Here is a 60,948-nt window from a genome sequence, read left to right as displayed (position 1 = left end):
CTTCGCCAGAGCCCGCACGAGACGGCTCGGAACATATAGAAAGGTAACACAACCCACTCGCCCAAATGACCCAATGCCGTCAAGTCTGATCGATAACATAGTGCTTTTGGGAGTGAGGGGCAAAATATAGGTTAAATTACGTTCGCCTGTTTCTAGCTCCATGTTGCTTTTCTTTTGTTTTATAACATGTGGGTCACGATGTGGGCCAGCAACTAGTTTTGGCTCTTAATAATTCAGTGCCGGTGTTAGTAAAGCAATAGGAAAAAAAAGACGTGCCCAAGACGAGAAGGACACACATAAAAGAGTTTTGGAATGCGAGTGATTAATTTGAATGGATTGATAGGCTGTAAAAAAAATCTGAGCAACGTGTTAGGCAAATTGTTTACGATTATCTTTCGTTGTTTTTGATGTTCCTGTCGATATGTTAAAATCGTGCTGGGAAACATGCGGTATTAATTGCATGTCTCTTGTCGTTTTGCTTACAAATTAATTCATTTCCGCTGCCGGTGGAATCGAATCTACTGATGATCAAACGAAAAGGATCGCATCTTTCATGGTCAAGGTGCCGATGCCAAAGATCGACCCGTAAACGGATGGCGAGGGCCAAAGCTTTATGCTGAGCTTTAAAGCTTCAGGGTCATCCAAGCAGCATAATCTGCGGGTTATCGTTAGAAACAGGGTTGGTCGCCCATTACTCGACCACCTTCAACATACACATGACATTTTTGTAGCACAATTTGTAGTATGTAGTACGGTGTAGTATTAAGTATGCAAGCAAGTAAGCCACAATTAGCATTACCGCATTTACAGTACGTAGGTTAGTGAGTCGATTTTAGAAGGGAGTTGAGTTTCCCTGACTGGGGCCACCTCAGTGGGGTTGAGTTTTAAGCACTAACGTAGGGGGCACGTTTGTGCTTGCGCTCTTTGCTCCAACTCGACTTAAGTTCGTCCACTTATCACGTCTCTTGATGATGTTTCCTTTTCTCTTTCTCGCTCTTTTCTTCTCACGCTGGGGCACTGGATCTCTCGCCGCTGGAACCAACGATGCCTGCACCCAACCAGCCATCGATAGTAGACGTCGAGAAGGGGCAACCGGAACATGAGCTCTCACGGACGCAGTTCGCGGGCTCGCGGTCTCAGGCGTCAGCACTCGCGCCACCTGAGCCTGCCGCGAGCAAACCAACCGATCAGCTCGGTAGTACGCGCGTGAGCAGCGAACGCTTCAGACTAGTGCTTTTGTACGTGCTCCAGTTCACCAGCGTCGGTGCCTCGATCGCGGCCGTTGTGCTCATCTGGTACTACATGGGTTGGGAGTTTGGATTGCCGGCGCTGCTGATCACCCTAGCTGCGGTGTTCATCGCAAGCGGCTGGTGGCGCTGGTGGCACATCGCTTTCGTGACAGCACCGCGTGACATCAAGTGAGTGAACGGCGGGTTTCGTGGCCCCGAAAAACCTCAACCCGATCGTCGGAAGTGAAGGAAATTTGCATTGTTAAACGGGTGCGAGCGGGTTTGCGTTAAGCGTCACCTTCCCAACGAGGACGATCGACATCCAGCCAACACGGGTCGACCACCGACGTAATTTGCTGACACCACTTTGTTTTACCAAAAAAAAAAAGAAAAAATACCCCGGTCTGGCTCCGCGGGACATCGACTTGGGCCTATCTCAGACGCACTCAAGCGTACCTCAAACGAAGGCCAAACGAGCTTGGGCCCTTTACATTGTGGGCATACAGGGCACAGAGTGAAGAAATGATCGCGCCCGTCATGGCCCAGATCTTGGCTCGCATACCAAATATGTGACGGTTCAAAATGGCTTTTCGCTTACAGAGGGTTCGTCGCTTTTGCACCGAAGTGATTTTAAGCAGCACTGCTCGTTTTACCATAGCGATCTTGATCGGTTTCACCGTGATCGACAGCGTTAAGTTCCATTAAAAACGATTTAAGAGCGATCAGCTAACGATCATCGCTAACTTTCACCGCCCTAGTGCCTGTTTTGTGTGTTTCGTCGAAGAAAGTGAGACAGCGGTGCCTTTCGCTTGAAGGCGCAGCCCAGTGTTTTCTTGCGTTGATGTGCAGTGTGTGGAAAGAGCGACAGCATACTCGTTTTTCCCACCACCCGGGGGGTTGTTATACCGTTTGCAGCAACCCACACAAGCCCTGTCGAAATGATCCATCCATCCTGAAGGTCACCGCGTGTTGAGAAAGTGGTGTCGACGGTGGCAACAGGTTTTGGGGTCAGCTCTTGTATTCGGCTCAACGACGTGACACCGTCTAGAATCTCGTTCAGCGAAGACATGGGACGGAATTCTACTCGATTCCAGAATATCTCGACCCCGTGAGACCCACAGTGGCTCTCGATGTTCTGCGAAATGGTTGAGTTTTTTTTCCGTGATGTGGAACCGGTTTGAGAGGCCCCCTAGCGGAGGACGGATCAGCGGATTTCGTTTAAATTTTCTTGAACGCGACCTCCATCGAACGGCTGTTACGTAATTGTGGGCATTGCCGCACGAACGTTTGTTGCATCCGGCGGTTATCGAAGCGTGTCAGACCTGCAATCGACGCCGCTACCGATGTTATACGCAATAATTTTTCCGCAAATATTTGTACCATGGAGTGATCATCTTCTGCTAGATGGTGGAGGCAATTTGCTTGATTGCGGCTTCGTCGTTAACTTCCTAGGCCTCGAGAAGTCTCAAATGGCACGCTACACATACTCGATCGTTTGTTTGATCAACTGGCTCTAGCTAGCTTGCGGTTTCGTTTAAGTATTGGTTTGGCTAAATTTGCTTGGGTTAGAATTTTTAATCGACCCCTTTTGCGAAGAAATGTGCGTTGTCACTTGCAGCGATAACAACCGTAAGCGTTCCTTTATCAAGCATTGGGAATGTTATCGCTCGCCAGTCAGTGGTCCCGGTCCCTGCGGGGGGGATTAACCTTAAATTAGATTTTATGGAGGCTTTTTTTTCTCTATCAAACGTTTTCCAGCCCTCGTCGCGTTTAAATCAAATCCGGATTTCATGATGATCAAGGTTCAATGCAATCAAATGGAATGCAAATGTTCCGTAACCGTGTGGGGTTTTCATCGGGTGTAGCACGGGCAGAAATTACTGTGTACATTATCTCTCCGATATTACTGATGTGTATCGGGCGTTCTCTTCTCACGGGTTCTTTTCGTGAGTTTTTCCCTGCTGAACGATCATAAAGTAAGTTAACATTTTGCATTCCTTCTCACAGAGCTCTCACAAGATACATCAAGCTGCTGGGGCTGGTGCGGAAACACGCCAAGAACAATGCCACAATCGGAGACATCTTCGCCGAGTACGTGTCGAAGCAACCCGACAAAGCCTGCCTAATATGTGAAGGACGCTCCTGGACGTTCCGTGAGGTACGTTTGCAAACCGCGGCCAGGTGTGCGCGATCGATTGATCCGCAACCACTGTTGACCGTTGGACGGGTTCTGACGTCAACGGCGTCGAGTGTGTTAATGTATTTCACTAACAAAAGTGCCAAATAAGGTTTGGCGTTTGAGGAGGTTTTCTTTTTGTTCAACGGTTTTTTTGTTGGCAATCATTTTATGTGATCTGCAAAATAATCATCATGTATGGAGGATGGAAAGATTTATGCCAGGACTTTTTTTATATTCAAAACCGACGCGTCTACAATAGGTGAACGACTACTCGAATCGTCTGGCGAACGTGTTCCACGCGCACGGCTACAAGCATGGCGATGTGGTGGGACTGTTGCAGGAAAACCGACCCGAGTTCGTTGCCAGTTGGCTTGGTCTGTCGAAGCTGGGCGTGATCGTGCCCTTAATCAACCACAACCTGCGGAAGAATGCGCTGATTCACAGCATAACCGTGGCTAACTGTAACGCTCTGATCTACGGTGAGGCGTTAGCTGACGCCGTTACGGAAGTCGCCGATACCTTGCCGTCCTCGGTGGCCCTTTATCAGGTCAATGAAACCGTTCAGCAACCGGTTCTCACCAACGCCAAGGACCTCACGACGCTGATGCAGTCCGCGTCCAAGGAACTACCGGTAAATGGCGTGAAAAAGCCGAGCCACCATGACAAGCTGATCTACATCTACACCTCGGGCACGACGGGACTTCCGAAGGCGGCCGTGATCACGCATTCCAGGTGGGATATCCGGTGGCAAAATTTTGTCAGAGCTATCAGCTGTTGAACAGGGGTTGAGGTTTGCTTTGCGTCGTTGTAGGTACGTTTTCATTGCGGCTGCGATTTCCATAGTGGCCGGATTCCGATCGGACGACACGTTCTACACTCCGTTGCCTCTCTATCACACCGCCGGTGGCATGATGAGCATCGGTCAGGCGTTGCTCTTTGGGGCAACAGTGGTAACCCGCAAGAAGTTCTCTGCCTCACAGTTCTTCATCGACTGCCAGAAGTACAACTGCACGGTAAGTACTTACGGCGTTAAGGACATGCACAGATCGCTTACGGATCAATGGTTTTGCATTCCAGATTGCTCAGTACATTGGCGAGATGTGTCGGTACATCCTGGCCACTCCGGCATCTCCAACGGACAAGGCACACAAAGTTCGCCTGATCTTTGGTAACGGGCTGCGTCCTCAGATTTGGCCGCAGTTTGTGGAGCGCTTTAACATCCCACGTGTAGCGGAATTCTACGGTGCTACGGAGGGCAATGCAAACATTGGTAAGCATCCCGTTTCTACTCAAGCTGAACGTCGGTACTCATCGCTCTCTGGTGATTTTGTTTCAGTCAACGTCGACAACACGGTGGGTGCGATCGGGTTCGTGTCACGGATCATCCCCGTGGTGTATCCCATCTCGATCATCCGTGCCGATCCGGCGACGGGTTACAGTGAGCCGCTCCGTGGCAAGGATGGCCTGTGTCGGTTGTGCAAACCCAACGAACCCGGTCTCTTCATCGGAAAGATCATCCCGAATAATCCGTCGCGTGCGTTCCTCGGATACGTCGACAAGGGCGCGACTGAGAAGAAGATCGTGCGCGATATCTTCCGCAAGGGCGATGCCGCCTTTCTGTCCGGGGACCTGCTTGTCGCTGACGAGCGGGGCAACCTGTTCTTTAAAGATCGCACTGGGGACACGTTCCGCTGGAAAGGTGAGAACGTGTCGACTAGTGAGGTTGAAGCGGAAGTTAGCAATGCAGTCGGCTACCGGGACACGGTGGTGTACGGCGTAGAGGTGCCAAACCTCGAAGGCCGCGCCGGCATGGCTGCCATTCTGGATCCGGAGCGACAGGTCGACCTGGAGGTGCTGGCGAGGACGATCAAGGACACACTGCCGTCGTACGCCCGACCGCAGTTCGTGCGGTTACTATCGAAGGTGGACATGACGGGCACATTCAAGCTGAAGAAGCTCGATCTGCAGGAGGAAGGCTTCGATCCGAGTACGATCGAGGACTCGGTGTACTATCTGACTGCGAAGGGACAATACGAACGGCTGACACCGGAGATCTACGAGCAGATCAAGCTTGGCGAAGTGCGGCTGTAGATCGTTGCCATTCGCAGGGACGCAAGTGTGTCTCCAAGTGTTATGCTTGCTCTCGTGTGGAATTTCGCACAGGGTAGTAGACGTTTGTTTTGTTTTGTTTACTAACGATTTGTATACTGAAGGCTGTTTTTCTCTTAAGGATAACTGTGACATTTTCCATTACAAGTTAACAAGCTTCGCGGGTTCTAATGTAAGACGGCGGAAGCACCGTAACCGTGTCGAACAAGAAAGGCAAGTCAAATGTAGGCAAATGTTTCGAGGTACTATTTCTGATAGATCTATTTCTTGATATGGGGACTGAAGAAGAGGATATACTTTTCACAGGATTTAGTTATTCCATAAGCGGAACTTTCGAGGGATTGGCGGGAAGGAGAAGAAAACTACATTTGAAGCCAATAGCTGTATGACATGCGCAGGAATAACGATAATAAATGTACTTATATACGATAATTGGAGTAAGCATTCTAATTTGGGGCCATTATTTCGAGGAATGAAATGAAGATGCACATTTTGGGTATGCATTTGTCAATCTATATGATTTAATTTACATCAGAAATAGAATCATGTATAAAAAAGGATCTTTAAAATAAAGCTTTCTGTTGCTTGGAAACAGGATTCGAAAGCTAATATCGAAAGTATAGAGCACCTAGTATACTTGCAGGCGATTCAATTGGCTGCCTTTGACAAATTTTAAAGCGATTACTTGCGATTAAATTTAAATGGTTGTAGCGATTGTACCAGTTGCGATATTTTTGATCATAGTTCAATCTGGGTTATTCCTATAACACACGCACAGTCCACGGATGCTATCCGTGGCGGTGGTAATCATGGGTTGCATGATAGCAACCAAAAGCACGTTCGTGCGTAATGGTCTTTGATTGCTTGTGGCATGACTATTTATTAATCCACAACATGTGACGTAGAATGGACTTTACTTTTAAAATTCATCGCCAAAATACTTTCTTTACGCCGCGATAAGGCTTGCAGGTAAATGTGATAGAATAGAGCGAGATAATTCAATCATACGACCTGGATAAACCCCGAACCGTTGGGGGCAATGCGAAATGTTAGCTATAAAAGTAAATGACCAAGCTATTGTAAGTGTGATTTTCGAGTTGGATTTCGCAGCTGCTGCCGGTTTCGCCTCAACATGCGTTGGTGCTCAGTGATTACCTTCCTTGTCGTTGGTCTCATTGCCAATGGTAAGAGCATGAAGGAGTACTTTTTGTGTTCAGTTTCTAACGAGACTTTATCTCTACAGGCATTGCGATTGATGATCGTAACTGGCAGCTGATTCCCGATGGCAATGGACGGCTTCATCTGATCAACACCAACCCGTATGACTTGCCGGAATCAGACGTCGTGGCTCCGTTCTTCGTACCCCAGCAGGACATGATTTTCCGTCTGTTCACACGGGCCAATCCGACACAGCCACAGATTCTGCAGCTGAACAATGCCGCATCCATCAGCGGTTCGAACTTCAACCCGGCCCATCCCACGCGCTTCACGATCCACGGATGGAACAACGATGGTTCGCACTTCATGAATGCAGGCATTCGGGATGCGTACTTCCAGCTCGGAGACTTCAATATTATCACCGTTGACTGGGGTGTTGGAGCGATCAATCCGAACTACATCACGGCTCGTAATCATGTAGGACCAGTGGGCGATACGGTCTCGCTATTGATCGACCAGCTGATCTCGACGGCAGGAGCGAACCCGGATAACATCTACATCATCGGTTACAGTCTGGGGGCGCATGCCGCTGGTAATGCCGGTAAGGCCCAGCACGGACGGATCCACTCAATCATTGCACTGGACCCTGCCGGTCCGCTGTTCAGCTTTGGTCAGCCTGATGCCGTTTCACCCGCCGACGGACGTTACGTTGAAACGATAATGACCAATGCAGGTTTACTCGGAATCAATACACCGCTCGGACAGGCCAACTTCTATCCGAACGGTGGACGTACGCAACCGGGTTGTGGAACTGATCTTACGGGAGGCTGTGCACACGATCGCGCGCCGATGTTCTTCACCGAATCGATCACTTCTAGCACACCGTTCCGTGCGATGCGCTGTGTCAATCATGAACAGATTCTCTCAGGAAGCTGTACTTCTTCCGGTCCGGATGCAAACATGGGTGGCCAGCCATCGAACTACGGTCGTGGAGTGCAGGGCGTTTTCTTCCTCGAAACCAACGAAGCGTCGCCGTTCGCGCGTGGATAAACGAAGATCTTTTTGCGCAAACGAGGCTAAGAAATGAGATTTGAATTTTGAACGGAACAATAAAAAACGCAACATTTTTTCCGAGCTATTTTGATATCGGTCAAGTAGCGTTGCCATTCGCGATACTGGATGACGTTGACAAATACTTTGATTGACCTAGCATTTATTTGTTTATTTGAAATCGTACAAACATGAATAATGGCGGTGTTGAACGTATGATTAGAGAACCTGACTGTAATCCGAGGGTTTCGATCGTAGCAGCCTACGGAAGTTGCCTTATATTTTTGAACCAAGCCCAGATATCTTTCCCCGCTGATTCCCAGTGATATTGCATATATGGGTTGCACCGTTTAAACTATTCAACAATCCTTACTAAGGCGCAGCAAAACCGACCTAATATATAATATTATAATATGAAAAGTAAGGCAAAATAAAAACACAGTAAAACATATAAATACTTGACACGTTTACGCATCATTCGATCGATTTTAATACTATGGCAAAATAGTAAATACAATGTTTCTTTGGAAAGCAAATCACATACATAGCAATGACCAGTTATGGAAGCTTATATATAAGCCACAGCTAGCTTGTTGACTTAGGAATGATCGCAGTAGAAACTCACACAAATAATACCGAACGTTACTTGTTTAAAAGCGTATAAAAAACAATTCTGTAAAAGTTACAAAAATAGAAGCAAAAATTCTTAAAACATCCCACGAAATAAAGCGATCTAATCGGTTGGTACGCCATTTTGTGCAGAGCTTTTTGCCGCACCCAAACCGTTCTCTCACAATCATAAAAATTATTTTTGATTATGTCGATTCCTTTTGCACTACCCCGTCCGTTGAAATGAGATTACTATACTTTGGTTAATGCTGGTCGCCTGTTGAATCCCCTTGACAGATTTCACATAAAAAGAGACAATCAATCGAAGATACGTCGAGGACTTGAAGCACGTGGGCGCACTGTGACTTGTCACCCGACGGAAACTTTAGCTGGTAGAAAGCGTGACTTGACCTGGCCGGCTTCCGAACCAGCTCATCTTCCAGTTAAGTGTATCGTGCAGTAATTTTTCTTCCTCATAACTAAGCTGTAGTAGAGTAGATACAGCCTTAATTAAATGCCGTGCTTCGACCTGTTGATGAACAACCAGACAAAGGTATAGGGGATAAGATTATAAATGTTAGGAGAAAGCTCCCACTTGTAACCGTTGGGAAGCTTACCTCGCGACTTGTAAGAAATTTGATTATCACATGCTTGAGATAGCGGAAGTTCACCTCATCCATTACAACCGGTCCGGACCCGGTTCCGTTTTGTTTGAAGTTTCCCATCTCCTTCACGATTGCTTTGCTCTCAAAACTTTTCGATCGTTCCAGCGATCGATCGCCGGCTTGCTGGATATGTCCCGCAGGGTGATTGTTATTGGTACCGTTCTGCTTCAGCTCCTCTTGCAGCGTTTTTTTCATGTCAACAAGACGCTGATTTAAAGTTTTTACAACCTAGAACGTGGAAGTAGTTATGTATTTCATGATAACTAGAGTTAACGTGTCGCTGAGCGACTTAGTGTACACCTACCTTATTTTTTTCAACTAGATCGGCATTCAAATTGAGATTAGTTGTCATAAGTTCATCTACCTGTTTACGCAGCTCATTGACGGTGTTCAGCCTGTATGACAAATCAAATGGAAAGTATTAGCTATTTATTTTACGGTTAAACGCGGGGAATCACAGCTTGCCAGTGAATTTCACTGTTAATTACCGTTTTTCCAATTCATGCTGCAGCATCATGACACGATCGTGTAGCTCGATCGATTCGTCTTTTTCGTGCCGCAACTCTTGTCGAAGTATCTCCTCTTGTTGCGACATTTCTGCGTTCTTCATTAATACAGCCATTTTTTCCTGTGTTTCGCTACAAATAAAGTTTTATTACAAATTTACTTATACTAGCTCTGAGCAATTGGGCAAATGTGTTGCAGTAAAGTAGATTATTACAAAGAGATTGCCACTTACCTAGCCAGTTGACGGTTTAGCTCTTGCACGGTATTTTCAAATTCCATCACCTGTCCCTGATAGGCACCTGTGGAACGGTCAGCACTCTCCAAGCACTCCAGTAGACGCTGTTCCGAATCGGCAAGATTAGTTCGAAGGTCGCCACACTCGATTTGCATTTGTTCCTGTAGAATAAGAAAGCCTGTGAGATATTTTTAACGAACCAGAGAATGTATGTTGCGTGTAGATCAACGACGTGGTAAGATAAAAATTCAAGTGGCCAGCACGTTTACAAGCAGGCGGTTTCAAGTATTATAGAACCGAATCCAGCATCGAAGCACTTGATAGCGAAATGATAAGCGAATCGAGCTGTCAAGGGAGCGGTTCAGGTGAAATAATATGTTGAACATGTTAGATTTAGCTACGAGAAAAAAAAACATAATAAACATATGCTTCCCAATAGAGTGCTTTATTTTTCGGGGTATAAAATACTGTGTGCCTTGTGTCACTTTGCTGGGGAAAATTATATAACAAAGGTAACATCATTCGTCATTATTGAGTTATTTCGATAACTAATAAAAGCGTCATTTAGATGCCCAACAGAGGGCAAACTTGCTTCCCATGTTTTGGTACTTTCGGTTGGTCACGGTTAGGCTCGAGGCTTATCACATATTTTTACTTTGGCACTCAACTGATAAGCCGCATACACCAACATTTTCACACAAACCGTAGCATGTAAGCAATAATGCAGGGAATAGAAAAATCCAAAGTGGCGTCGGAGCGATCGCGGCTCCTTAATTTTTTGCCCTTTCTATGTTGAAGCCTGAAGAAGAGTAGCCTGTTCAACGGTGCTAGTTTGGCGGAAGTTGAAGGATGCGGTTTCGAGTTGGTGCTGAGCTACTTACAACTTTACTGCTCATAAACGTGACCTCCTCTTCATGCTGTTCGCGTGCCTCGCGGAGGGCGGAATGTAGCTCATCTATCTCTTCATTCATTAGTTTAATCTACAGGAGAAAGAGCCAAGCAACATTGTTAGAAAAGAGTTAAGGGTGTGTACGTTTTATCCCCCCTATACCTTATTGTCCCGTTGGGTTATTTCCGATCGCAGCTTTTCAAACTCGAATTCCAGCTGCTTCAGCTTCTCGATCAGCTCATCTTTTGCCTTGAGCGTGTTACGCTTTTCGGTGGTTTCCTCCGCAACCTGGCGTGATAGTCTGCTCACCTGCGTTTCGAGCGCCATGTTTTGCATGCTCCAGCTGGCCTTGATATCAGATAAATGCAGGTGGGCCGCTTCCAGACGCTGTTCGAGCAGGTCGCGCTCCTGCAGCAGACACTGAACTTTTTCATCCGTAGTTCCGCTGTTCGTTCCTAGGGAGACCCGCGTGTCCTCTAACACCTGTACGCGGCTTTTCAGATGGCGGTTGGCTTCCTCGACCGCAGCTAGCTTCGACACCAGATTGTTCCGCTCGCATTGCGAAGAATGGCGCAGGTTTTCCAGCTCGTCCTGGGTGTTTTCTAGCATTGGTTCGATTTCCCGCAAACGGTTCACTTCCTGCCGGAGGCTTTCGGCCTGCTGCTCGGCACTTTTCTGGTGCGCTATTCGATCTATGGCCTCCTGCTCGCGAAACAGTAGCATACTTTTCAGCTTTGAAATCTCCTGCTGCTGACAGTTTTGTATCTTGTCCTGCTCATCACGTTGCATATCACGTTGCACCTGGCAGGCTTGCAGCTTTTCCTCCAAAGACCGGTTCGCCTGTTCTAGTCGGGACTTCTCATTATCCAGCAAACGGGCCTGCTCTCGGAAAGTACTCAGATGCCCGGCGAGTTCCTGAAGCTCCAGCCGGGTTGCACGAAGTTCTGCCTCCTTCTGTTCCAACGCACTTAGTTCGTCGATCGAGCTGGCACTGGTCAGCGATTCCGGTCGGCTACGGCGAGCTCGAGAAACAGACAGCGGGGCCACATCGTTACCGGTTTCTTCGCGGATCTTATTCTTCAGCGAAGTGAACATGTTGTGGGTATGTTTCGTTTTCTGCGTAGTTCAGGATCGTAGCACAATTGCAGAGCTACGGTGTGGACTTTCAACACTCTCTTGCCACATCCGTCTTACTGTTCCAGCATGGTCGTTAAACGTGCAATGCGCACGGTGGAACGGTAGAAAAACTTAGAAGCCGTTCGTTTACGCTTCACCGTACACAATCAACTTGATTGTGGCAAGAATTGGTTAGTTCTCAGGCCCTTGCGATAAGCGAGCACCGACTTCTCCAATGTCGCGCGAGCTGTATGAATGTTCCTGTTTTAATCGATTCCCCTTAATGCTGTTTTTCTTCTTCCAACTGTGCTAGTACACCTGTATGCCACTTCACTTTCGACGTTCTTTGCATCGGGTGATTTCCGTGGTTCGGAGGGCCTCTACCAACACACGTACTCGCAGCAACGTAGCGGGGGTTCTTATCAGTCGTATCGTTTTCCCAGGCTACGAAAATAATGGTAACAAGCGGTGGGTTTCCATTCGTCGTTATACTTTCGTTCAATGCATCAAAGCTACGTACACAAAGAATAACCCAGGCTTTTTTTGACTAGAGGGTGATATCACAAAACTAGTTCCCGAAGTAGCTACATCTGAGGCGTGTTTCTAAAGGGCTTTTTTCGTTATCACTGAAGGTGGCCGCCTTCTTTCCTTAATAGTGTGGGAAGACGATGAGTTCACGTTACATGGTTGCTAGATACTATTGAAAAAATATAATCAATTGTATTACACAATTAGTGGCAGAAAGCTGAAATAGGAAAACAAGAGCACGTAGACACAATCATGGCTATCATCACTACATCATTTGGTTCCATGTGATATTCTCTGGAGTCGAATGATAAAATTATCGCATCTTAAACAGAGTTATCGGAGGAGTAGTACCTATTTAACTTGCAATTGCAAAACTCTTTCTTAACAACATTATCATTCAAAACAGAACCACAAATGCACTTGTTCTTTACAACATAGGCCTGACAAATGTCAGGCGCGTCAGCTGGATGTCAAAATACGAAAACTTTTGTCGTTTAAAAATGGTGTATATGGGTGGTGAATAAAAATACATATTGTTTTAATTGTTAGTAATATACCTAAGTAAATGTTTGAACAGTTGTGAAAGATGTGTGATATTATATACATGTGCTTTTATAAAATACATTGGCTGATACATCGATAGCTTGTGCTACATTACGCTAGATGGCGCTACTAGCAGCCACACATTTTTAAATCAATTTCGGCATACAACAGTTTATGTGCATGTAGTATAGTAAAACGATTCACTTCATAAACTCAGCTCTATTTTCAGTTCTTCAGTTAAATTTTATAAGACCTAAAGCCTTAATGAAAAACCATGAACCGTGCTGATATGCGCGTATATAGATTCCGTCAGTAGTGATTTATGTTCATTACAAAGGCTTATGGTTTCATGTTTTTTGGGTGTAAAAGTGTAAAAAATAAGATTATAAAAATACATAGCTCACCTTATTGACGTTTCGAAACGTTACACACCGTCTAGTTTGAGTACAAGCCACGATCGGTTTCGTACTACGAAAAAATTTCGCCGCTACGATCCGAAACCACCGAAGCAACGATTATCATTCGCCATCCGCAAAATTCACAAAGTGGCACATCAACTCCCATTGAGTCAATTATGTGTTTTCAATAAACCATCACCGCCTGGGTAGAGGGCCGTTTGCATGGCGTGTGGCGCAACACGGCAGTACGGCAAATCGGCAAGTGGCATCGTTTGTTATCCAATCGAAGTAAACGACTGCTGTATATTTATTTACATTTTTTATAGCGCGTTTACTCCCCGTGGCTCGCGAGATTATTCGACGGGGTGGCTTTTCCCCACAGCTTATCCACCGCCTGTCTGTTCTGCAGCGAGAATGCTGCCCGCGAAAGAAATGCGTCACTTTTCCGTTATTTCAATTCCCAAAGCAATTCCTCCGGTTGGCTGGCGCGCGCAAACGGCGCCCGGTTTTTTCGCTCCCTCGCGGCTGTTGCTCACTTAGGGCGGTAAAGGCAGTGCTTTGGCAACGATCGTTCCACAAACCGATGGCGATGGCAGGAAAAGCGGCCAGTTAACGCTTTTCCCGACAGTCGGGTGTACGAATGCCGGGTGCTGCCGACGTGACCGTTGGCAGCATCCGTCGGCAGGACGAAAGCAAACGCAGGTGCGTGTAATGGCTGCTAATGTGAAATCGAATAAAAACAATCTCTTTGCAATTCTAATCGTTTCCCAAGATGGGTGGAACGGCGTGCCGGTGCCTGCCGACTGCCTAGGTCCAGCCTGGTCGTTCCCAGCCCCGGCTCTTTTTTTGTTCTTGCCGCACGCTGCGCCATTACGAGCACGGCACAAGTTAATAAATATGTAATTAAATTTTGCATAAATAACCGGAGCGGCCAGCGTTCGCGGCTCGTGAAGTACGACCGAGCGCACCGGTCGGTGAAGATGAAACTAAAACACCGGCCGGATTCGTTCGATGCCGGGTCCGGTGTGAGAGGCGACAAAAACGACACCGGGCGCGAGCTACAAACGACCGGCTCGAAGATGCTTTGGGGCGTGTAAATATTGTGTCTATTATTCCACCCCGAAAAACCGCTAATTACTCGGCTTTTAGTCAGCTTTTTCACACCACGCTTTGTTTAGAGCCCCCGAGGGGTGGCTTTGTTGTTTTTTCTTCCCTTTCGATTTCGTACGCATTCGGCGGCCCATCTTCACGGCTGGTGGGAAGTGTGTTTTTGCGCTGCTTTCTTTTCGCACATTCCGCCCCATCTCGCCGGTGCTGATTGCTTCATTATTTCCCGTGCTGGACGGGTTCATTTGGAAACAGCGAGAGACAGACAAAGAGAGTGAGAGAGAGAGAGAGAGAGAGAGAGAGAGAGAGAGCGAGAGAGAAATAGAAGCGGAAAAAGTCATGCTTCACGGGGTGGCATGAAAACAAAGTGAGTGAGAAAAAAGAAAAACATTCTCCGCAACCGAAAAAGAAAACCCAACGATTGCTCATTTTCGGTTTCAAGCGTCCTTAAATTCGGTCCCATTTGGTGGTCCAGTGCCGGGTGCTGGAGAAGAAAACAGCGACCGGAAGCAAGCGTACACCGGAAGTGGGTGGGCGCGCGGGCGGTGGGGTTCTTGTTGTTTTACCGCGGAAGTTTTTGTTTTGAAGTTGGCTTTCGGTTAGTTGCAGTTCCGTTTCGATTCGCTTCACATTGCGCGGGCTCGTTGGCCGTGCACACGGGGCATTTTCCCGGCCAGTTGGCGTTTCGGTGAAGATTTTGGGTGCTGTTTTTGTGTGGCCGGCGTGTTTTTCTTCCCCAACCATGCAGCACCCCTTGTGCGAGGGAGTTTCGCTCCCTGGGGGTGGAATGATGAGCGCGCGCGACGAGATGGGAACGAGCGATCCTTTCGGCTCACGGTTTTTCACGGGCTTTTCCGCGAACCATGGACCACTGCAACGATGATGAAAACGTTAATGTCCAGCTGAGGCGGTTCTCAGCGGGCTTTTTTCTTGCCCTTTGCCCCTTTTGCCACCGCCTGTTCGTACCACCGCAACGTCGAAGCTACGAAGGTTTTACACAAATGATCACCTTGGCTTCACTTCATTCAGCACCCTTCGGTGGGCACTTCTTTTTTTGTTTGTGTAACGTCTCTCGGGACTCTATTTCCCTCGTGCATCTTTTTCTGTTTCAATTCCTGCTTAAAAGTTTCAAACCGGTTTGTTTATCAATGATTTCAAAACGCTGCTCACGCTCTTCGCTTTTTGTGTGTGTGTGTGAGGGTGATGATGAACAAAACACACTGTGTAACCAGATGTAACGATTCGTACGATTTCCCTAATGAAAGCTCGTTCAATTTTCTGCCACGCTTTAACGACAAAAGCTGGTCCGGGGTTTAAAAATAGCACACCATCGCACACAAGCGCAACCGAACGAGCACCGGGATGATCGATCGAAACGGTTCTAGCCGGTGTCTAGCAGTCGGTTTGAGCTTAATTAACACAACCCATCCGTCTGGACCGGTGCAGTGTGACAACGATCCGTGGCACAGGAAATCGATCCACACGACCCGAACCCGGGCCCGTCTTGATCGCACGTATCGTCCTTTTCCCAACCATCGACGTGTTATCGGCGACCATGTCCGGATAATATCAAGGCGATGTCGCGCAGCGCCCGGCACACAATAGCATCCGAGTGGTGAGAAGAAGAAGAAGAAGAAGAGCGAGAAAGCACACCGAGAACGATGGTGGATGGGCAAATAGGGAAGCGCTGGAGTTTTCCCGGGGCCCGTCGCCACCATCCGTTACATGCATATGAATACGAATATTTCAGCACGGTATCGGTATGAATAATAAATTGACAAAATGGCGTTTAAGCTACATTTTGAATGCATCATCCGGATAATGGAGCGCACACGACCGGGTTTCTCGGGAGAGCGGGCACACGACCTGCCTTGGAGGCGTTTTGGTGCGGGTTTTGAGTGTGCCTCGAACGTCGACGTTGTACGGCTTCCTCTGTGGTCGCTGTACGGTAGCAAACCTCCGCGCGGCGCCGGTTTTGAGCGGAAGCGGAAACGTGAGCGATGTATGTCAATAAGCGAGTACCGTGGCAGGAGTCGACGATACCGATGCCGACCATCGTAGCACTGGCTGACCTTTGTGTTGTGGGGAGATGGGCTTCAAATTTCGTGCCAGGCGCCTTTCGTGCATTGAGTGGGGTGGGAAAAATGTAAGGAAACCAAATCCCGCCCGTGGAAAGCACCAGCCACGAGGAAAGCTTTGTTGGCAGGCTTGTCGATTAGCGCTTGACAGCGTGGCCGCAGGCTCGAATAATTACTGCTGCTCCGGGAAAGGGATCATCCGACCTCGCGGTTACGAATTGGCGCCTTTCTTGTGCCTGCACCAAATCATTCAAACCATTCAATTAGCGGCGTTGGTGGCGTTTTACACTTGGCGCTTCTTTTATGCAAATAATTTTAACACGGCGGCGTGTGTAAACGCGCCGCTTCTCACCCAGTGGCACGTGCGCGTTCAGGCACAGCATTATTGGCCGCACACGTGGGGTCGGTTCGCATGATCTGGCCGGAAAAATGATGCCCCACGCGGCATGCCAGGTAGCCGTACCGCGTCGCAGCGGTGCCGGGCTTAATTCAACCGTTTATTTGATTTATACCGTAATTTGATTTCCAACCGGCACAGATGTTGCGGTGTCAATTAATTGCGAGTTTTTGGTGTTTTATGGCTGGGGTTTTTTGATTGAATTATGTTGACCGGCGCAGGGAGTCGTGGTGGTGAAACGGTGCAAGGAGATGGAAGAGGGTAGCAACCAAAAAAAAATAAAAGCAAAATAAAACCGAGCTACCGAAATGTGTGCGTTTGAAGGCACATTCCCAGTGCCCGGCTGGGTGGTCGGGAGAGGCAAAAGGAAATCGTTCCAACCCCGCCCTGGGCCAGTTGGACCGGGTTGGCCTGCAGGCTTGCAGGAACCCGGGTCGGGTTTGGTCGCTGGCAAACGTCACATTTGCCTGTTTGTGGTCGGCCTGATGACGAAGCCTGCTGGCGGCGCCCAAAGACAAACAAAAGTGAAACTCGATGCTTGCGCCGGGCTCGAGTTCCGGTGGTGGGGTTTTATTTGGTGCCGAGTGTGGAATTACAGACAAATATTACACCATAAAGCGCAGCGGCACCGAAGCCCGGTCGGGGAGCGTTTTAAAGTTTTTATGGCAGCGATTTGTGAAATAAAAGCACGAAAAATAGAGGGTGAAAGCGAGAGAGAGAGAGAGAGAGAGAGAGTGTGAGAGAGTGAGAGATGTGTGGGAAAAAAGTGACAGAAGCGACCGGGAACAAACGAACCGCACAACGATTGCGCCATTTTGTGCTGCGATGTGTCCGACCCGGGTCCGTGTGCCGTCGCATTCGCAAATTGAAATGGATGCAATGGAAGTCAGTGTCGGTCCTGGTTTTGCGCAAGGGTCGGGTTTTTTTTCCCTCCCATTTATGGTCCCGATAGCGCCCCGATAATTTTGCTTTTATTAGAGCAAGCCTTGAGATTGCGGTTTGGCAAGGGTTTCGCTTCGAATTGGGCGTATGCAAACGGTCATAAAGCGTCCCAAAACGTTTGACGGATGTCCGTGGGTTCGATGTTATATCAGTGTATTAATTTTTCCACCCAGAATAAACGAGCAGCTCTATTGCAGCTGCATGCTGGTGGGTTGGGAAAGTTTACCAAACGTTTCGATTTATGTGTTCTGCTTACCGACGAACGCTCCATTTTCTTCTCGCCATAATCCGGGCGTCTTAGAGAGACAAAACCCGTGATTAACGTGAAAGCAACGCGCTGCATAATTATTATTCAGCCTTCTGCCGCGCCGTTTGTCCAACGGCTGGTATTAAAAATGGCGTTTGTTTACATTCGCCCACCCGTTTGTTGCTGGGTTTGGGTGGGTTTTTTTTTGTTTTAAACTCCACCCGCCCAACACAAACAGCTTTGTGCAGGGTGTTTCCAAAACCGACGAACCGTGAAACAGGCCACGGACGCTTTGGTGGCGCCGTCCATTTATCTGGAGATGACGTAAGATGCTTAGCGGGCGATAAATAAGCAATTAATACGGGCTGAATGTTATCGCGCCATCAGCAATTAGATGTCGGTCGGTGATGTGTGTGTGGCGCCCATTTGAAGCGGCTTAAGAAACCTGTCGAAAGGCGAATGGTTACAAAGTGCCGATAAGAATGTCTCCACCTTCATGGTGCTTGAAAGCCCTTCCGTGATGGTGGTAGGGGATAAGGCAAAGGATTAAACGGGAGCTTGAACGTCCGTGATTTTTCATTCGAAGCTTACGCGCAGCAAACGACGCGAAACTATGGCATCTAGGAAGCAGCTGGCCGATGGGATGAAAAGAGAGAGAGAGAGAGAGAGAGAAAGGGAGAAAAAAAAAGAAAGTGAGAAAATAAAACACTGAAACCCTCCTTTTCATCCCTCCCGGTGACCGGCTAGTGCCGGGAGCCATTCAGGGTATTAAAAGTAATATCGTGGTTGAATAATAAAATTCTTTCCCGGAAAATCTTAGCATGATTACGTCAGCTCGCAGTAGAGCGACATCAATCCCCGGGGCCATGCTGGCGACCGGCAGCAGCATCCTTCTGCGGCCAGGAATGGACGAACGGAAGCGACTGATCCATTGGTTGCGCAAACCGGTCCCCAGAACCAACGTGAAAGGAACGGATCCGAGCGGGCAGACACGGGAACCCATGCCTTTTATTCAGATTAAGTGATTTGATAGTCTTTACGATGTGCACAATCGGTCGTGGCACTGGATTTACCGGCATAATACTGCAGGCATGAATAATTCTCAAAAACTTCTCGAAGCCAGCGCCGCTCGGTCTCGAAGCAGCGTGCATAGAAGGGTTCATGCCTTAAGAAAGCACTGTATCCTGGCCGGGCATTGTAAGCGACATAAGTCGTAGTTTCAAAACTGCAATTTATGCGAAGCAATATCGAATCACATGGCGGACTACGGACGGCGAGGATCGTCCCGCTGAGGTAAGATATGGTGCGCGGAGTACATTCTCATCTCCTTGATGACGTTGATGTATGACAGAGTAAATCCGTCCCTTCTTCGGGTGCACCCTTCTTTTATCCCGTGCTCTGCAAGCTGTGCATTTGACCAGACTCGGGTGGGGGGGCATTCTTTGGAACGATTCTTCGTTGAATGCGATACCATACGAGGGCATGCATTTTTGCTCCATCGCAGCTATTTCAATTCTGCCCTTTGCTTGGGATTGCATGGAACTGCATTTGCTTACCACCACCGTGGTCACTTACGGTGCTGCTTTTCACCGTAATCAACTTCCGTTAGATCGGTCCAGGCAACGGCAGATGTCAGGCCAGCGATATAATGGCAGGAGCATAACAAAAAGCAGTACGAATGTCGAGCGCCGGCGAGAAGGCAAGAAAAATGACAGTTTCAAGCATATGCGCGCATGTGTGCACCGTCTCTCGGGAGGGTTCGATCGGGACAATCGCGGGGGAACGTAAGCGACCAAGACGACCGCGTCTGGATTTTATTGACATAGAAAAAAAAAGAGGATCCTTTTCAGTCGACCCAGTCGAACGGAAAACCGGCATGCATACGTATGAATACATCCATCAGCTGACCAATTTGTGTCAATCAACCGATGACAGATCGAGCACACGTTAGCTCGATTGCACTCTCGGATCGCAGCATGCGGTGGGATGCAGTGCGTTCGTATCCATGCAGGATCGTTTGGAATTCGCTTGACAGTGTGGTAAGTCACAAGCGCAGGAAGACGGATGCGTGTTTATATTTCGCAAAAGTATTTAGTTTTGTGGCCGTTGTCGTTTTTTGTTATCGCACAGACGGCGCCGCTTCTCCAGCAGGCTCACGTCTCGAAACCGGACAGCAACTGGAAGCTGTCAGCGAGCACATGTTGGAGTGGTCGCGTCGGGCCGTGTAAAATTGTCATTAATTTTGCGAAGAGAAAAGCGCGACCAAAAATGATGTTGCCCGGTTTGCTGCTCGTCGCTTCGGTTGCCACCAGCTGTACCGGTGCCGCGCGGTGGGACCAGAATATAAAGAGAGAATAAACTACACACATAAATTATCACCACAATGTCACGAGTGTGGCTGAAATTCGCCATAGTTCTTACACCGCCAACTGGGCGAACTAATTCATCCGCTTTCACGGGCGACGTGGAACCAAAAACTATGGCCCGCGGTGAGCTTTTCCGTGGCAGGCGCAAGGGAAACGAGATGGGTGATGGTGGGGGAAAGTTTTCTCGCAGTTTAAATTAGTTTATTAACTTTCACTATCCAGTCTCCGAGGTGGTGCTGCGAACGGAACGGATGCTCCGGCGCAAGGATGCTCCAATATGCGTTCCGAGGCGGTTCGGTTCCGTCGGATGAAGTTTCGCGATTTTTCACCACGGTGGTTTTCTTCGGGTCCCATTGTGGAGCCTGATGACGGTGGGGTGGTGGTTCTGGCGTGGCACTGGCACGTACTGGAGTGGTGTGGTGGAAAAAAAAACCAAAACTCTCGAAAATGAACTCAAGGCGTGGGAAAGCAAAAAAAAAAATGGCGCTGCAACGGGGCAAAAAGACGGAGTAAAAATTGAAAAAAAAATGAGCAAAGAAAAGGAAAGATAGCGAAAAGGGGGCATAGCGAGAGAGCGGGAAAAAAGCCTGAATGCATTTCCCAGCCCTTGTCGTTGCTGAGATCCGACCGCAGAACGGAACGGACCGCCTTTGCGCCACCGATCCGATTCGCCGCCGATGGAGCACGGAGCAAGTTTTGATTTCCATTAGCTTGTTATGATTCCTCGGCCACCCCGGCACGTAGCGGTGGGGCTGTCGTGCGTAATAAGCAACAACAGAATTTCTAATTGAAAAACTTTCACCCCAAAGCGGCGGTGGTGGTGATGGTGTGGCGAGCTTCCCTTCGCACGGCGTCGGAGATAATGAGGTTTCCAAGCACGGTTCCCGATGATGAGCCGAGATTCGAACGGTGCAATTAGGAATTTGCTGAATCATTGGAGCTGAGTGGGCGTGGGAGGAAGAGGGGGTTCGAAAATCGGTTGTTATGATTGAAAATGAGTGCTAGCTCAATTGCGTATGAGCATACGTGTGAGAGGGAAGCGACTGCTGGGCGTGGAAATGCGATTTAAATTGCGATGGAAAGTGCGAAGCTGACGCATATTGTGGCAAAGACACGATGAACAAAGGACTAAACAAGGAACTTCTTTATTTTTCACTTGCACGCTTCGGAAACTCCCAAGAGCGCATGCATTAGTGCTGGCAAAAAACACTGAACGCAAAGCAGCAGCAGCAATTGCAGGAGCTAAAATCACACACATTACTCCCAAAAGGCAAGCTGCGCTCGTTCGTCACCAGCAACCGCACCGATTTCTAATGAGCTGTTTTACCCGAAAAATCCCACGGACTTAGATTGATCGTCCGTGAATTGGTTGTAAAATACGACCCGCCGTTGTCGTCGCCGTCGGGCATTTGCTTATCGCAGCAGTCAACGCGGAATGTAAATGCACACGTCAAATCGTGCAGCGTATGCAAATGTGACGGAACGAGCTCGAGATAGCGAACGTCTCGCAAGCATGCGGAAGAACCGTGGCAGCAGCGCGTTAGATCAGCGGCCCCGGTTAGATTTAATTCAAGACAAAACCGCGCTTACGAGAGACAGTTAATGCCACACGATTGGCACGGGTTTGCAGGGCCAGCACTGGGAGGAGAAAAGCTAAGGCTCAATTAAGATAAGCTATTTGTCTTTGAGATAGACGCACGCGAATGCAGCTCCTGCAAGGGCGTTCGTGGCGATGCCTTCCGACGAATTTTCGTTTACAAAACGCCCCGAAACGGAACGGAAAAAGAATCGCTGCAGAAGCAGCCGAGCTTCGGTGGTCCATGCAGTGGGACATGTTGTGTCATGCGGGTTCCGTTTGCTCGAAAAAAAAAATATTATAACGGGCGAAACAAAAAAAAATCGACAAACGGCAAGAAAATCGCTCCCGCCAATAATGGACGACCAATTTACATAAGCTTAAGGTGACCTCGTTTGCGCCCACAAAAAGCAAAATTGTACGCCCGTTTCCGCTGCAGCAGCGGTCCGTACACCGGGATTAATTCGTACGGTCACGATAGCGCGACTTGGCGGGCTGGGCCGCGCTATCGCGATTAAAAATAAGTAGAATTCTAATGCGCGAACGCCGCTGGAAAGAACACGAGGGGTTTGTGATGAACAAAAAAAAAAAAAAACGAAACGAAACGAAACCACGTGGGCCTCGCGGGCACCGGCCGCTAATAGAGGGCGTTCGGGACTCCCGGCGACCGAAGGGAAAGGGAACCTACCGGAAGCAGCTCTCACTCGTGGAGGCGCAACTTGGGTGCTGGTGAAGCCGGAAAAGCTCACCGCATACTCGCCTTACTTCCGGTTCCTGTGGCTCGTAAGGTTTTGCTTTGTCAAACTGGTGCTGTTATTTTTTTGCTGCCCTGTCGGTACTGCACGCGGTTTTCCTACTGCCTGGAGCCGAATTTTCCTAGGGGTTGTATTTTTATATTTAAATTTTGCTCCCCAGCTCGGGTGGCGGTGGTGTGAAGTTTACACCTGCCGAGAGAGAAGGGCCTCGACCCGTCCCGATACCACACCTAGGATTCGTCCTCGGTTCGGGGCGGGTGTGAAGTCTACGCAAGTGGCAGGACACGATACGGACAAATGGTTACCGTCGGCCATGCGATGCCCGGCACCGGAATGGGTCAGGATTCTCCACATATCCCAGCGGCGCAAGAAGCCGAACTCGAAAAGGAGTAGCACCATAATTTTGACCCCGGATCCCAGGGCCGGAGCTAGGCGCGCGTCTCTCCGAAGGACGAGGTTTCCGTTTTTGGGGGAAAACGTGGCACCGCCCGCAGGAGTGGTAAAGAATTCAAAGATACAAATCAAAACGACGAGGATAAAAGCGAATATTAAACGAACCTTGGGCACCTTTCGGGGTCGGTTCAATGGGGCGGTGAGCGAGAGTGATAAAAAAAAGGATCCCGCCAATTTGAATAATGAAACGTTTCATTACCACCGCGTTCGTAATTCATGATTTTCGTGGCTAAGCAAGATAGCAGGAATTATGGAGTGTTCTGCTCGCGCTTGAACCGTGTTTCGATCGACCATTTCGAGGACGTTAATTAGGGACGAGAAATGTATTAGGGAGCGGTCCGGGAGCCCGAGCAATCGTTACATCAGGACATTTGATGGTGTTCGTCAACGACCGTAAAGGTAAGAAGATTCGGCATTGAGAACTTCGAAATTATGGCGTAATAATCACAAAGAGACAAACTTTATCTAACAAACCCGATCCTGGGAATAGTACGAACTTCGGCTATAGTCCTTGTCGTGAGCAGGAAAAACTCAACACTACAGCACACGAACGGCAGCTCCTTGCGTCGATAGTCTGACTCAACTTGTTACACTTAATTAGACTGATCGGTGTTAATTAATGCTAAACAAATCACAGTTCGTTGTTTGCTTCCGGCTCGCTGTGTCCACGCGGGTTTTTGCCTCTCCTGGTTCGATCGCGCCCGCTATCGGCTACATAGATCAGATAAATCGAGGCGCCTTGTGTTGTTTCCCGGCGAATGGCGGTACTTTCTTCACGCTGAGCACGTGCCGCCAGTGGCATATCTCTGTTTATCCACTTCGTTCGTTCCGAGGGGGTTCACTTCGTGCAAGGAGTTCCCATCGGTAAGGAGTTCCTAGCACCGAATGCGAAATTATAGGCAAAGTTTGTCGTGCTGCAATTCGTGACCGTTTCTAATTTCGCTCCCTCCAGCTAGGGGAGACAATGCGAGACGTGATTCTTGTTTTCGCAGCTTGTTTCACACTCATTTGGGTCGTTTTGCATGCCCGGGAGACGACAACAGCTCGCTTTGTGTTGGTTGGAAATAGAAAATAGAGTGTTCGAAATTGGAATTCTAGCTTATTGTCATCGGTGGGCAGGCCATGAAGCAGGAAGCAGTTTGAGAAGAGCTTCAGGTTAATATTGACTTTTCCCCTTTTTCCCACCCACAGTGTCACAAGACTCCGATAGAATGTTGCGTTAGTGTGAGTGCTCGTTACGACAATGAAACGATATCTGCGTATCGCTTCATGCAACTGCTGTTCTATCTCAGCATCGAGTTAAGGGCTTAAAATAACTCGTATTAATTGAAAAAGTGTAGCTTAAAGCTCATTTCATTCATAACGGCACATTTTTTACGTAATATTCTCTTGTTACTTGCAAGCAGTATAACAATCCAAAGGTTGATTCACAACTAGAATAGGAATTGATGTTTGTAAATACCCTTATATAAACGCGCTTAAAGCCTTCTTTGTGGCATTACGAAGGGACGATAACTTATCTACGCTTCTTCCTTGGCAAGCTGACAATAAGACAAACGAACATGTCCCCTTAGTAAACTAAATTTGTAATGACTTCCGCCTATTATTCCTGGGTGCATTTTAATCGGCAGGATCGGGGATAAAATAGAGGCCAATAAAGACGATTCCTGCCTTATGCTAGCTCATTTCCACCGAAACGTCACAACCGTTCCGCTGGTTGGCCTGCTGGTTCAAGAAGGGCTACTTATGGTGCTCGAGCCAACGCTATCGAGTATGTGTGTATGTCTGTGCGCTTGTGGGTGGGTTGGTATTGGCCTCGTTTAAGGCGCGTCTGGGACCGATGCTCGTCTGGGAATGTGGACCCGGTCGGAGCTGGGGACCACTTAAGCGACAGCATCTAACGGGGTGGCGATTTGCTGAAGAGGCTTTTGATGCACAATATTACGGTCCAATCGAAAGCGATCGGCAATAAGGAGCCCCATTGTCCGGTACGGGGCGGGTGGTTAGGGCAACACAGGTTGATTTATACGTTCGTACCCCTTTTGGGGAAGTGGCTGCAGGTTCGGGTTCGGCAATTAGTGGAGCTATATGTTCATTGAATATTTATCGCTCAGCTTTTGCCGGCAACAGGTAAGTGGAAGGGCGTGCAGTGGAGAGGCTTTGGTCAATAACTAGCCAATGTTTCGGTATCGCCTTCCAGCCAGCCTCTTTAATATTTCAATAACCGCATAACAGGTCTTGGAATTGCAAGCGTCATACCGTTTGTGGTAGAAATGTTTTGAAATTGAATGTTTGGCGTTGGAGAAACGATTGCCCAATGGTTTCGGGGAGTGTTTACTGAAGAAAACAGTGCATTTGACAAATTCTAATGAACTTGCCCGTAGCTGATGCCCAATGTTTCAAATATTTTTTTAAATAAAATCATTGACTGTTAGTTTAACCCCACAAATTTACTGAAATGTGGGTAATAACAATTTAACAAACTGTGTTTGAACAAATTTGTTTTTGATTTTATATGTTTAATTATTTCAAACATCACAAAAGAAACATTTTCAATTGATGATAAATCTTAAATTTCCATGCGGTTATCGCTGAATCCAGTTTATGTTATCTAGTAACTAACAGGCTAACGTATGATTGCAAGTAGATTTCGAAGATACGTTCATCACACTTCGCTGTGTATACACGCTGCAAATCAATACCGCGCCAATGAAAGATGGAAAGAACGATATTCATGTTAATACCAGGTGGCAGAATGAGAAATGAAAAAGTCACGAAAAAACGCCAACCAAACCTCACAAAAGGCACGTTGGTTAATGGTGGAATTGAAATCGAGATTATACGCAAGATAAAGATAATTTGGACATTCATTTCACTGAGTATCTCATCGGCGTCATCATCTTAATGGTGTACGAAAAGGCGGTAATGGAAAAACATCATCGATTTGAGAGAAACGTAAAAAATCGCAAACCACACAAATTTTCAATTTGCAATCATCGTTTAAATGAAGATTGATGAGTTCAAAATGCAATTCGAATCTGGCTTTGTAGATAATTCCAGCCAATTTATATTCCTTGTGCCTTCGTATTCTTATTTTGCCTTCTTTCGTTCATTCAAGAGCTGCGCAACGAACATCGCAGAGGGCATGATAAAACTCTCAGACAGTTTTATGCCGTTAAGCAGAAAAAAGTTGGCTTGTTCATTATTATGCTACGCGGGTGAGATAGCGTTTGAAGAAATGTTGGCGTGCTGGAGCAACGTTACAAATTCGATGTCTTGATTAAAGGAAATTACAAGCTACTCGAAATTCAAGCGCTTTCGCAAAGGACGCCATCGGCAACAATCGATGGAAGGAGAAGCAAGTGTACTGGAACGATTACATTCACAAGAAATCGTTTTATCCATCAACGGCAATGGATTTGGTAAGATTTGGCCATGAGGTTTGTTCGTGGATTGAAAAATCAGTAATAAATTCAACAAATCAGCGTGCGGTATGGTTTGAAAGAATAATTTTTGTCTAAAAGCGTCAAGCCTCGACCTGCTGACAGTGCTACTGTGTGTTAGGGTGCAGAAAAAATATTGCCAATCGATTTCAGAATTTAAAGTGTTGGTTAGTATGATAAATATTTGAGGAATATAGTTTTCAATGAAGAAAGATTGTAAAATATTTCATTGATCGGGTCATGCAAGTTTTCAGAAATTAAGGACTAGGCGTCTCCATCTATTTTTGACATGTGGTATATTTATGATATGATTTAATAATTGGCATTCTTTACTTTTTACATTAAAAATGTTTGTTTTTGTTGTGCAAGATCACTCAATGGGATTACTCTTAAAAGGTGCATTGTTACAACCCATCTGAAATGATTGACTGCAGAATGCGGGAACAATATTGTCCATTTATTTCAAATTTTAAAGCGTTGAATAGTATAATAACTTTTTTTTCTTGGATAAAAAAGCTCAAAATTGTCAAATTTAATTCCATTGTGTTCCATTCGAACTTTAAAATCCATCAAGAGGGGCATTACAATCTGATCAAATAAAGGACCAGGCGTCTCCATCGAACCTATTTAAACATAATTTCATGATATTTGTATTCTTTACTTATTATAATAGTAAATTTTTGGATGAATTTATTGAAATATGGATTTTATGACGTTCCATCAACACTAATTGAAGTTAAGCTTAACGTTATACAACTAATTATTTCCATTATTTCAAACCAGTCGATGGTGCAGAGCTGAGTGCAGAGTGACGGCAAAATGCTGCCAAACGATTTGAAAATTCAAAGAGTTTGACAGTATGCCATATATTAAACAGATAAAAGAGACCAGAGCAGAAAGATGGCAAAATAGTTCATTAAGTGGTTTAACCAAGTCTGCTCAAACCAAGGACCAGGCGTCTCCATTTGGTTTTGGCATGTGACATATTTGTGATATGATTTACAATATTTGCATTCCTTACTGTTATAGCAATGACAATTTTCTGAAGCAATTGCTAAGCTATTGCTTTTATATTGTGCTCGACTATTCAATTGACTTCATTGTTTCAAAGAAATATTGTTACATATCAACCGACAACAGGAAGCTGGGAATATACTGTTCATTGATATGAAACATTATAGTTATATTAAGTATGATAAATTCTAGTAGGGCGAAAGAAGTTTGCAAAGCTGTTAAATTTAATTGGACTGCGTTTTGTTCCGACTGTAAAAGCCATCCAAAGGAGCTCCAAATCTGATCAAATCCAGGACCAGGCGTCTCCATCTAAGCCTATTTAAAAATAATTTGATAATATTTGGATTGGTTACTTTTTAAAATTGATTAAATTGGTGAAGAATCAGCAAAACTATGTTTTTCATGACGTGCCACGACTACTCAATGAAATTGAGCTTAACTTCATGGAACGATTTCCTTATTTAAAACCAACCTTACTGTGTTATTTGATTACAGGGTACATGAAAAATACTGTCTATCGTTTGGAAACATTTATGTGTTGGATATCACGTTAAATTTTTGGCCAACTCAATAAGCTTCTTGAGCAGAAAGAGTGTAAAACATCCGTTAACGGGATCGATTGGAACCTACTCTAGTCAATGACCAGGCGTCTCCATCTATTATTGCCATTATGCATACGTGTGATTACTTCAATAGGAATTGATGGTGTTTGTACTCTCTATTGTTTGCATAGTAATACAGTTGAGAAGCTAATATAAAACAAAATTATTCTAATGCTAGTCTGCGACTGACTGATGAAATTGAACTTTAGAACAAAGGATCATTTGACTGTTGGATCCATGGTTCGGAATTTATTGCATACGAAGCAGTTGATCCATGTTTTCGAAATGAAAAACTCGTAAACAAAGAAGGAATAAAAGAAGAAAATTCTAATAATAGAAGAAAATAAAAGAAGAATAAAAGAAGAATAAAAGAAGAATAAAAGAAGAAAATAAAAAGCCATAAATTATGAATGTCAATTGTGATTATCCTGAACGATCGAAGCCCTGAAGAATCGTAGGAATTATAAAGGTAATTTTTCAAAAATCATCCTTTAGAAAATTCAACTAGATTATGAGCTTGAAATTTTACCTTAATGAAATATAATAAGATAGCTGCGCAAATTCATTTTTGCTATACTTTGTTAAATTTAAATAAAAAATATGATGCATGTGGTACACTGCTTGGATGATGAATCAAAAAGTTTTTGAAAAAATATTTTACTAAAAAGTATATTCCAGATACCGTATCAGATACGTTGCGAGAAAATTACAAATAGCTTTGAAATTGGTCATTTGAAACAAGATACTTCTAATAGTTTTGTTACCTTGTCACTTGATACACAATGGCATGAGTTTTCAACACTGCAAGAGCCTATTCAACATATTAGAATAAGAAAAAAAAAACAAACAAAAGCTAAATCACATCAGTTAGCGAAGCTCCAAAGCTGAAAAAGATTTCTGAGCCCAAAAATGAATAATCCGATTTGTAACGCTAACAAGAGCCGGGTGGGATAATACCGTTGTTTCATGTTTAACGTTTATCGGCTTTTCGGAGTGGAATCCGCACCAGTGCTCTAGTGGTGCCACTCCAACAAATCCGTTACTAACGCGATGCGGATCATTGCCGGAGAATCTCGTTCAGCGTTTCGTGGGAAAATATTATTTCTCTTTCTTCTCGTTCATGATATCGATGTAGGTTAAGTGAGGAGAAGCAATTTGGCAGCTTTTGGTACCCAAAGTATCAAGGTCCGTGCTGTGGCTATGGTAATCGAAGGTGGTCGCATGGGAAGGATTTTAATTCTGCTGAAAAACGGGAGTGTTATCCCCGTATATTTCATGGATGGATGATGAAGTTATGCCATGGACATGTCGGTAGCTCAATGGCGATGGGCGCGAAGAAACGAGACGACGATGAAGTTGGGCTGAATGTCAGAAAACCGCTCACTTCCGTGTCAGTTAACGGACTTTCGGATTTTTCCGAGGTAACAGCGGGCTCGAGCCAAAAGCCAGAGGCTCTGCGCGTGGTCTAGATGGTTGGCTCGCCGTAAGTGTCCTATGGAAGCGGAACGCTTCAAAGCCGGATGCATGCAGCTTTCATAAAACTGCACCGTTGCTTGAAACATGGCCCGTGCACGACAGGCTAGCATCGCGTTGAACGAAAAGGGCTCGCAAACTGTACGATGGAGGCGCACAGAAAATTTAGGGTTGGCATTTTTCCTCAGGGCGTGTGAGAACCGTCCCATCACCGTAGCTTCTCAACGTTTTGACTGTTCCTATGATGAGTTATTCTACGGATAATAAATCCTGTGCCATCAAACGTCGTCCCATTAAGTGGTTGTATCATATTAAATAAGCCAACATCATGCACGGGTCCTTCGGATTATATTCCCAACAATCAGGAACAATCTGGTGGGCGTGTTCACAAGATTAGTCCAACTCTTAGGGTCTAGAATGAGCAATCTTTAACTTTGCAAAATTAAACAGAAATCCTTCCGTAATGTTGAATACATTTTTTTATTGTTATCGTGAACAAGAGCAGATTCAAGCTAACAGATTCGGAAACTAACCAGAGCAATCCACTGAAGTTTCTCGAACAACACGATCAGATTGGGAAGCATCGTGTTTAAATGAATTTTGTTGCATCGGATGAAGACATAATTGTTTATAAGTGTTGACCTGATATTTCTATGGCTTAGATGCCGACGATTTTCATTGTGTGTCGTCACAATTGTCGCTGTATGTCGCCTTTCATTGTAAGAAGCTAAAAAGTTCCCGGCAAGGGTAAGAGAATCGCCATGCTGGCTAAATATAAGAGTGAAACAAAGCGACATAATATCGCAGAAAATGAGTTAGGCGCCTTGAAATAATCGCATCAACTCCATTCCAATATGAATTTATGGCCCCGTGCTTTTTCATCCGTTGCTTTAACCATGTTGCTTTGTCTCCGGACCGTCAATCTTTCGAATCGTGCCAAATCTTTCGAAGTCTCTCATAATTTCTGTCAGCCCACCCCATCACCAGGGGAAAGTGAATAAATTATTCTATCGCATTTCACAAGAGATTTGTACAATCACAGTGCGCTCGCGCTCTGGTCTGGTGGTGTTCCTTTTTCGATTCACTTTTGCCACGGATCCTGCGTGTGTTTCCTTCGGGACCAAAAGGTCAGACAGTGGTCGGTTGAGTTTGCTGGTGGGGATTTCCCCTTGGACGGAGCGCTGATTCCGGTGTTGCTTGCTTCCGTTGAGCCGCTTATCGAAGCCGGTAGGGCTTCCTGGCTACCTTCGCTGAGGCGGCACGCCAAGCCGGCCACTTTCACCGGCGAGCCCATTAAACGATCTGGCCACGACCGTGAGGTTAAAGATTGAGGTGCTTAGGCTTACACTAGCCCACCGGTTTCGTCCACCTGCTGTTTCGCCTCGTATCGAATCGTTCCTGGAGCTGTCTAAATTTGTTCAACGTCTTGGTAGAGTAATTGGATTGCGTGGCGTGGCGGGAAAACGAAGGCCTTTCCGTTCCTATAGCGATATTTCTTGCTCTTGAAATCACGTTTACGCTGTGCCATTGCGGTTGCCTTCTTTCGAGCAGCAGGGATTGTGTTTACACTACAATTTCCCTGCGGCGATTATTCTTCATTTTCAGCGGTAGAATCGGACATGCCCGCGAATCGGTCTGTTCGTGGTGCTCTAGCTTGTGCTGAGCGTGAGTGTTTCGTGCTGTTGCACTACAATCGTGTACGAACGAGGAATAACTCCTACCCTTGACGGTGGAAAACACACGTCTTTGCGTATATGTGTGTTGCTAAGAATGTAAGCTGCATGGTAATCACTTTTTCGAATGATGCATTGCTCATCCTTTGATAAATGGTTAAGAAAAGTCACCCAACAGCCATGTTTTAAGAAGCATCACGATTCTTACAGCAAAAAGGGTTTTCTAGGAATTAGTGATCCTAGTCTTATCATCATATGTGGAGTAATTGTTAAATTAAAAAAAAATCCAGCAATTTATAACATGTTACTTTTGAAAGACTTTAAAATGATCCTTCAAGGACCTCAGATTGACCAACTAAACAACAGAGTGTGATCGGATTTTCCAAAACGTAGAACGTCTAAGCTTTTAATTATCGCCCTAAGCTCTTTCATTAGGCGTGTTAAAAACTTCACTCTCACAATTTTCCCACCAAGCCCGAGCAGATAGAAGCCTCAGCTGAACAACAAAGCCTTAGCAAGAAGCGCACCTGCATTCGCATCAACAAACAAGGTGAACAGCAAATATTAAGCGGATCAAAATAAGTACTGAAAAATAACGAAAAAGCGCACCATTTAAACGATGACGACGGGGTGTTTTGCTTCCGTAGCTCGTGGTTCTGGAGGAAATCTAAGGTCGCTACGGCGTTTGAGGACACTTTTTCGCCTCCTTCGCAGGTTGTTGTCTTATACGGCTTCTGTTATGGAGTCGCAAGCGTTCGGTAATTCCATTAGCACACGTTAACCTCTCGTTCTGCCAAGAAGGGCTGGCCGTTTAAGAACATACGGCAAGGAAAGGCGCTGTTACGTTGATACCATTCCACTCTTGGTAGACGCCACTTGCAAGCGTCGTCATGTTGCGTGTACTTCGGCAAGTGCATTGAGCCAGATGATGATAATATTACCACGGCCACGCAAGAACTCTTTTATGCCGAAATCAGGCAAGCTTACAACGCGCCGAAAACCACAGTGCAAGGGCACGGACGTAGGGTCGCGTTATTTATTCAATAGTTCTTTCGGCGATGCAGGTATCGTAATAAACCGGTGACACCTAGAGGAAACATTACTGGACCCGGAAGACCAAGCCAGCAACGGGACGCACAATGTGCAACTGCAAATGCCGCCACTCGGCTACTACCTGGGTCGATGGCACCTCGACCCATCTCCGGACGGAATACGGGAGCGCCGGAAAATGCGTTCATTACGCGACGGAAATCGCACATATCGCTGCGAGCCTCCGTTTGAATAAATTGCACCGTAATGTGCTCGGGCACTCGAGCCTCGCCAGGATTCGTTACCACTGTGCCGCAATGCCTGGAGAGAATCGCATCCGCACGGGTTTTGTCTTACAAGCTCGGTCGAATGGCACGGCTAGAGTGTCGAGAGACGAATGGTGGAACTGGCAGGGACGAAAAACGCTACCGGCAACACTAAGCAGGTGGCACAGTCAGTGGCTGTAATGCCGAGCTTGGCCGGATTTTCCTTACTCGGAAAGGGGACCGTGCAAGATGCGTTCTTCCGCTGTCGGGCATTTTACGATTACAAATTCAAAATGGCACTTATATTGCCTCGGTCCGGCACACGGAGATGCACATTGCTCCATTTCTGCTGGCGTTCTATTCAGGTGTCCGGATCGATTCGATTGTGGTGCAGTTTCGATTTGCCACAGGGTGTCCATTATTCATCGATTGGAACAACTTTCGTCCCATCGGCGGGAGGGCTACAACCGCTCCTTCGAGAGCAATATTTAACATGCGAGGTGTAAATGTGTCTTTTTGGGTGAAGTTGTCATAGGGTTACAAGAGATGCACTAGTAAATAAACTTTAAACGTGTTGTGGGACATACGGGAACGATACTCAAGAAGATAGCACATCCATTAATTATTTGTACACTGATGTCCATAGATGTGCAGATTGGAAACATTGACAAAAAAGAACAAAATTTGCAACAACTATTCAAATGTCCTAACTGAAATGATCTCGTGTAATTCTCGTGTATGAAAAAGATTGTAATTGCAAGTGATGCCCAGCGACCACGTTCACTTGCGCCAGTCGTCAGTCATTAGCATATGATGTTCGTTCAAACAGTTTTGCGATTAAATAATGTACTAGACTGCGGTTGCACTAACAAGCATTCATTCATGTTGTGTTGCTAACCTGTTGTGAATACTAACGAGGGATTGCGGGAAATGTATAGCTCAAAGAAAGATGCAAAACAAAACCTGTGCAATAATTGTGATTCCAAGTGGACGAGTGCCGTCACTTTGCCCCATTGCCACAAACTGCAGGCGTTGGATTTGATGGTTCTAGCACGATGAGACTCAACTAGCTGGTGGTAATGAAGAATAAAAAACAGCTGGCCTCCAGTGAGTAAGCGTATCTTCTATTTGCTTGTCGGTTGACCAACGTGGCTGGGTTCTGTTGGGATGGAAATTTATGCAGCATTTTCATGTTTATGGACGATTTGCATGTTAAAGTCAAATATTTATAACCCACACAGACCGCGGGCAGGGGTTTTTATTCCGTAGCGGGAGCTGCATGACGATCTTCCCTAATCTTCTTTTGCTGTGGCGGGTTTCGTTGTTATTTATTAAGTAATGGTATGTAGCGGTAGTTTTTGCCATCTGCATGCTGAGTGATACAAGTTATAATAGATAACCAGGAGATAATAATCTCATTTAGGTTGGGTTGGGTATTAAAAGTCGCAGAATACTACAGGAAAGTCAACTCAAAAGTGTTTTTAAAGCTATAAGAACTAACCAGCTAATTGGCACTATGTCTCTAAAGATATTTAAAAACATGATTCATTGAATAATCTGGTTTGCTGGGTTGAATGAATGGTTTGTTTTGCACAGCTTCATAAGCTGGTGATGAGTAATGAAAGGTCGAACAAAATTATCACATCGTGTATTCAGCAAGACGCCTGAATATTATCATTGTATTGAAGATAAATTATAGCCAGGCGAGTAACTTTCCAAGCCAAGCCAAAAGGGAATCTACGAAACGAATACGACTGACGGGATGGAAAGTGCATGAATTATACGAGATAACGCCATGATTTAGGGACTATTTTGCACTTCATCGCATCGTTTACTTAAATAAATTAAAACCCGAATCAGACCGATCTTGGCCGTGGGAATGCTGGCCGAAATCGCTAAATGGTGGCCCGAGGGAAAATAAACAAAATGTGCTGCAGGGGAGGATTAGGATAGGGCGGTGTAAAAATGGCAAGTCAAAAGCGAAAGCCGCAAACGGCTCATGAAGCATCAACGCCTTAAAAATAAATTTGATTTGAAAACTTTTCGCGTAAGGAATGACACTTTTGCTCGCCCATCCACCTCGTTATATTCTCGGGCAAGTTTCGCGTTGTTCCTTCCGCAACTTTGGCTGGCTGGAAGCTGTCATCTTGTTTCTGTCGTTTTTCTTTTCATGCAGTGACTTTATTTTCAATCGCTTGGGGGGGCTGTTTCGGCGAATTGTACGAAAGGAAATCAGAAACTTTTCGACGAACCATGCTCCGCGAATTGAAGGTTCAGAAAGGAAGGCCGTGTAAGGGTGAGGCCGTCCCGTCAGTAACAAATTTTGAGCAACTTCCTTGCGTATGCATTTTCAATATTGGTTCGTAAGTTTGAGATTATTGAAAACAAGGGGCGAACGAACATTTATGCCACCCGCGAGACAATAAAAGCCTTATCACGTTTCTCGATCGCTTGCATATTTGTTGTGTTATCAATTTTTTTGAAACAAAGCGGATTGAATTTTTTCATATCATTAATGACAATATATATTATTTTCTTTATACTTTTGTATACCGTCGGACATAGTTCTGAATTCATTGCATATTATCTTGAGAGTAGCTCAAAAGAATTCCGTAAGGCTTTTGTTACGCATTCCTTTGTGACGCTCGATCGCAGAATGCAGTTTCATGGTGCCATTCAATTCCAAAGACAAAAAAAAAGATACACAGAACATGTTGTTCCATTTGCGTGAGGTATTTGCTGGTCATGTGGGCTCAAGCAAATTGGTAAACAGGTTTAACGTGTGTACATTATGCTTTTGGAATGTTGTGAAGCATTGAGCAACCGAAACAACCGAACGCAGGAATTCGTGCACCGGAGAATTTTGAAGCCAAAAACAGCTTGCGGCAGTAAACTCGAGGCACGGCGATAAATGACGACAAGCTGAAAAGTTCCCCACGAAAAAAAAATATGATGCGTCCATTTCAACGAAATCCCTTCTCAGAATGAGCTGATAATGGTTGATCTCGGGGATGCTTTTTTTCTATTTTGAGAATAATTCGGTCAGAGATTTCACTGATACGAAACTTTGTCCCATTGTGTGAGTTTTAATGGCATTTTCAAACAATATGTTGTCAAGTTATGTTCTGGTGGAAGGTTGGACTTTGGTTGGTTGACGTAAGTGACCGGGAAGGTGATTCACCAGCAGTTGCCACGCAAAGTATTGGGTTGCAAAATTTCAATAAATGTTCCACGAAACGGTTTCAGATTGATTGTTAATGGGCATGCATGCATCATAGTTATTTTGATCCAATAATGTTGCGGAAGGCTCGGCATGCCCTTCATTAGTTCGTGTGACCACTGGTGGGTATTGTGGGCGGATGGACGCACCCGACACATGCCGATATGCTATCGCCGTCCTACCTGTGGAGTAAATTTATTTGCTTATGGCGCCCATTCCCAAAAGGTGATGGGGCTTCGAATTCCATTAGCCACGTTTTTGTGTGTGTGTGTGTGTTTTCTCTCTCCCTTCTTTTCTTCCACCCAACGACGGAATTATGCCATAACTGTCGCTGGAAGACAAATGGCGAAAAATATCTGGCAAAGGGCGGTGCCGAAGGAAAATAAAAACCTCTCCGTTACCTACGTTGATAAATGATACCACCGGCAACCCGAAGGAAGGAATGATAATTTTGCAATAAATCGCTCTTAATAACACTCGCTGCGTATCGAACACCCGACACCCGTATGGCTGCGTGGCCGGCGTTTGTTTCGGCACAAAGTGGCACACGTGGTACCCCGACTACTGGTTCCTGGACCGCCCTTGCCACTCTTCCGGCGAATATAGCAGTAATTATGCGATAGATCATAATTTTCATAAATCTCACCCGAAACGCGGCCCCGACACACAACACAAGACGGGCGGGATTTTATGGTTTCGCATGACAAAAACGTTCGTGGGTGCGTGCCTTCTAGGAAGCGGGCATAGGGCAACGCAGGCGGACCGAACATTCGCCAAATGGAATGTCAAGAGTAGTAAATCAGGCATAATTAACGCTGAGGTGGTGCGAATTTGGTGTGCTTGTGCTGTGTCCATTGGGGCGCAAACATCGATCAATGGTGCAACGATCCTTCTAGAAACTATTGCGACGTACATTTGTTAATTGGTATGCTCCCTATAGACCATGCGTCATTTTGCAGATACTTTGCTTTTAATTGATTGATTTTTGGGTGAAATATAGAACACGAGTCTAATTATCAGAAACATGTGCGTTCGGAATCACACGGAAGCTATATCGCAAAAGCATGAAGATCGCAATTAGTTCTTTCTCTTCGAAGTCAATACGTCAGTTGTAGTATGTTATAGAAAATTTGTGAAAAAAAGTGTTGGTTTAAGCAAATTATTTTTTTCTTCCCTAATCTTTTCGGTCGTCGAACGGGAAGAGGGCAGCCCGTTTTTTATGATAATTTCCAGCTTTGCTTCGTTATCAAAAAGTTTCCATGCCGAATCACCATGAATGGAAATCATCAAAATCGCATTCGAGCTCCTAAGCGCCACGTTGAGACATGAAAGCGAGGTATTTTTTTATGTCCATTTAATCCGCGCCGAACATGGGCGTTATATCGCCGCTTTCTGCCTGGGCGTTATATCTGGTGTCGATGCAAGCGCTGCAAGCATGGGAACAAAAAAAAAAACGAAAATAAAACAAAAAAGCAACAAATAGTAAAAAAGAATCAAACTCAAAGGAACGGGTTTGAAATCCGATTTGCATAGTTTTCTATTCGTAACGTCCTGATTGAATGCCGGTTCGGGGCTGCGAATATGACCTGATTGAAGTGCTGATCGATAAATGCAGTACCGAAGTATTAATGAAAAACACGGCGATAACAGATGCGCAACGCAGCCGTGGTAAATGCAATTTTGCTTCTGTTAAAATGAACGTGTAAATGGCGCTTAGTTGCCGAATACTGCATAAAAACATCATACAAACAGTTGAAAATACGCTGCCAACTGTTATAAAACACAATATGTATAGCAAAATTGAGTGTTTATCTTAATCCGAAAGAAATAATTCTCCTATTACCGCGAGCGCCGCACATCTTCACAAACATGGTACGCCAATGGCAGAAGGATTCGTTTGGAAAAAGATTTGATTTAATTAGCTGGTCCACTGGGAAGCGACGAATCAAAGGAAAAGCCTCAACTCAAGCATATCAGTCCTCACTCGGTACAGATCCCCGAAGGGTTCCGTATTCGTACGCCAGGTTTGTACAGAATTTGTGATTTATTTCCCCCTTGGGAATATCCCATTACTTTGCTAGACCGTCGGCAGAATGAGACTGGGATTAGCCAACCATCTCACGAAACAATTACAGACATCATTAGTTTTGGAGCGTGATGATTTTGAGGGTTAGCAACGCGTGACGACCCAATTCCGAGCAAAGATGGGGCCGATGGAGAAAAAGTTCATCTTAAAGTTTCGTCTTGTTCGTGGTGTGTATGTTTCGCGGCCACGTCGATTCCGTTTTGGAGTGATTCTTTTGGAGCTTATAGAAACAGGATTGAGTTATCCACCTGTCAATATCGGTTTTATTCGGTGCGAACGTTATGTTTCCGTTCGACCTATGAAATTTTAATTTTCAATCTAAAGGGTTAAAGGTTTCATCTGAAGGGTTAAAGGAAAGGCAAACTTATTACTCAATGGACTTCTTTTCACTGGTCATTTTGTTGGTGCTAGAGAAGAGGTTCTAACGGAGTGATATTAATTTGAAAAAGGATCACTAACTAATGGCTCGCTATTATTCGGAGGCATGTCAGTGCAAGAGCTGGTTCAGAACATGATATGTATGAAGCTTATTTATTCGTTACCTTTCTCGAGCGGCTAGTTTGTCGATTGTCAGAATGGGGGCGCATGATAGTGTTGTTTGATTTCAGCCTATAATTGCTTGTTACCAAAGGATGGATAGCCAATACAAAAATGATTTTCAAATTCAATCAAATACGAAGAGTACGGTATAAAAATCAGATAAATAAAGCAAACAGTCTTCGTTGAGATTTTCTTTCTCCTGGTTTTCCCGATTGCATGTGTTTATTTTATTGATTTTTTTCTCTGGGTCTGGGTCTTGTATAAGATAGATTGGCATTTTAGTGAGAGTTCTTTACCTTATAGCTTCAATTTTCAGTGAACAGCAATTGATGATATACCGAGTCAGCCCGGGATAAGGCTCAAAGCGGCTGTTGGGAGGAAATGCCTTTCAGTCTAGAAACAATTATACAAATCTCAATACGACCTGACCGTCCTTGAAGTAATAATAAAATAATTCATGATATCATAAGTTTACTAGAAGGAAAATTACATAAGAAATATTCGTTAAATGTTTAAAGAATCTTATCAAGCTTGACGCCACATTAATGGAAGAAAATAAAAATATAAAAATGTGGTGCTACAAATTCAGTGTTTTTCATTTCTCTCAAACTCTATGTCTTATTGACAAATAATTAAAACCTTGCTAGTAAAGGAAGCTCGAGATTGGCATATAAGGAAGTTAAATTAGAAAAAAAGTTGATAATGGTGTTGATGCGTGATGCGATCAGATTTCATTCGAAAAACGACCTCTAACTTACATCAGGTGTAAGGTAGACATGATATGTAGCATACACAACATAAATGAATGAGAGATATAACTGTATTTACTACCGAGTATGTTTATTTCATTCATAGGTTAGATACTCAAAAGGGTTATGTTACAGTGGTGTCAGTATGTAGTTCGTCTATTATAGTTGTATGTAGCGATAGCACCATTAATGAAATACATCGTTTTAGCACGAGATACATTCCACTGCGTCCTGTGGAGGAGGAAACCGATGTTATGATGGAAATCTTTATACTGAACGCTACATTAACATAACCGAGTGAGTAATTTAGGAACGTGCACCGCTCAAGAGATGTTTTAGTCGCGTGAACGACTCCATCACCGTTTTGCGGAAAATCTCATTCACCCGCACAGGGCACGTGAAGGTCGTTCGAAATGGTTGCCGATTCGAGGCGCGTGATAGGCTTGCTCTAGCACGAGCGTAGCGCTACATGTCACACATCGTTACAAATTGAAACAGTCACGCACTTGTACCTTTTCCTGTTCCAGCAGCGTACCGGCGGGTCCGAGCTGTACGGCGATAGCGCAGCGGCAGCCGCCGGAAAGATCTGTCTCGCATGACCGTACTGATGAGCAACCGGAACTGGGGCCGGGTGTCTTCGAATCACGCTGCTGGAGCCGGAGGTTTCGGTCTTGGCCGAGTGAAAATGAGCAAAAGCTTAGACGCGGTCGAGCACGGGCTCGAGGACGCGAGTGTTGGTAGCTATCAGGCTTGGCAAACTTATTGCTTGAAATATGGCCCCACTAGTGCGCCCGCGTCGACGTGGCGCGAGTAGTGTGGAAGGTAGAATGTGCTTCGCTGTGGTTCTTGAGCGCTCTAGGACGACGGGGACCGGTTCTGGGAAAACTAATGTTTTTGCCGTTCGCTAAGCTTCGCGTTTCATGCGACGATACGTACGATTTCCGCTGGTGGAAATTGAAAAATTTTCGCTCCGTTTCACTCCTTTAAACTCGTGCTGCCAGCCTTGGAACGATGGAGCCTGTTCAGATAATTTGCTTCGTTTTTCACTTGTCCAAGGGGGGTGAAATGTGAGAATTTTTTTGCACGCTGCTGTTGCATGGAAGATGGCATGGAAAAGAGCGGTTGCATCAACGAAAAGGCAAAAAGCCGATGGAATGCTTTGTTCGGAGGAGCCTAGCATAAAATGGGTAGAAAATGAGCAACCGTTCAGCGCATGCAACGACGAACAAGTGGCTGTTTGTGATGTTTATCTTGTCGTCTTTTCAAGTGTGAGTCTTTTAATTACTGCTGGCTCGATAGGCATAAGCGCGGATCACATGGGTTCCTTGCGCTGGTTTTCCATCCCACAAGAAAGTTGGAACATGGCAGAGATGACGCGCTTCAATGAATTTTGATGAAGCATGTAAATGAATATATGAAAGACCGTTCCAACTCAAGGGCTATTGTAATCTCGATTATAAATAATAAATAGAAACATAAGCAAATGACGTTATTTTGAGTATGCAAATTTAAAATAAAATTCGGTATCAAATATTCAGTAAATTCGAACTTGAGTGGTAGTTCTTTACACGACACGATTTTTTTTGTTTTGTTTAATATATTACGACTACAAATCCAATTTGCTGCATGTATAGATCAATGTGCCATTTTTTGTTTGGCTTCATGTGTAAGGATTATTATAAAATTAAGATCCATTAGGTGATTGCATGGGTTTAAATTTAATAACGGGTTCAATCCTTAGAGTACCTTCTAAAAGGTTATAATGACTTAAGCCAGTTATTATTTTAGAAGTGTGAAATGAACGATCGATTTTTTTGACACAGATTCTGCTAGAAGCATTCTTTGTTTCATTTATAGCATTAGAAACTATACCAAATGATTGAGTGAGTGATTTTTTTGTGACGGCAATCAGCATTAGTTTGCATAAGAAAAAGTTTTTCCACTTTTTGCCCAGGCTGTCGACCGGCCATGGGGAAAAATTATGGTAAAATGACTGCAAGTGAACCTGCTTTTTCTTCTCATTTTTTAACAAATTACCAGCCATTTGCCTACCGATTCACTATACGACCATCCGGTGTGGTCTGATGAAGCGTGACATGACGATTAAAGTTTCCTTTATGCCACAAGACCACGCTGCGGTTTTGATGGCATCCGACAAATGACGATCGTTATTGCATCATCACGGAAGGTGTAGGTAACGGCTGAAGAAACGACCGTCTTGATGCCTGAAATAACACTGTAAGACTCACGTTCACCCTAAAGTACGGAGCAAAATCCGTTGGAAGGGGAAGAATTTCAAAGTTTTGATGGAAAACGCGCGAGTGCTTCGCGCATTCGAGAGGAAAAGTTATTACACAAAACGGAATTTTTAATGACAAAATGTTAATGTGAAACTAAAATTTGCTTCATCTATCGCTCTCTGTTTCTCTCTCTCTCTTTCTTTTCTCTCTCTTTTTCTATTTCTCTATCTCTCTCTATCTTTCTATCTGCTCCTTTTTATGTTCTTGTTTGATTACCGTTTTCCTCCCTGCGTAGCGAGGGTTTCGTTCTTTTATTTTTTCTTCCTTACAGACGGACGCGGTCTGTTTCAGTGATTTACCACGCGTCCGGGAGCTGCTGCACTTTGGAAAGTTTTCGTACAGTTTACTAAGTTTGAGCAAACGAAGCAAAATTCCGTATTTTTAGGGTTTCCGATGATGTCTATTGCATTTTCTTTGATAGAACTGAAGAGTTTCTCAGGTCTTCAAAATTGCACGCTGTCTGCGGCAATCAGCATCAGAGATAGTAAAGTACGTTGGTGGTGGATGAAATGCTTTTTTTTATAAACAAACACGATTGCTTGTGTTATTTTCAAGCAAAATTTAATCAAACTACTCAAACTCAATAATAAAAATTGTTAACGCAGTATCAACCTGACAATCGCTTTGGTGTATGCTGAAACATACAAACGTGTGATATTTTTTATAAACATGTACTACATGTGCACGTAATTGAAAAAAGCCAAGATTTGCAGACCTTCGTTTCTTGCTTCAACATACCAATCTCAGAATCATACTCAGCTTCAGCCTGAGAACCTTATTGGGTTCGTCTTAATGACTTTGCTACAAGCCCATAGTATGCTACAGAAAAAAAGTTTTTTAAAAGCCTCTATTGCATTTTTAGTAATCCATGCCGTTAGCACCAAATGCAATTTGGTGTGTGTACGTTATATCAGTATTTTACCATTCTACGCTTAGAAAACTTAAAATAGGCTTGTTTTTTTTTATATTTTTCATTATCCGGAACCAACATAATGTGAGTTTTCTACATGCAATTATCTGTACATTGATTCGTACTAGGAAACTGCGACGTTAGTGAATTTCCATAGCATCAGAATGTAAAACTGGGGGCTAGCGTAAACAATGGCACATACACAGCTGGTACGATAATTAAAGCCAGTACATGATTCTACGCTTCACACCTACTGTTGTTTCAGCTACTGTTGTTTCACCTACAGGTACACGCTTTGCAAAGTATCGTGAACCTTTCATCCTTAAAGTAGAAGGGAATGAGTAGGCTAAACATCCAATAAAAATACAAGAAACAGGAAGATTCAGCTGCGTTGCAAAATGAAGCGCTTGAATATGAAAATTTCGTTTAAACTAGTAGAAAAAGTATATTTGCTAAAATATATTTAATTCCGATTTCTGACATAACGATAATAGCTGTACAACTGGTTAGTTGCATTGATGGTTGAAAAATGTATTTTATGCCTCTCGTCATTATTTCAGTATCTTTCTTTAAGTTGAACCATTTGCAAAAAAGTATGCAAAAATTGATTGATTTCTAATGCTGTACGTGTATAATGTGCTATTGCTTAAATACAAAATCAAGTTACAATACAGGTTAAAAATAAATTCGAGAGATTTTTACAGCAGTTAGTTTTGTTAGTAGTTTACATAGTATTTCGTGGGTATGTTGCAAAAGGATCGAAAAAGCGCTTTGATAAAAAAGTAGAAGTAAGAAGCTACTCTCAAAGAGAAGAAGCTTCTCATTTATGAATATGCAATCATTGCAGAGATGTATTTTTGCATGTCTTTAATAGTATGTTAATTGCCCACTGCAGGAAAGTTACTTGGTATGCTACAAGACGGTAAAATTAAAATGGTTTTTTTACTTTCACTTTTACGTTCAGAGGGCGCATTTCATTTGTATTAGGCTAAATGTTAGTTCACCAAGATATCGTTTATGAAAAGAGCTGGTCTACATTCAAAATGTAGAATGTAATCTCAATACGTGTTAAAATCGAATATAATTCACACATATGCTCTTTGATCCATGCGTACAGATAACGGGTCAAAAAAAGCTTTTTTACTGTGCATGCATCTCACTCAAAGCGAGCTCATATTATCTAGAACTATGAATAAATAAAAGTTTAGGACAGAACAGAAGATTTTCGCTAATGGTTTATTCATGCGATCTAAATATGTCCAGACCATCAGGACCATTATCATGTGAGTGATTTTGGAGAATTTTGTTCTGCTTATCGGAGTATGGCATGAATAACAATACAGATTTTTTTGTTTAGTTTATGTCGTCTGTCCTTCGAACTTTAAATATTTGCATGCAACCAGAGTAGTAGAGAATAAGAAGTTACACAGCAAAAAGAAAAGATAATTTTCCAAGTATATTTCATCCGTAACGGCTTGTGATAAGCTTCCTTCAGAAAGCATTCAAGTAGCAAGGGACGGCATCTAGATAAAAGAAAAATTCTTTTGATCGTTTGATTGAAATATAAATCCCTCTTGGAAACACTTCACTGCAAGAGGTTTCAACAATGGAAAAGAGCATGCCGAGCGATTTTCTGATCAAAAAACATTTACTTTTGTTTTTTTTTTTTCCTGTAAAGGCATTAGTTTTTGCTTCATTGCGTGAAGTATCAACCCACTCAGCCGATTAAGACGTTGAGCGGACTGATACTAATTCTTAAGTTTTTGTGTTGTTGTAGGTGTACAACGAGCACTGGTTGCAGTTTGTGACTTAGATACAAAGAGTTTTTGCAACATGTTGTATACAACCAGCAAGGTACCGCATATAAGTTGTTGGCACAAATAAGTATTATAATTCGAAAATAATGAGTTACAGATACAGATCCTACGCATTCGTAACACAATCATGAGCACATGTGGTATGGCCATCGTACTCAATGGATGTTGGTGAAATCGTATCGCATGAGATTAGAGGGCATACGATCCGGAGATTATCACCATGTTATCTAACTTCATCAAACGTATCACAACCAGGGGAATAACGAGTGCCATGTGAATGTCTTTACCATCCAAATGTGCAATGGAACCGCTTGTGTGCAGGGTAGCAGCGGTTTGGCTGACGAATGGAATCTAATGTTTCGTGATGCTTTTTGCCCTTTATGGGGCGTACTATGGTAAGGATTCTCTCGTGGATGCCTCTAACAATAACTTAAGCAATCTAGAGTTCTCGCATGCATTGTTCAAGAGAGATATAACTTCCATCGTTGGATAACTCAATCCCTGGAAAGCAATTGGCTTTCAAGTGGTAGAGAAACACTTTTTAAAGAACATTTTACGCTCTGTTTGCCGTTAACGCCATTTTGATTGAGCTTCATTTGTTTTTGATATGTAACATGTAGAGGGTTTTCTCGGGTATAGTTGGTTGAAATTTATTTAAATTTATTATTTTGAAAGTTTTTTCCAAGGTTTGGGATTTTGAAAAGAAGCTTTATTGAGTTAATTATATGTTATATCGTAAAACATGCTATTTGAATATTAGTTAAGCAGTGAAAATATTTATAAAAAAAGCTTATTCAACAACAACGGCATTCAGGGTAATTTTGGTTCTAGTTTTTTGCCAGCGAATTGACTAACTGTCTATTTAACCGCCGGGAACACGTGGGCAAATTCCGGTCACATCCCATTCAGCTGTACATTCAGCCAAACGACATAGAGTCAGCGCCGTGGTTTACCACAGATTATACCAGCGAGAAGGTACCTTCCGAAAGCTAAACACCTAATGATGTTTACGCATCCATGTGAAGGATTGCTGTTCAATGCAATGTTCGTCCTCCCTGTTTGAAACCACAACCGGTGACCATGTAGGGTTGTTTGTGTTTAATGGATGCCGACGATTTTAATGTACACCGGATGGGCAAGCATTGATCAGTCGCATGTTTGAATCAGAATAAAAACACGCCGTTCTCAATTCGTAACACGATTGGGACTATTTAGCATGAAGGCTATTAATTGAACCTTCCATTTCGGACGAATTGCAAAGTGGTTTTATCCGTTTAGACAATTGCGAGTTTTATTCGAATACAGCCTGATGTTGTGCTGGCAAGCTGACGATTAGACGTAAAAACGTTGCTAGTCTCTATTGAATACGTTTATTTTCCGTGTTGGTTTTTCACGTCAAATCGCTAATCAGCCAATGGAATTTCATGTTTTGAAACAGGTTTTCGGTAAACACTCCGCAGGTTCTAAAGATTGTATCGTTTTTAAGATTGATCGATAGGTGACGGCTTTGTTAGCGTACATCAGGAATCGATAGTGTACTCTTTAGATTTTATGTACCTTCTGCTGTGTTTGCCAAACAAACAGCTTCACGTTGATACCAGAGAATATGTGAACTGCAAATATCCATTTACGTTCTACATTTATATGTTTCCTTATCGATAAAATGTGAGCATCTTACCAAATGTTCCAAACATGTAGCATTCCGCATTTAAAAGGGTGCTTTGTGGTACTGCTATGTAGCACAAATATGCTGCTGCAAGGTGTTGCTGTAAGCGATTGGCTTCGATCAATCGATGATTGTATTTTATTCACGCTGTCTTTTATATTCGTTGACGCGTGAAGACGTTCCATATCACATACGTTCTTACAATAGAAGATCGAGGGAAAGATTGGCGATGTAAGCTACGTACTTTGTTCATGACTCGACTAAGGTTGGTCGGTGTTTGTGGCACAACGAAAGATAGTTTTTCAAGCTTTTTTTCATAACCTTATCATACATAAAGAAGCTTACTTAAGCGTGTTTTTTAACTATAGATTATTGTGCAAAATGTGTTATACGTTGTTATTTTCTTAAAAGTAGTAATTGCACTGTTAAACGTTTGTTAATTCAATTGAGCTAACCATTTAACGTGATCATTTTTATAGCTTTGTCAACACTCAGGACAATTGGGCTGATATGTTTATCATTTCCCTGTTAGAGCTCGTTAGCGCTTTGCTAAACAAATCGCATTGAGGGTACAATAAATTCCCACAAATCCCAATTTCAAGCTGAAAGTAATGTTCGATTTTCCGCACGTGTCCTGGGATTTACATATAGGTACAGACGCAAATATATTCACAGTATCGTGCTTTCAATTACCAATTGATTTTCACTTCAGCCGTCAAGTGGCATACTTCCTCCCTGCTACGTTTTCTCACGGAGAAACAGCCCACCGACAATGGTGGTCGCGTTTTCCCGGTAATGGTGAACCCTTCATAGCATACGTTACGAATTCTTAAAGCCGTATCGAGCTCAAGAAATAAAAAAATTGTATCCTCCAAAGTCGTGAAGAGAAAAGAAATCAACCATACGCATACTCTCCCCTGCGGCATCTACAACAGACTTTTCTCGGTTGAACATTTCCCACGCGAATCACTTGACGTCGACCGTGCTGTGAATTTGGGGTTTCTGATTGTAAGCCAGGGCCGACGTCGGGTTGGGAGATGTAAATATCATAAGCTGTATATAATCATTTTTGATGGTATCATTTATACTGTTTATCGATTCTGACGGGTGTTGATCATTGCGGTACAGGGAAACGAACGAAGGCGGAGCCGAGGATAATCGAGTAAAGTGATCCGTTTCCCGCGGGGTGGGTCGAGCTTCTGTACGGGGTTGGAAATAGATTTCGTGAAAGTGATAGACTTCATCCAACGCGCCTGCTTGACGGCTGGGCGGCACCGGTTCTGACATTCGAGGGATGCGGACTGGAATATCAGAATAAAATTGATCTTCTTTACGGCATCGATTGAGCGGCGTGGCACATTGGAACGCGCTGCGGTGTAGACGACGGGTGGTTTATAGAAATACAATTCAACGAACGAACTCAGCCAAGAATGACAGTCGAGAACAGACTCCATTGTTCTTCCATGCATTGTTCAGCGATATTGGGCTACGGTAAGTTTGCGAATCGTGTATCAGCTTTAGTTAAAATACAAAGGCTTATTTAACCTCTTTGCTGAGTTGATTTGCTGGGCAGTGTTTAGCAAACCAGCTAGTTTGCGGATGTGCAGTTTATGTTTGGTATTGAACGAACTTTCTGTTTCTGCTTTTATTGTGAACCTTCTGGCACTGTCCTGTTGATGTGCATTTTGAAAAAGGCTAACAAGTTCATAAATCATTCCTCGCATAAAACTCCGTACCAGGCATAAATGGGACAAGCTGCAGGCCCATCCCAAACAAGATGTTGGGTCGTACAATGAAACAGTAAGCGTCGAAACATCTGTTGTGTGGTGGGATGTCAATTAATTTCCATCCAAGCTGTAATTACTCCTTCGTACTCGCATGCGTTGTAGAGGCTGACAGGGGAGCACCGAAAGATACATCTTGTCTTGGGACTGCTAGATTGTGGCCTGGCTTTGAGATTGTACACCACAACCAGTTGGTAGCTGGTAGTTGAAGTTCATAACAATTACTGGACCTTTCAGCGTTGGTAATCATTCGTGCAGCGTTTTGATTAATAGCAGTTACTACGTTGTCCGCATTGAAAGCTACAAAACGAACGAAAGGTGATTACTTTGCTACGACATGGAGCACCGCACTGAATCATGGAGCCGGATCAAACTAGGTGTAGTATAAGAGTCGTGTTGCATGATGAATGTAAACTATCTCCAATTATTGATTTTTCGTATCATTTACCTCGTTTATCGTGGCCTTCATTAGTATGAATATCACCGTTTGTCAGGCCTTCATTTTGATTTATACGTTTGTTGGTGGTAAGAGAGGCAAGCCCTGTTATCTGAGAAATTTGAACCGGTTCCTTAGCATGAGTGCGATTGATAAAGAAATATACGTTTTTTTTATCTGTGTATCTCTCATGGAAATCAATGAATCTTGGAACGATGAAAGATCAAATTATAACAGAAGAACATAACCAATTAACGAATAGAGAATTCAGCATATTTTTTACCGAAGCAAATGAAAAGAATTAATACTGGTTGATGGGTTTCAACTTTTGCTTGAAACTGCAAGCATAATTTATTCAGCGTTAGTTTAAACTACTTTGTGGAAATTGTGTTTGTGAAGCAAACAGCTCAATGGAATAAACAGCTATATAATAACAGCTCAATGAAGTAAACAGCTCGTGCATGTTTTTATGTGGATATTTGATTTTTTATCTAGCCGCATTGCCGTGGAAATTTGCTGGTGTTATTAATCATGCTGTCGATAGTTTTTTGCAAGCGCCTGAATAGGGCAGATCAAGCTCTAATAGGCTTTATCCTATCAAGCTCTTTCATTATTTTTTGACTGAATTGAAAATGGTACAATACAAAAATCTATTGAATTTATATAACTGATGATGAAGAAAATTTTGCGAATGCATTAGCAACACAAGCTTATCTAACCGCGGAGGCTAATTGTGTGAAGGCCTTGTAATCTCTTACTTTGCAAAACTCTCTACAGAGATATATTCAACGGTTGAACGTCAACGTATTTTGTGGGGCATTATGTTTAATTGGCTAAATCCATCCATCAATCATCCGCTACGTGGTATCTGATAATCATGGCAGTCATTATATACAGCTTGACATCCGTTTTGTTATCTCTGAATGTAAAATATTTTGTGTGAGTCCGATGCTGAAAGGGTCGTTTAAATTTATGATAGCAATTCATTGATGTTTAAAACTAGTTTGTACAGTCTACGTTTTACCTAAAAATTGAAAGCATTAGCATCATTAAATAACAGCAACGAATCTTTTGAGCGGTAACCGGTGCTGAGCAGAATCTTTGTAGACACATTACTTAAAGACGCCCAGGCTATTCGTGTTAGTAATTGAAAGCAATTATAGTAATTTTTGCGAGTTTGAGATCGCTGGTTGGAAGTGAGAAGCAAATTTCCGGTGATGCGTTGGTATTGAATAAATACATTCTTAACTATAGAAAAGCATTGACGTTTATCTGGGTCTGATCCGTGCCAAGAGCGATAGCTATGTTTGAAATTGAGCAAAAAATTGTTTCCGGTTCCGGCACAAGGGCCACCTACATCAAGTGAGCTCGCCATAAGGTACCTAACGAGCCGGTATGGGATAAATTTATGCACAAAGAGTAATTAACTTGTCAGGTTGCGTGAAGTTTTAATGTTATGACGTTATCTGAGGCATCGAATCAGCCTACTTTGCTCACTTCAAGAATTTGCATGTTTGCACCGTCCACAGTACATCGTAGGGTAACATTGGTCAACGTGATCCTAACGTGCTGTTCGTGCGAATCACGTAGGTAAGAGGCTTCCGTTTAATGATGGCCGGAAGCATAAAATTGACGACTAATAGTATGTGTTTCGCTCATGCTAGTACTATGTTTCTCAAGTGCGACGATGGTTCAGCTACCAGCTAGCGAGCTAGAATCCTTATATCCACGATAAAAGAGAAACCGCTTGTGTTGTGATGGGTTCTTACCTAGGTTTCAAAATGATTTGGCTGCGATCGTTGTATTACTGTTCGATTATGCTTTAGTATAAGTTCTATTAAATACAATGAAGAAATTATGTTTGTTTTTAATTAAAGTAAATACGTGCTCTCCAGCAAATTGTACGTTTGCTATTGTCGTCCGCTTTGATTGATGTTGTTCTTCCAGAGTGAGACATAAGCTTCTTATGTGCTCTGTGGCAAAGAGCATCGCTTTTGATCATGAAGAAACCTGGCTAATGAGCATTTTTGGGAGATTTCTTTCAATACATTTATGCTCCAAAATCAAACTTAATACAATTCTGTGTCTATCATGAAATACAGCACAAGTATATGGATGGATTAATTTATAAACTCATGGTTATGCTCATGGAGCAAAAGTAGTTTTGATTATCTACCACTACCAAGAAGCCTGCTGCAAGAAAAACGATATGATAATACTACCGTTGTCAGCCAATTACTTGGTTTGGCCATTTTGGCGGATACATTAACCCCGTTTCCATGTGGGAAAACCATGCAAGCAACACTGACGAGTGTTAAAATGCAGTATGAATATTTCATTTGCGTTGATGTTGAACACTAGGTAACCGTTCAATCGTTACAAATTTGCCTCTATCGTTGATGCAGCGGATCACGTCATGAAAAATCAACAGGAATGGCGCCTTCGACTGCTACATGAAGATAGATGCACTGCTATTGTAAACCAGAAAATATCTAACCACCCAGAAACATGGTCTTCCATGCCAAAACGGCAGATTGAGCACGTACAAATAATAAATCACCGCTTGTTTGGTGGAACGAATGCTTTGTCGACCGTTTACGACTGTCTCTCAAGTGGTTCGGGATCGTTTGACCGTACACTTAAGCTCACATCGTACGTCAATGCCACTCGCCGGAGCGACTGAGACAGAAATCAATCGTACAGCAACCGGCAAACGTCGCGACGAGCGGAATCACAATCTCAGCAGAAACGAGTCTCGTTTGATAAATTTGAGATAAATTGATTTTTAATACAAACTTAAGCTCCCCAATGACGGCTGCTGGCAAGATCCTCGAACGACGTTCTTGAACGCAGCGATCCATGGCAAAAGCGCGTGGACGACCTTTTCATACCGTACGTTCGTACGTTCGAGTGCTAGAACCGTTTGGACCAAGCAAAGCTGCGCCTAGAACTACGGCAACAGAGAGGGAGTGCGCCAGTCACGGAGCGTTTGTGGGGCAAGCTGATTCACATCGTCCCCGGTCTATAGACTTTCGACACGGTCAATGCACGCTATCAAGCGAAAATTTCACGTCACCAAAGAAAAGCAAGAAAAACCTATGTGATTTTACGGCGTATCTGATTTTATTATAGGTAACATAAGCTAGCGTTTGGTCAATGACGGGAAGCATACTTTTTTATTCCTTTTTGAAGTGTACATTTACAAAAATAAAACACTTACAGGACGTGAATGGAAACACATGTATAATCATTGGTGAATGAAAGCCGCTTAGAATCTAGACAGCGACAACCAACATGGAGCTGCGAATACACGGATTTAACACCCGCCGTTCCAATGGAGGTATGTTTCTATCGATTGTGTCGCTTCTTGAAAGCGTTTGCTTAAGTTGTGCCATACAAGAGTGACGGCAAATCGGTGATGCTCGCCACGAAAATCACCGTCACCGACAGCGACAGGTATCGAGCGGTCAATCACACCATTTGTCGCCTTAATCTTCGATAAGTGATTGAATGGATCGTTCAGTCATTCATCGGGGATTTGATTCGCCTTGAGCACGAACGGTGGAAGAGATTTATTGGCCGCTGAGTGTCGGACCTAATTGAACTTATCGTTCGCTCGCTTTGCCCGAGCTTATCCAGCGTACTAGTAAGCGGATCGTTGCGCTACACTGGCCACCGACACACCTGGAGCATATCCGATGACTGATGACGGCTTGACGGCTTAGGCTAGGGAAGAGGAAAAGACTACATGACCAGTTAACCATGGCCACTGTGGTGGAGCAGCGTGGAGGCAGTAATTCATTTCTCGTGACATAAAAAGGAGAGATGATACTTTCCTGGGATGCGATAGATGCTTCGCATTATGTCCGCAAGCTCACTTGAAGGACATTCGAACTGTTCATCTACGTATTTCATCCATACCGATATTCTTTAGTTGCATGTTTGCAATTAAAGCTAAGCTAAGATATATCGATGTATCTGAGTCAAGCTTGAAGTTGATGCAAAAATATCAAAACAAATGTCATCTCTCTACAATTTGAGATTTCAATATCGTTCACACCATTGATTATGGTCAAGGCACCATCGGTCAATTGTTTATTTTTCGGGTAATATCTATGTGTTTAAGTATGAATACAGGTTTATTGCAACAATCGATATCAAACATAACACAATCATAGAAATGAGCATGACACTTTTCCAGAGGTCTGTAATTGGAACGGCTCTATCAGCCTTGGTGGAATTTTTTCTGTCCTCTATTATTATAACAATGCGATACTTGCAGGCACAGTTACGTTCAAAATACACTCTCGAATCAGGAAACGAAGCATCCATAAACTGGGTTTCATCATTGATTGTGATCACTCCTATTTCTTTCGCCGGTGTTTTTTCCAAATAAATTTCGAAACCATCAATTTCTTTTCTTCGTCCCAATTTAAACCGACAGTAGATTTTCAAAGATGATGCCTTCCAGCTAATTACACTAGTATTGAGTACAGCCTGGTTGTAAGGATTCAAGTCCCTGGAACATGTCACGGTTATAGTCAATGTATATTTCTGACGGCGAACATTAGCCCGCAAACATCGGCCATCATTGTGATTAAACCACGCAAATTTTTTCGGGTCCATTTGGTTCATAAAAAAATAAGATAAACTTTTGTTAGATAACTCGAACTCTAAGCCGGGCGATGGCAATCCATTTGGTGTATAACAAACAGATACACACAGTGCAGTGGTGGGAAATAATGTCAGAAAAACGATAGTTTTAATCGCCATAGCAGAACTGGAACTGATAGAACGAAAATGTAAGCTAAAAGGCGATGCTCCAGCCTATCCGCTGTTGATAATACTCGCTAGTAGTTCGTGTCATTAAAGGGTATCCTGGGATTTTGACGAAACTATACTCAAAAGGCACTATTCCCTCCAGGCTAGATCTATTTGGTATGAGGTCAGCAATGATATTTCATCAGGATTTCATCATTCAGCAAAGTCATTCGTTATTTGTAGTTTGGGAAATACGAATGTTAGAAAACGTCGACAGTTTTCATTCAAATATTTTGTTATATGATTTCAAATATTTTATTATTTGATTGAAAGTGATAATGCACGATAGATTACCTATCAAGTGGACTGCACTGTACAAGGTAATTTCAGCTAAGAATCTTAGTGCCATCAAATCACTTAGATTTTAATGATAATTTTATCATCAACAACTGGATTCGACTGAAGAACCTAAACGTAAATTAGAGTGTTCTTAGCCATAATGGTCGGCAACCGTTTAGCTTGATTGGAGCTGATTGTTAGAAAATCATTTGCTTGAATCTTTTACTTGATGCGAAGCAAAAGTTTCGTAAACTTTGTTCCATTAAAAGCATCACAATTAAAAGCTGCTCATTATGCAGGGAATAGGAAATATTAACTGTTTTTCTCCTTTTGTTTCAGAATCATATCAGCCGCATCATGCCATTCGGTATATCACATCACGCCGTCTATGAAGTAGTGTACTGAGAAAGAATTTTATATCGAACATCCGATTGATATAGCTTCTAAAATACGTAACCAAATCATAATTCAACGTTCGTCGTTAAAAGAAAACAGAGTCTCTGGTGCTAGCGGGCATCATTATGACATAGGATGACTGTCAATCAAACTGCGACTATCCAAGTGCTATGACAGAAAACAAATCTATACCATCTTTAAGATTCCTGTGACATTAATCGCCAAACTCATGTCCTTCGCTCTCCTTTTCGTTCTATATTTCCCTCGATCAAAAGTAAATGAGCCTACAGAACGATACTCCATTAGTGAGGAAATATATGACGGGCGGGTCAAACGTTTTGTCCACTTCTAATCAATATCAGCACCGTCGGTCATTGACAACGATGGATATCATATTGAACATTTCCATCGGTTGTCAACTTTTGACTCTTGCACAATGGGGCCAGCACGGCGAGGTGTAACTAATAGGCCGGAACTTGATCAATTATTACGAAACCGTAGACAAAAGAAACCCGAGCTTATTCAACATCCGCTCTTTCAGCTGACTGATTGCATAGAAGAATCATTTGTGCTTTGAAGAAAGGCTCAAAATTGATACAAGATAGATATAACTATAAATAATTAAAATGTAAACAAAAATTTAGGTAAAACTATAGAATGTATAAAAGTTTTTATAAAATTCTTAAAATAAAAAAATACTCTGTTTAAATAATCAAAAACTGTACACATATGTTCTCAAACTAGTGGTAGATTCGTATTAGGTACGTACGATAGCTACTTTTCATTTGGTAATTCCCAACTCACTAGTCATGGATTAACAAGTGCCTGAGTTTTTCTAATATGATTAGTGGAGTTTTACACAGGCGTTCATTTTGTAAAGTATCTTGGCGTGGAACATAATACTGTGATTTAGCTACATAAAAGATAAACGATCCATTCTAACCGAAGCTGTGGGTTGACCGTAATGATAGCAAGGATGTCAGGGTGGAGCTGTTACAGCTTAATTATGAAACAATACCTGATGATTGATGGCTGGAATGAATTGATTCGTAAAATAGTTTCATCATTGGTAAAGTTCCCACACGATGAATAAAAAAACTCCAAGGACAGCTCGTGTAAGGGCAAAAGATTGATAGTTCGGCGTGAAGAAACTGTTCAGTGGAAAATGAGCTGGGAGGAAATTTACAGCTCATCCAATCTACATCAAACCCTTACTTTGTCTAATGATTAATTTGTCTGTCTGAAGTGACGGTAGTCATTAGATTAGTGGGGGCTGATAATTCTGTGTCTAACGCTCCAGTTCGGTCAAGGTTTTCTAGGCTTTGTAGGGAAATTTCTCCATTATATTGCAGCCGATTTGTGGAATATAACGCGTAGAGCCCCACACCCTTACCGAATGATAAACATTAATAGTCAACAATCGGGTTCAGTCAGAGCAAACGTATGGTTGTATGAATAATACAGTTTTGCATGAATCGAGAATATTTTCCCATAATCAAGCTCAATACGGTATACGTTATGAAATAAAAAAGGATGTTATGCTGGCGATTTATTTTTTAAATCAAAATGATTTGATGAAAGCATTTACAATAGTACTGGTTATATGCAACTTAGCTGATCATTATAATGACTCATTAGTTAATGAAATCAAATAAATGAGAGATTTGTTCTATCGTATTAGCTATGATAAAGATAAAAAATAAAACACAAAAATTTATTTTAGAATATGTGTTTATCTATTATGCATTTTGTAAATTTGTATCATGGGGTTTCTTCCTAATATCAAGACTTAATTTAGTAGATTTTTGACAGTAGATTAGACAATGATTTCAATAGATCAAGGTAGAGTATTTAAGCAATCAATTTCTTTTAATATGAATTCTATGAAATTTTTGAAAGACTAGGCAAATTTATTGAAATAATTAATAAACGTTGCAAGGACGATTTCATTAAGAAGTTTTATCGTGAAAAAATATATTGCCACTTTTGCCCAAAAATTACAGCATGAAGAAAATCCAAAATTACGATTTTCCTCCCAGACACATCAATATAATGAAAGTAGAACAAAAGCGAACGTTCCTTTCCTGCAGTCTTGCTGACCCCTTGCGGCGGCTGGTGCTGACCATCATGAATAATTCATCGCCAGTTCCGGAACGATTTGTTCGTAATTCATATTTCTGAACAACCGACCAGTGGGGAGCCTAGCTGGGCGTAATATCACTTGAAATGGTTCCGTCATCAGAGTGCGGTTATTGTAAGCCAGGCAAGAACTTGTCATCAAATCAAATATGAGGTAGGAATGATTGAAATGAATATTAAAATTTCTTTCCGTCTCTCTACTTCACGTTGTTGAGCGCCCTTCTCGAACGATGGGCAAAATAGTCGTTCGTGCCGTTGTAACGTTGTTGTAGCGGTTTGCGTGTTTACCGAAGGTGTTCGTGCGGTTGGCATCTTGTCCAGCGTTGCTGGGCTGGTGTAATTATTATCATTCCAGTTGATTCGTGAAGTTTTCGTTGAGCTCCATTTAATCATTTCTAGTATCTTGCCTACTGCAAATTGCGGAATCGTGAATCAAAAGTCAAGTGCTTTCAAAAGACGGTATTTTGCATAAAAAAAGATAAATTTTGCAATTGCGTCGGTGAGGCTTTGTTTCATGTTTTCGATAAAATGAGTCAGAAGATTACACAATAGGATATTCCAAACCTCCTCCGAGCTGAGTGTTGTTTGGTAATGAATAAATTTATAGTTTTTTTTCAAGAGTTGTTCAAATCAAGAAAACATGCTGATATAAACGAACGCTCTTGATTCTAGAAACTTCAGCAAATCTGCTTTTATGTAACTGTAATAAATACAACTTTACAATCGCGAACATTAGTTATTCATTTACCTCGATGTATGGTGTGAAATCTAGCGTATATAACCGACAGGGACACGTTTTCACCAATTGTTGTCAGTGTTTGTTTCTCGTTGCACGGTTGAGTACTAATCCCCAATGTTTGCATCTCATTCTGGAGAATGCTAGGGAGTGTTAGATTCTCTCTTGAAGAGGTCTACCCAACTGAACATTCGTGATTAACAAGGGAATGCTGTAGACATTTTTCTTATCATGCTTTTCACGGTATGCTACTTTTTTATGTTAACAACAATTTCTGCTACATAACGGCATTCCGATTTGTATGTTAGTTACGTGGGAGCTAGCGAGTTTCAAATGATATAAATGGTTCCCATGGTAATTATTTTGTGCAATATTTGATAACACAACAGTATAGCAAAATGTTTCTTTCGCATACCTGCTTACATTCATTCAACTGGTCTTTGATGGACAAGTGGAAAAAGCTGTTACTTTTTCTTCTGTTTTAATTGTAAAACAACGGTAAAATATTTCACGAAGCTTGTTCGAGATGTACTCGCTTAGTGAGATTTTCATCAGATTACACCCAGCACCGGTATCAAAAACACGAATCCATTCGTATAAGAAGAAAAACATCTGTTTTCGGCAAATGATCTCCATCCCAAACGTGGGGTATAGTGCGCATGAACCGTTCATTGAATTGGTTGTCCCGGATGGGAGCCAAGGCGCCGAGAAAATCGTGCATTATAATGAGCCAAAATCATGTCATGTTCAAACCCATTCCGTATCCATGTCGGGCGTTGGGCTCCGGTTTGAGTTGCGGTTTTTGCCAAATGGCAATAAATAGCAATAAAAGCCGAACATTGGGGAACACCTAGCGCCCGCCGTGCCTGTAATTGTGAACGCCAACAGCCAGCCAAACTGTTGTTATCAACAGACGGATAGGCCGCAGGTTTCCTGGTCACGACAGGACCACACCCGTCTACTCGGCTAGATGCCTTCCGAGTGTGGGCTTGTCGCACCGGTCCGTGCGACGTCATGCTCGTGACGGGGCGTTTATTTGGGTGGAGTGTAAATGAGACTGGCTTGCAGCGAACGTTGGCAACGGTAATGTTGTGGGGTGCGCATGTTCATGATGATTGCGAATGTCCCTAGCGATGCTCCGGTGCGGCATACACGACTGCGAGACTACGGTGGCAATATTTTTTTTTTCAAGGGCGTCGGGTGAAAGATCTGGTTTTACTTGACGGAGCGCGATGTTGAAAGTGTCACCGGCATGGCCCGGCAGCCAACCATTCGTCCTAATGCCGTCGAATCAAAAGCCATGCAGCATCGCAGCACGGGCACGGGGTCGTCTCCGGTCAACGCACATTGGCAGCCCGGGTCGTAGTATATGCAACCGGTCTGACAAGGACGGCTATTTATCTCAAGTACCATAAATTTGACCGCGCTGTACGTTGGGTACTGACACTCGAAACGATAAAAACGATCCACACCGGAAGCTCGGGGAGTTGCTGCATCAATTTCGGGGCCGAACTGGGACTCTGGGAAACCCCCTGTAGCAGGCACTGCATTCCATTTCCGGTCGGACAGTTCGACGAGAGTTATCACTGCAACGCTACACTATGCAGCCGATGGCCGGGCAGCCCGGATGGCACGGGGATATAACGGCGATGCATGTCTGCTGCATCTTTTGTGAAACTTTCATTTGACATTGCACCCATATTAATTGCACTGACCAGGGCTTAATGCACATTGAAGAGCCCATGCATGCATGCTTGTGCTCGCGCGTGAGGGGCCATTGGTGCCATCGTTTGTCCGATGACAGTATGGTTGGGGTTTTTTTTTTATCGTTACCTGGCTGAACAGTGCGAGACAATGTGCTATTGTGAGTACGAGTGGCAGAGGGAGCTGTCGGTCAACGCGGAGAAGCGTGTGTATATTTGTTAAACTGGCTTTTAATTATCCTTCCTCTTTTTGACGGCATTTTGGAACGGAACAGAATGGGCGCACGGACTGAAGCGGTTCATTTGTCGGTTGCGTTTTAAGCTCGATTGTTGTCTCTGTTTGAAACTGTGGCGAGTTTGAAGTGTATCGGGTGGGAATGTACGAAATTTGCCAAATGAAATTTAACTTGAAACCATTAATTTTATTCGCACTGCCAGGTGTTGCCACCCATTACCAAATGCTTACACGTCTGTCGGACAGTGAAGCAGCTACGGATGGTTCACACGCGCCCTTTTACCCGTACGGTTCCTGAGAGTCCTGTCGCTAAAAAGTAGAAGAAAAAATTCCAAACCAACCACTCTTCGATACGGAACAGAAACTCTCCCGACATCTCACTAGTGCTGCAGAGTGCTTGGCTTACCTATCGAATGCCCAAACATTCCAGAGCAAATACAAGCCGGTTGGCTTCTTCTCGGTTTGCATGGGTTGGGATACTGTGGTGGAGAAAAACTGCTGCTCAACTTTCACTGGGCTGCAAGTTGTGAATTTTTTTTCCAACAAACCATCTGCCTCGTGTTGAATGTAATTTCGCTCGGAAGAGACCGCAAGACTGGAGATCCGCCGCGAAAGCTATACCGTTGTTCGTGATTCTTAAATTTCTATCAACTCCCTCGAAGAACTGCGCTGGCGTATGATAGAGTGAGAAAGAATCAAACACCCTACAAAATGGAGGAAAAAGTTGTTCGAAAGAAGCTTTTTCTCGGCCACTCAAGCCGTAACGCAGCGGAAACAATGCGACGGTTAATGCTCTATTTCGGAGCCGTTTTACCCACGCTACTGTTCACGCCGGTGGCTAGCATCGTACTTCATCACGATGGATGTACTTCTCGTGAAATGGATATCGTGCGCCGGCCGTTGCCGGTCGAGCTATTAGTCCTTTCGAATCCCGGGGAAAAGTTCGTCCAGCGTTCTCGAGGACGTGTTGAACTCCGGCAGGTACAACTGTAAAGGAAAACGCCATTCCAGAACCACTCGCCGTCGTGTGCTGCAATACAGACACCATGGGCTAACATCGTTAATTTGATATTCTCCTGCGTCTGGTGGGCTGCGTGGTTTTTTTTGCTGCGTTCATTTACATTATTCCTTGGCCACCGGTGTCTGGCTTCCAGAATATCCACTTCCCTAGCAAGAAACAGCACAAACTTTCGATCGCGCGCTTTACCATTCCAGGTGCTCACGACTCAACCGCCGCTCGAGGTGCATATTTCTCTTTCCATCATGCCCGCTGTTCGTTCTTAGACTACCTGTTTGTCTACGTTGTGGTCGACTGCGGCAAATCAGATCCACCCAAAAGTTCATTGAATAAGATTGTTTTTAACGGAAATCAAAATCAGTCTATTAGAGCATGATGATTCCGTGCCAAGAGCGAATGGATGCTCTACAGGTGCACCTGTTCAGCACAGAAACTGCATGTTTTGCATTTAATTGTTCCGATAACGTGTTGTAATTTAATGAAATTTGGAAAATCTATCTAAAAAGTCATACACTGGTGCATATTTCCGATACAGATACCAAATTTTGCGTCACTTATTACAATTTTCAGTGAGCTTTCTAGAAGCTTTTAGGACCCTGTACGAAACGTGCACGAAGAAGCGAAATATCTTGGTGTATCAACCTTACCACACCATGAATCTTGAATGATGTGTGGTGGAAGTTTTGACTGCAAGTAAAAGTAAGTTTCCCCATTACGGCTTTGTGTGGAGCACGTTCCGTGGGCGGCAAAATGTGTAAATGATGAGGAGACTAAGCCTTTGCTAATGTTATGACACAGAAGATAACCACTTACCATTGTCTTTTCGTCTGCTTTTTTGTGTTTGTCCCAGTTTTGTCCGCTTTTCCGCTTTTCGTCTGCCGCTTTGTAGGCCGCGTTGCGACATACAATTAGCCCGCCACCACAGCTTCTTTTTAGGAAGGTAACTTTTGCATGCCATGGGGTCTTTGGTACAGATACTACACTTTCGACAAGGTAAGGAAGCGGAAGGAATAGCAGAAAATATTCCGGTTTAAATTACTTCTCTTCGTTACTTTATTAATACACTTTGCGCTATTATGTTCTCAATTGAATTTGATGAAGTAAGAGCAGAAAACCGTGGTATTTAAAGATTGCTGTAATGAAGCAAGCATTGCAATATTTTCATATTTGTTACCACTCGTTTCAATTGCAAGTATAGAATTGAATGATTGAACTGAAAGAAGAATAGCAAAGTATAGCGTGAAATATTACTATAATTGAGGAAATGTTACTATTCAATGATTTACGATATTGGTTCTTACAATAACAGTTTTTTCACGGATGTGTAAAAACTGCTTCGGATTTTCTTTTATGATCGAAGCATCTTTTTGATATTAATAGCATAAATTTTAGCATTAACGTTTTTGAATTAATTATATAACACGATTGAAGGTTTTGAAAGAAATCCATTTATTTTATTCAGTTGAATATCATCGAC

General features: G+C 43.6%; 3 protein-coding genes across 3 annotated transcripts; 2 read left to right on the top strand and 1 right to left on the bottom strand.

Moving 5' to 3' along the window:
- The first annotated feature begins 1,287 nt into the window (after positions 1 to 1,287).
- Positions 1,288 to 5,941, top strand: LOC128721675 (long-chain fatty acid transport protein 4-like). The gene is made up of 6 exons (XM_053815454.1): positions 1,288 to 1,418; positions 3,237 to 3,387; positions 3,668 to 4,140; positions 4,220 to 4,421; positions 4,486 to 4,678; positions 4,745 to 5,941. The coding sequence occupies exons 1-6, from the start codon at positions 1,303 to 1,305 to the stop codon at positions 5,497 to 5,499; spliced, it is 1,890 nt and encodes a 629-aa protein (XP_053671429.1). The 5' UTR covers positions 1,288 to 1,302; the 3' UTR covers positions 5,500 to 5,941.
- Positions 5,942 to 6,649: 708 nt separating this feature from the next.
- Positions 6,650 to 7,769, top strand: LOC128731154 (pancreatic triacylglycerol lipase-like). The gene is made up of 2 exons (XM_053824252.1): positions 6,650 to 6,701; positions 6,761 to 7,769. The coding sequence occupies exons 1-2, from the start codon at positions 6,650 to 6,652 to the stop codon at positions 7,723 to 7,725; spliced, it is 1,017 nt and encodes a 338-aa protein (XP_053680227.1). The 3' UTR covers positions 7,726 to 7,769.
- Positions 7,770 to 7,862: 93 nt separating this feature from the next.
- On the bottom strand, positions 7,863 to 11,844 carry LOC128730776 (golgin subfamily A member 1). The gene is made up of 7 exons (XM_053823855.1): positions 10,793 to 11,844; positions 10,623 to 10,721; positions 9,739 to 9,902; positions 9,488 to 9,637; positions 9,304 to 9,394; positions 8,952 to 9,227; positions 7,863 to 8,863 (listed from the first exon to the last, which is right to left on the bottom strand). Exons 1-7 carry the CDS (start codon positions 11,723 to 11,725, stop codon positions 8,720 to 8,722), a joined length of 1,857 nt encoding a protein of 618 aa, XP_053679830.1. The 5' UTR covers positions 11,726 to 11,844; the 3' UTR covers positions 7,863 to 8,719.
- Positions 11,845 to 60,948: the final 49,104 nt, after the last annotated feature.

The sequence above is a fragment of the Anopheles nili genome, chromosome 2 (genome assembly GCF_943737925.1).
Source record: "Anopheles nili chromosome 2, idAnoNiliSN_F5_01, whole genome shotgun sequence".
In the NCBI taxonomy this organism is placed as follows: Eukaryota; Metazoa; Arthropoda; class Insecta; order Diptera; family Culicidae; genus Anopheles; species Anopheles nili.
The sequence above is the reverse complement of the archived record's forward strand: the minus strand, read 5'-3'. Positions and strand labels throughout refer to the sequence as shown.

What these genes read in the sequence shown, in the direction of transcription:
- LOC128730776 (XM_053823855.1), bottom strand. Translation starts at nt 11,725, where the DNA reads ATGTTCACTTCGCTGAAGAATAAGATCCGCGAAGAAACCGGTAACGAT. An exon ending in CGTTTATGAGCAGTAAAGTT is followed by an intron (nt 9,903 to 10,622) that starts GTAAGTAGCTCA and finishes CTTATTCTACAG; the next exon opens with GAACAAATGCAAATCGAGTG. An exon ending in ATCTAGTTGAAAAAAATAAG is followed by an intron (nt 9,228 to 9,303) that starts GTAGGTGTACAC and finishes TCCACGTTCTAG; the next exon opens with GTTGTAAAAACTTTAAATCA.
- LOC128731154 (XM_053824252.1), top strand. Translation starts at nt 6,650, where the DNA reads ATGCGTTGGTGCTCAGTGATTACCTTCCTTGTCGTTGGTCTCATTGCC. An exon ending in CGTTGGTCTCATTGCCAATG is followed by an intron (nt 6,702 to 6,760) that starts GTAAGAGCATGA and finishes TTATCTCTACAG; the next exon opens with GCATTGCGATTGATGATCGT.
- LOC128721675 (XM_053815454.1), top strand. Translation starts at nt 1,303, where the DNA reads ATGGGTTGGGAGTTTGGATTGCCGGCGCTGCTGATCACCCTAGCTGCG. An exon ending in GCTCCTGGACGTTCCGTGAG is followed by an intron (nt 3,388 to 3,667) that starts GTACGTTTGCAA and finishes CGTCTACAATAG; the next exon opens with GTGAACGACTACTCGAATCG. An exon ending in GGAGGGCAATGCAAACATTG is followed by an intron (nt 4,679 to 4,744) that starts GTAAGCATCCCG and finishes ATTTTGTTTCAG; the next exon opens with TCAACGTCGACAACACGGTG.